The sequence below is a fragment of the Nothobranchius furzeri genome, chromosome 4, assembly GCF_043380555.1.
Source record: "Nothobranchius furzeri strain GRZ-AD chromosome 4, NfurGRZ-RIMD1, whole genome shotgun sequence".
Taxonomy (NCBI): Eukaryota; Metazoa; Chordata; class Actinopteri; order Cyprinodontiformes; family Nothobranchiidae; genus Nothobranchius; species Nothobranchius furzeri.
In genome coordinates this window covers 53,301,719-53,373,807 of record NC_091744.1, presented here as the reverse complement: position 1 = coordinate 53,373,807, position 72,089 = coordinate 53,301,719, and the positions used below count along the sequence as shown (strand labels likewise).

The following is a 72,089-nucleotide window of genomic DNA, read 5'->3' as shown; positions in this document are numbered from 1 at the left end:
AAGGCACAATGAACATGCTTAAAAAACTATTTATTAACTCATTCACTGCCATTGACGACAAAAGTCGTCATTTTAAATCCAAACTTTAAAAATTGCTGGCAGAAAACGCCTTTATTGGTCAGGAAACGTCTGGCAGTGAATGAGATAATAAACACGAATGTAATGAACACATGCGCCATAAACACTGAACAAAGGCGGAATGAACATGCTTAAAAAAAACAATTTATTAACTCATTCACTGCCATTGATGACAAAAGTCGTCATTTTATTTCCAAACTTTGAAAATTGCTGGCAGCAAAGGGCTTTACTGATCAGGAAACGTCTGGCAGTGAATGAGTTAATAAACACGAATGTAATGAAAACATGCGCCATAAACACTGAACAAAGGCGCAATGAACATGCTTAAAAAACATATTTATTAACTCATTCACTGCCATTGATGACAAAAGTCGTCATTTAAATCCAAACTTTGAAAATTGCTGGCAGCAAAGTGCTTTACTGATCAGGAAACGTCTGGCAGTGAATGAGATAATAAACACGAATGTAATGAACACATGCGCCATAAACAATGAACAAAGGCGCAATGAACATGCTTAAAAAAACTATTTATTAACGCATTCACTGCCATTGACGATGAAAGTCGTCATTTTAAATCCACATTTTGAAAATTGCTGGCAGCCAAGGGCTGACCAGGAACGTCTGGCAGTGGATGAGTTAATAAACACTAATGTAATGAACACATGCGCCATAAACACTGAACAAAGGCGCAATGAACATTTATTAACTCATTCACTGCCATTTACGACGAAAGTCGTCATTTTAAATCCAAACTTTGAAAATTGCTGGCAGCAAAGGGCTTTACTGATCAGGAAATGTCTGGAAGTGAATGAGTTAATAAACACGAATGTAATGAACACATGCGCCATAAACACTGAACAAAGGTGCAATGAACATGCTTAAAAAAACTATTTATTAACTCATTCACTGCCATTGACGAGAAAAGTCATCATTTTAAATCCAAATTTTGAAAATTGCTGGCAGCAAAGGGCTTTACTGATCAGGAAACGTCTGGAAGTGAATGAGTTAATAAACACTAATGTAATGAACACATGCGCCATAAACACTGAACAAAGGCGCAATGAACATGCTTAAAAAAACAATTTATTAATTCATTCACTGCCATTGATTACAAAAGTCGTCATTTTAAACCCAAACTTTGCAAATTGCTGGCAGCAAAGGGCTTTACTGATCAGGAAACGTCTGGCAGTGAATGAGTTAATAAACACGAATGCAATGAACACATGCACCATAAACACTGAACAAAGGCACAATGAACATGCTTAAAAAACTATTTATTAACTCATTCACTGCCATTGACGACAAAAGTCGTCATTTTAAATCCAAACTTTGAAAATTGCTGGCAGAAAACGCCTTTATTGGTCAGGAAACGTCTGGCAGTGAATGAGATAATAAACACGAATGTAATGAACACATGCGCCATAAACACTGAACAAAGGCGGAATGAACATGCTTAAAAAAAACAATTTATTAACTCATTCACTGCCATTGATGACAAAAGTCGTCATTTTATTTCCAAACTTTGAAAATTGCTGGCAGCAAAGGGCTTTACTGATCAGGAAACGTCTGGCAGTGAATGAGTTAATAAACACGGATGTAATGAAAACATGCGCCATAAACACTGAACAAAGGTGCAATGAACATGCTTAAAAAACATATTTATTAACTCATTCACTGCCATTGATGACAAAAGTCGTCATTTAAATCCAAACTTTGAAAATTGCTGGCAGCAAAGTGCTTTACTGATCAGGAAACGTCTGGCAGTGAATGAGATAATAAACACGAATGTAATGAACACATGCGCCATAAACACTGAACAAAGGCGCAATGAACATGCTTAAAAAAACTATTTATTAACGCATTCACTGCCATTGACGATGAAAGTCGTCATTTTAAATCCACATTTTGAAAATTGCTGGCAGCCAAGGGCTGACCAGGAACGTCTGGCAGTGAATGAGTTAATAAACACTAATGTAATGAACACATGCGCCATAAACACTGAACAAAGGCGCAATGAACATTTATTAACTCATTCACTGCCATTGACGACGAAAGTCGTCATTTTAAATCCAAACTTTGAAAATTGCTGGCAGCAAAGGGCTTTACTGATCAGGAAACGTCTGGAAGTGAATGAGTTAATAAACACGAATGTAATGAACACATGCGCCATAAACACTGAACAAAGGTGCAATGAACATGCTTAAAAAAACTATTTATTAACTCATTCACTGCCATTGACGACAAAAGTCATCATTTTAAATCCAAATTTTGAAAATTGCTGGCAGCAAAGGGCTTTACTGATCAGGAAACGTCTGGAAGTGAATGAGTTAATAAAGACTAATGTAATGAACACATGCGCCATAAACACTGAACAAAGGCGCAATGAACATGCTTAAAAAAACAATTTATTAACTCATTCACTGCCATTGACGATGAAAGTCGTCATTTTAAATCCAAACTTTGAAAATTGCTGGCAGCAAAGGGCTTTACTGATCAGGAAACGTCTGGCAGTGAATGAGTTAATAAACACGAATGTAATGAACACATGCACCATAAACACTGAACAAAGGCACAATGAACATGCTTAAAAAACAATTAACTCATTCACTGCCATTGACCACAAAAGTCGTCATTTTAAATCCAAACTTTGAAAATTGCTGGCAGAAAACGCCTTTATTGGTAAGGAAACGTCTGGCAGTGAATGAGATAATAAACACGAATGTAATGAACACATGCTCCATAAACACTGAACAAAGGCGCAATGAACATGCTTAAAAAACTGTTTATTAACTCATTCACTGCCATTGACGACAAAAGTCATTTTAAATCCAAACTTTGAAAATTGCTGGCAGCAAAGGGCTTTACTGATCAGGAAACGTCTGGAAGTGAATGAGTTAATAAACACGAATGTAATGAAGACATGCACCATAAACACTGAACAAAGGCGCAATGAACATGCTTAAAAAAACAATTTATTAACTCGTTCACTACCATTGATTACAAAAGTCGTCATTTTAAATCCACATTTTGAAAATTGCTGGCAGCAAAGGGCTGACCAGGAACGTCTGGCAGTGAATGAGTTAATAAACACGAATGTAATGAACACATGCGCCATAAACACTGAACAAAGGCGCAATGAACATGCTTAAAAAACAATTTATTAACTCATTCACTAACATTGACGATGAAAGTCGTCATTTTAAATCCAAACTTTGAAAATTGCTGGCAGCAAAGGGCTTTACTGATCAGGAAACGTCTGGAAGTGAATGAGTTAATAAACACGAATGTAATGAACACATGCACCATAAACACTGAACAAAGGTGCAATGAACATGCTTAAAAAACAATTTATTAACTCATTCACTAACATTGACGATGAAAGTCGTCATTTTAAATCCAAACTTTGAAAATTGCTGGCAGCAAAGGGCTTTACTGATCAGGAAACGTCTGGAAGTGAATGAGTTAATAAACACGAATGTAATGAACACATGCACCATAAACACTGAACAAAGGCGCAATGAACATGCTTAAAAAAACAATTTATTAACTCGTTCACTACCATTGATTACAAAAGTTATCATTTTAAATCCACATTTTGAAAATTGCTGGCAGCAAAAGGCTGACCAGGAATGTCTGGCAGTGAATGAGTTAATAAACACCAATGTAATGAACACATGCGCCATAAACACTGAACAAAGGCGCAATGAACATGCTTAAAAAACAATTTACTAACTCATTCACTGCCATTGATGACAAAAGTCGTCATTTTAAATCCAAACTTTGAAAATTGCTGACAGCAAAGGGCTTTACTGATCAGGAAACGTCTGGCAGTGAATGAGTTAATAAACACAAATGTAATGAACACATGTGCCATAAACACTGAACAAAGGCGCAATGAACATTTATTAACTCATTCACTGCCATTGACGATGAAAGGCGTCATTTTAAATCCAAACTATGAAAATTGCTGGCAGCAAAGGGCTGACTAGGAACGTCTGGCATTGAATGAGTTAATAAACACGAATGTAATGAAGACATGCGCCATAAACACTGAACAAAGGCACAATGAACATGCTGAAAAAAACAATTTATTAACTTGTTCACTACCATTGATTACAAAAGTCGTCATTTTAAATCCACATTTTGAAAATTGCTGGCAGCAAAAGGCTGACCAGGAACGTCTGGCAGTGAATGAGTTAATAAGCACCAATGTAATGAACACATGCGCCATAAACACTGAACAAAGGCGCAATGAACATGCTTAAAAAAACAATTTATTAATTCATTCACTGCCATTGATTACAAAAGTCGTCATTTTAAATCCAAACTTTGAAAATTGCTGGCAGCAAAGGGCTTTACTGATCAGGAAACGTCTGGCAGTGAATGAGTTAATAAACACGAATGCAATGAACACATGCACCATAAACACTGAACAAAGGCACAATGAACATGCTTAAAAAACTATTTATTAACTCATTCACTGCCATTGACGACAAAAGTCGTCATTTTAAATCCAAACTTTGAAAATTGCTGGCAGAAAACACCTTTATTGGTCAGGAAACGTCTGGCAGTGAATGAGATAATAAACACGAATGTAATGAACACATGCGCCATAAACACTGAACAAAGGCGGAATGAACATGCTTAAAAAAACAATTTATTAACTCATTCACTGCCATTGATGACAAAAGTCGTCATTTTATATCCAAACTTTGAAAATTGCTGGCAGCAAAGGGCTTTACTGATCAGGAAACGTCTGGCAGTGAATGAGTTAATAAACACGAATGTAATGAAAACATGCGCCATAAACACTGAACAAAGGCGCAATGAACATGCTTAAAAAACATATTTATTAACTCATTCACTGCCATTGATGACAAAAGTCGTCATTTAAATCCAAACTTTGAAAACTGCTGGCAGCAAAGTGCTTTACTGATCAGGAAACGTCTGGCAGTGAATGAGATAATAAACACGAATGTAATGAACACATGCGCCATAAACACTGAACAAAGGCGCAATGAACATGCTTAAAAAAACTATTTATTAACGCATTCACTGCCATTGACGATGAAAGTCGTCATTTTAAATCCACATTTTGAAAATTGCTGGCAGCCAAGGGCTGACCAGGAACGTCTGGCAGTGAATGAGTTAATAAACACTAATGTAATGAACACATGCGCCATAAACACTGAACAAAGGCGCAATGAACATTTATTAACTCATTCACTGCCATTGACGACGAAAGTCGTCATTTTAAATCCAAACTTTGAAAATTGCTGGAGGCAAAGGGCTGACTAGGAACGTCTGGCAGTGAATGAGTTAATAAACACTAATGTAATGAACACATGCACCATAAACACTGAACAAAGGCGCAATGAACATGCTTAAAAAACAATTTATTAACTCATTCACTGCCATTGACGACGAAAGTCGTCATTTTATATCCAAACTTTGAAAATTGCTGGCATCAAAGGGCTTTACTGATCAGGAAACGTCTGGAAGTGAATGAGTTAATAAACACGAATGTAATGAACACATGCGCCATAAACACTGAACAAAGGTGCAATGAACATGCTTAAAAAAAACAATTTATTAACTCATTCACTGCCATTGACGACAAAAGTCATCATTTTAAATCAAAATTTTGAAAATTGCTGGCAGCAAAGGGCTTTACTGATCAGGAAACGTCTGGAAGTGAATGAGTTAATAAACACTAATGTAATGAACACATGCGCCATAAACACTGAACAAAGGCGTAATGAACATGCTTAAAAAAACAATTTATTAACTCATTCACTGCCATTGACGATGAAAGTCGTCATTTTAAATCCAAACTTTGAAAATTGCTGGCAGCAAAGGGCTTTACTGATCAGGAAACGTCTGGCAGTGAATGAGTTAATAAACACGAATGTAATGAACACATGCACCATAAACACTGAACAAAGGCACAATGAACATGCTAAAAAAAACAATTAACTCATTCACTGCCATTGACGACAAAAGTCGTCATTTTAAATCCAAACTTTGAAAATTGCTGGCAGAAAACGCCTTTATTGGTCAGGAAACGTCTGGCAGTGAATGAGATAATAAACACGAATGTAATGAACACATGCGCCATAAACACTGAACAAAGGTGCAATGAACATGCTTAAAAAACAATTTATTAACTCATTCACTAACATTGACGATGAAAGTCGTCATTTTAAATCCAAACTTTGAAAATTGCTGGCAGCAAAGGGCTTTACTGATCAGGAAACGTCTGGAAGTGAATGAGTTAATAAACACGAATGTAATGAACACATGCACCATAAACACTGAACAAAGGCGCAATGAACATGCTTAAAAAAACAATTTAATAACTCGTTCACTGCCATTGATTACAAAAGTTGTCATTTTAAATCCACATTTTGAAAATTGCTGGCAGCAAAAGGCTGACCAGGAATGTCTGGCAGTGAATGAGTTAATAAACACGAATGTAATGAACACATGCGCCATAAACACTGAACAAAGGCGCAATGAACATGCTTAAAAAACAATTTACTAACTCATTCACTGCCATTGATGACAAAAGTCGTCATTTTAAATCCAAACTTTGAAAATTGCTGACAGCAAAGGGCTTTACTGATCAGGAAACGTCTGGCAGTGAATGAGTTAATAAACACAAATGTAATGAATACATGTGCCATAAACACTGAACAAAGGCGCAATGAACATTTATTAACTCATTCACTTCCATTGACGATGAAAGGCGTCATTTGAAATCCAAACTTTGAAAATTGCTGGCAGCAAAGGGCTGACTAGGAACGTCTGGCATTGAATGAGTTAATAAACACAAATGTAATGAACACATGCGCCATAAACACTGAACAAAGGCACAATGAACATGCTGAAAAAAACAATTTATTAACTTGTTCACTACCATTGATTACAAAAGTCGTCATTTTAAATCCACATTTTGAAAATTGCTGGCAGCAAAAGGCTGACCAGGAACGTCTGGCAGTGAATGAGTTAATAAACACCAATGTAATGAACACATGCACCATAAACACTGAACAAAGGCGCAATGAACATGCTTAAAAAAACAATTTATTAATTCATTCACTGCCAATGATTACAAAAGTCGTCATTTTAAATCCAAACTTTGAAAATTGCTGGCAGCAAAGGGCTTTACTGATCAGGAAACGTCTGGCAGTGAATGAGTTAATAAACACAGATGCAATGAACATATGCACCATAAACACTGAACAAAGGCACAATGAACATGCTTAAAAAACTATTTATTAACTCATTCACTGCCATTGGCGACAAAAGTCGTCATTTTAAATCCAAACTTTGAAAATTGCTGGCAGAAAACGCCTTTATTGGTCAGGAAACGTCTGGCAGTGAATGAGATAATAAACACGAATGTAATGAACACATGCGCCATAAACACTGAACAAAGGCGGAATGAACATGCTTAAAAAAACAATTTATTAACTCATTCACTGCCATTGATGACAAAAGTCGTCATTTTATATCCAAACTTTGAAAATTGCTGGCAGCAAAGGGCTTTACTGATCAGGAAACGTCTGGCAGTGAATGAGTTAATAAACACGAATGTAATGAACACATGCGCCATAAACACTGAACAAAGGCGCAATGAACATGCTTAAAAAAACTATTTATTAACTCATTCACTGCCATTGACGATGAAAGTCGTCATTTTAAATCCACATTTTGAAAATTGCTGGCAGCAAAGGGCTGACCAGGAACGTCTGGCAGTGAATGAGTTAATAAACACTAATGTAATGAACACATGCGCCATAAACACTGAACAAAGGCGCAATGAACATTTATTAACTCATTCACTGCCATTGACGACGAAAGTCGTCATTTTAAATCCAAACTTTGAAAATTGCTGGCAGCAAAGGGCTGACTAGGAACGTCTGGCAGTGAATGAGTTAATAAACACTAATGTAATGAACACATGCACCATAAACACTGAACAAAGGCGCAATGAACATGCTTAAAAAACAATTTATTAACTCATTCACTGCCATTGACGATGAAAGTCGTCATTTTAAATCCAAACTTTGAAAATTGCTGGCAGCAAAGGGCTTTACTGATCAGGAAACGTCTGGCAGTGAATGAGTTAATAAACACGAATGTAATGAACACATGCGCCATAAACACTGAACAAAGGTGCAATGAACATGCTTAAAAAAAAACTATTTATTAACTCATTCACTGCCATTGACGACAAAAGTCATCATTTTAAATCCAAATTTTGAAAATTGCTGGCAGCAAAGGGCTTTACTGATCAGGAAACGTCTGGAAGTGAATGAGTTAATAAACACTAATGTAATGAACACATGCGCCATAAACACTGAACAAAGGCGCAATGAACATGCTTAAAAAAACAATTTATTAACTCATTCACTGCCATTGACGATGAAAGTCGTCATTTTAAATCCAAACTTTGAAAATTGCTGGCAGCAAAGGGCTTTACTGATCAGGAAACGTCTGGCAGTGAATGAGTTAATAAACACGAATGTAATGAACACATGCACCATAAACACTGAACAAAGGCGCAATGAACATGCTAAAAAAACAATTAACTCATTCACTGCCATTGACCACAAAAGTCGTCATTTTAAATCCAAACTTTGAAAATTGCTGGCAGAAAACGCCTTTATTGGTAAGGAAACGTCTGGCAGTAAATGAGATAATAAACACGAATGTAATGAACACATGCTCCATAAACACTGAACAAAGGCGCAATGAACATGCTTAAAAAACTGTTTATTAACACATTCACTGCCATTGACGACAAAAGTCGTCATTTTAAATCCAAACTTTGAAAATTGCTGGCAGCAAAGGGCTTTACTGATCAGGAAACGTCTGGAAGTGAATGAGTTAATAAACACGAATGTAATGAACACATGCACCATAAACACTGAACAAAGGCGCAATGAACATGCTTAAAAAAACAATTTATTAACTCGTTCACTACCATTGATTACAAAAGTCGTCATTTTAAATCCACATTTTGAAAATTGCTGGCAGCAAAGGGCTGACCAGGAACGTCTGGCAGTGAATGAGTTAATAAACACGAATGTAATGAACACATGCGCCATAAACACTGAACAAAGGCGCAATGAACATGCTTAAAAAACTATTTATTAACTCATTCACTGCCATTGACAACAAAAGTCGTCATTTTAAATCCAAACTTTGAAAATTGCTGGCAGCAAAGGGCTTTACTGATCAGGAAACGTCTGGAAGTGAATGAGTTAATAAACATGAATGTAATGAACACATGCGCCATAAACACTGAACAAAGACGCAATGAACATGCTTAAAAAAACAATTTATTAACTCGTTCACTACCATTGATTACAAAAGTCGTCATTTTAAATCCACATTTTGAAAATTGCTGGCAGCAAAGGGCTGACCAGGAACGTCTGGCAGTGAATGAGTTAATAAACACTAATGTAATGAACACATGCGCCATAAACACTGAACAAAGGCGCAATGAACATGCTTAAAAAACTATTTATTAACTCATTCACTGCCATTGACGACAAAAGTCGTCATTTTAAATCCAAACTTTGAAAATTGCTGGCAGCAAAGGGCTTTACTGATCAGGAAACGTCTGGAAGTGAATGAGTTAATAAACACGAATGTAATGAACACATGCGCCATAAACACTGAACAAAGGTGCAATGAACATGCTTAAAAAAACAATTTATTAACTCATTCACTGCCATTGACGATGAAAGTCGTCATTTTAAATCCACATTTTGAAAATTGCTGGCAGCAAAGGGCTGACCAGGAACGTCTGGCAGTGAATGAGTTAATAAACACTAATGTAATGAACACATGCGCCATAAACATTGAACAAAGGCGCAATGAACATTTATTAACTCATTCACTGCCATTGACGACGAAAGTTGTCATTTTAAATCCAAACTTTGAAAATTGCTGGCAGCAAAGGGCTGACTAGGAACGTCTGGAAAGTGAATGAGTTAATAAACACTAATGTAATGAACACATGCACCATAAACTGAACAAAGGCGCAATGAACATGCTTAAAAAACAATTTATTAACTCGTTCACTACCATTGATTACAAAAGTCGTCATTTTAAATCCACATTTTGAAAATTGCTGGCAGCAAAAGGCTGACCAGGAACGTCTGGCAGTGAATGAGTTAATAAACACCAATGTAATGAACACATGCACCATAAACACTGAACAAAGGCGCAATGAACATGCTTAAAAAAACAATTTATTAATTCATTCGCTGCCAATGATTACAAAAGTCGTCATTTTAAATCCAAACTTTGAAAATTGCTGGCAGAAAACGCCTTTATTGGTAAGGAAACGTCTGGCAGTAAATGAGATAATAAACACGAATGTAATGAACACATGCTCCATAAACACTGAACAAAGGCGCAATGAACATGCTTAAAAAACTGTTTATTAACACATTCACTGCCATTGACGACAAAAGTCGTCATTTTAAATCCAAACTTTGAAAATTGCTGGCAGCAAAGGGCTTTACTGATCAGGAAACGTCTGGAAGTGAATGAGTTAATAAACACGAATGTAATGAACACATGCACCATAAACACTGAACAAAGGCGCAATGAACATGCTTAAAAAAACAATTTATTAACTCGTTCACTACCATTGATTACAAAAGTCGTCATTTTAAATCCACATTTTGAAAATTGCTGGCAGCAAAGGGCTGACCAGGAACGTCTGGCAGTGAATGAGTTAATAAACACGAATGTAATGAACACATGCGCCATAAACACTGAACAAAGGCGCAATGAACATGCTTAAAAAACTATTTATTAACTCATTCACTGCCATTGACAACAAAAGTCGTCATTTTAAATCCAAACTTTGAAAATTGCTGGCAGCAAAGGGCTTTACTGATCAGGAAACGTCTGGAAGTGAATGAGTTAATAAACATGAATGTAATGAACACATGCGCCATAAACACTGAACAAAGACGCAATGAACATGCTTAAAAAAACAATTTATTAACTCGTTCACTACCATTGATTACAAAAGTCGTCATTTTAAATCCACATTTTGAAAATTGCTGGCAGCAAAGGGCTGACCAGGAACGTCTGGCAGTGAATGAGTTAATAAACACTAATGTAATGAACACATGCGCCATAAACACTGAACAAAGGCGCAATGAACATGCTTAAAAAACTATTTATTAACTCATTCACTGCCATTGACGACAAAAGTCGTCATTTTAAATCCAAACTTTGAAAATTGCTGGCAGCAAAGGGCTTTACTGATCAGGAAACGTCTGGAAGTGAATGAGTTAATAAACACGAATGTAATGAACACATGCGCCATAAACACTGAACAAAGGTGCAATGAACATGCTTAAAAAAACAATTTATTAACTCATTCACTGCCATTGACGATGAAAGTCGTCATTTTAAATCCACATTTTGAAAATTGCTGGCAGCAAAGGGCTGACCAGGAACGTCTGGCAGTGAATGAGTTAATAAACACTAATGTAATGAACACATGCGCCATAAACATTGAACAAAGGCGCAATGAACATTTATTAACTCATTCACTGCCATTGACGACGAAAGTTGTCATTTTAAATCCAAACTTTGAAAATTGCTGGCAGCAAAGGGCTGACTAGGAACGTCTGGAAAGTGAATGAGTTAATAAACACTAATGTAATGAACACATGCACCATAAACTGAACAAAGGCGCAATGAACATGCTTAAAAAACAATTTATTAACTCGTTCACTACCATTGATTACAAAAGTCGTCATTTTAAATCCACATTTTGAAAATTGCTGGCAGCAAAAGGCTGACCAGGAACGTCTGGCAGTGAATGAGTTAATAAACACCAATGTAATGAACACATGCACCATAAACACTGAACAAAGGCGCAATGAACATGCTTAAAAAAACAATTTATTAATTCATTCGCTGCCAATGATTACAAAAGTCGTCATTTTAAATCCAAACTTTGAAAATTGCTGGCAGCAAAGGGCTTTACTGATCAGGAAACGTCTGGCAGTGAATGAGTTAATAAACACGGATGCAATGAACACATGCACCATAAACACTGAACAAAGGCACAATGAACATGCTTAAAAAACTATTTATTAACTCATTCACTGCCATTGGCGACAAAAGTCGTCATTTTAAATCCAAACTTTGAAAATTGCTGGCAGAAAACGCCTTTATTGGTCAGGAAACGTCTGGCAGTGAATGAGATAATAAACACGAATGTAATGAACACATGCGCCATAAACACTGAACAAAGGCGGAATGAACATGCTTAAAAAAAACAATTTATTAACTCATTCACTGCCATTGATGACAAAAGTCGTCATTTTATATCCAAACTTTGAAAATTGCTGGCAGCAAAGGGCTTTACTGATCAGGAAACGTCTGGCAGTGAATGAGTTAATAAACACGAATGTAATGAAAACATGCGCCATAAACACTGAACAAAGGCGCAATGAACATGCTTAAAAAGCATATTAACTCATTCACTGCCATTGATGACAAAAGTCGTCATTTTAAATCCAAACTTTGAAAATTGCTGGCAGCAAAGTGCTTTACTGATCAGGAAACGTCTGGCAGTGAATGAGATAATAAACACGAATGTAATGAACACATGCGCCATAAACACTGAACAAAGGCGCAATGAACATGCTTAAAAAAAACTATTTATTAACTCATTCACTGCCATTGACGATGAAAGTCGTCATTTTAAATCCACATTTTGAAAATTGCTGGCAGCAAAGGGCTGACCAGGAACGTCTGGCAGTGAATGAGTTAATAAACACTAATGTAATGAACACATGCGCCATAAACACTGAACAAAGGCGCAATGAACATTTATTAACTCATTCACTGCCATTGACGACGAAAGTCGTCATTTTAAATCCAAACTTTGAAAATTGCTGGCAGCAAAGGGCTGACCAGGAACGTCTGGCAGTGAATGAGTTAATAAACACTAATGTAATGAACACATGCACCATAAACACTGAACAAAGGCGCAATGAACATGCTTAAAAAACTATTTATTAACTCATTCACTGCCATTGACGACGAAAGTCGTCATTTTATATCCAAACTTTGAAAATTGCTGGCATCAAAGGGCTTTACGGATCAGGTAACGTCTGGAAGTGAATGAGTTAATAAACACGAATGTAATGAACACATGCGCCATAAACACTGAACAAAGGTGCAATGAACATGCTTAAAAAAAACAATTTATTAACTCATTCACTACCATTGACGACAAAAGTTGTGATTTTAAATCCAAATTTTTAAAATTGCTGGCAGCAAAGGGCTTTCCAGGAACTTCTGGCAGTGAATGAGTTAATAAACACTAATGTAATGAACACATGCCCCAATAAACACTGAACAAAGGCGCAATGAACATGCTTACAAAAAAATGTATTAAGTCATTCACTGCCATTGATGACAAAAGTCGTCATTTTAAATCCAAACTTTGAAAATTGCTGGCAGCCAAGACAAATGTCCAGGCTTTCGTCCAGTGGACCGTCCAAAAGGACTTCCGGTGCGGTGTACCCACAAGCTACTGGATAAGTCACATAAGTCCGATGTCTTTGCAGAGTTAGAGAAACCAATCAATTTAACACCGCTGTCTTGTGAAATACCATCTGTACACATTATATTTTCTGGTTTAATATTAGCATGCGTGAATCCAGAGTTGTTTAAGAGAATTGAGAGCAACCAATGTCTGATAGGCAATGCCTCGGATCTCAGATAGATGGAAAGGTGTGCCATTTGCTGCAAAAATTAATTCTGATAATGTTTTTTCCAGTTTTTCGTAGACGAAACTGGTCCTATCTTTGTACGAAAAACATTCAGAAAAGTTCACTATGTTGCTTTCGTGAAGATTTAGACTTTTCAGTTGGGTCAATATCTTAGGCTCTCTCAAATTTTGAGAATAAAATTTGTTTTTCATAATTTTCCTTGCAAAAAGTTCACCAGTTCTGACATTTCTGCACTCTGCAATCCGTCCAAACTTTCTCTCACGCAATATTCTCACGACCTGATAAACGTTTGAGCTGCTTGCAACAGAAATACCTTTTTTAATCATAAAATGAGAATTATACACACCTTTCTGCGTGTATTTTCCCATTTGAAGTCCTCTTGTTTGAGCTAATCCGAAGTGTCTGTTGATGTGTTCTGAGGTCCTCAGTGAATGACAAAGATTCTGTACTTTGAAGACGTATAGCACTATGACACGCCCACTCCTTTATATGCAAATGAGGTCACGCGACAGACACGTGCTGTTAGGCAATGCAGCGTCGTTGTTGCTATAGTTACTAGTAATAATTCCTGTTGTTCCCTATGATCAGCCCGGTAGCGCGCGTGCCGTGCGCACGAGAGACGTAAAATACTTTTGAGCCCTTTGTCTGTAAAAGGACGTCACGTATTTGTGTGTTTTGTCAATTTTATTTTATTTTTTTAATTCCCCGTTTAAAAACAGGTCACGTAGTTTTGTTTACATTGTTTGTTTGGTTTTTTTTCTTCATTTTAAATCGCTGATCAGCCTCCAAGCTTTGAGTCCCACCTCGTCACCGTGTAACTTTATTAGCGTTAAAAAAGGATGGACCCTCGCACTGCTGGATCAGTGACTGTCGTGCTGGACTCAAAAAATTAAGCTTTCTGGAAACATCAAGAGCGTTACCGGTATGTTGATCACCAAGTGTAAATTATGAATCATTACAGGATTGATGAGAGACATTTGTCTGTTGTGTTTTGTGTCTAGAATAATCAGATAATAATAATTATCAGAATTAAGTCATTTATAGTCCATAAATCTGGTTCCCAACTTATAAAACTGTAAATGTTAAAGTCCTTCAAAATGAGTGCACAATTGTTATAAAAAGATCAAAAGATAGACCAAAATACATTTTATCTATGTAATAAACTAAATTAACTCGTGTTTTTTATTTATTTATTTATTATTATTTTTATTTTAATAAGGCTCACAATAGTGCCAGACTCTAAAACTGTAGCCTGTTAGATTTTGATCCAAATGTGGCCAAAGGTGGTTTAAGGGGCTGTTTACATCTGCTTGTTGTAAAATGAAACAGAGGCAACATATGTAAACAATAGATGTCACTACCACTAGATTAGTTAAATTTTGTGCTGAATCCAGGCAAAATGAACATTTCTGGTAAGATTTGTTCATTATTTGTTGCACCAGGCATAATCTGGAGAAGTAATTATCATAAAATAAAGTTTGTTGCATGATAACTTAATTCATTTTACCTTTGAAATACACAAAGTTTCACTTTTTTGACTAGTCATGCAGATAGAAATTACACATTTTGTGTCCTTAGTTTTGCTGCACTTGGAGGGATGCTGAAAAAGTTCAGTTGTATAGCACCTTCTGGGGTTCTACAACCCCCTAAGGCGCTTCACAACACCATGTATCATTCACCCGTGTACGCAGACATTCACAAGCTGGTGATGATGAGCTGCAATGTAGCCACAGCTGGAGTGCACTAATGGAAGCAAGGCTGCTCAAAACTGGTAAATGGCTTTTTTTATTTTTTGCCTTCTACGGTTGAACAGCAACAGATTGCAACAAAGCAGGACTCAATCCCACAACCCTCTGTTTGCGATGGCCACTTAACTCCCCTCCTACTGTTTTTGCCAGGTATTTATAAATGGTGGTACTCAAGAAGAACGAAGTAGACACATTTAAAGCATTTGGTCGTTTATTTTCTGAGAGGTCAGCTGACTTCTGGAACTCTGTCTGGCCCCGTTGTATGCCTTGGAACGTGTACGGGATATCAGTGTTAGGCTCTCCATTGTTTCCCGTGTTAATTTGGTTGTTCTTGCTGCGGCTCTTATTGCTATTCAAGTTGGTCCGAGCAGTTTCCACGACGCAGTTTTCGACCAGGGAGCTGTCAGAGTTGGAGTCTCCTTGTCTTAGCACATTTCCCGGGGAGGTCTGCAGGTAATGCCTGTCAACACTGACAGCTGAAAGAAATCAGTGAGAGAAACAATTCAATTCTAAAATACTTTATTAATCCCAGAGGGAAATTGATTAAACAGAATTAAACAGAAATCTCTGTTTGGCTCACCTCAAACAGCCAGGTGATGAGGACGGTGAAGCCAATGAACATCACGATGTGGATGAAGGACTCCAGGAAAGCGGGTTCAGCTCCTTCACCTGGTGTCTGTAGTTAAAGGCATTGGCCAGAGGCAAAATTCCTTTGAATGGCAAGTGTAAAGAAGTATTAAAACCTCAGATGAAAAAGGTTTTTGGATTTTTACGGCTGGAATTTTAATAAAATCTGATGTTTTTGACTGGCATGTAGGGATGGGTACCTTTGACATTTGAATCGATTCGGTACTAATTCCCGGTACCTACGAATCGATACCGGTACTTAACGGTACCAATTTTCGATACTTTTGAGTGTTTATTATTTTAATTCTCTTTTATAATTAAATATATATTTTTCTCAATTTATAACCATATTTGATAAATATCACGATAAATAACATACAACTGTTTGTATTTTAACATCGTCCTTGTAGTTTTATAAGCTGATAATTAAACTGAAGCAAACATCTTTACTGTGAACTAAATTTACTGTGTATCTTCATTCCTTTTACCGTCCTTTTTCATTTGATTTTTCCTACTGGGAAGTTAGAATTTCCGAGGAGAAAGCAAACGCACCATTAGCTGATAACGGTGGCAATGGAAGCTAACATATCAAGCTAACGTTATCTTAAACAGTTTATTTAGCTGCTGGAGCAGATTTAAACGATGATGCCTCACACTTAGATCGTTGTCGCTGGTTTCATCTTCACCCAATCACCCGTCGCATTTAGTAAAGTGAAGCCAAACTTTAGAGCTTCTAGTCGGAAATTCGGAGTTCAGAGGAGAAAGCGAATGCACCATTAGCAAAACGGAATCTAACATATCAAGCAAACATTATCTTAAACATTTTATTTACCTACCGGAGCAGATTAAGATAAGAATGTCTCACTTAGATCTAGGGTTGTCACGGTATGAAAATTTAACCTCACGGTTATTGTGACCAAAATTATCACGGTTTTCGGTATTATCGCGGTATTTTTTAAACGGTGTTGCATATGTTCAGAAAGCATTGATAGTCCTGTTCTACACAAACTGAAATAGTTTTGAAAAGGTTTAACAGTGTTTATTAAACCTAAAATAACACAAGCCTTAGCAAAAGTGCAACTTTTCACAAGTAAAGGAACAAATAGCTTCTTTTTCTGGAACGTGTTACAGTAGTCAGTGCAGGTTTAAATTATACAAATCCAAACATTCAAAACATAAACAATATGTAAACAAATCAAAGAAACACCACTTGTTTTCTCATATACTTGTTTTCTTCATTATCAAAATGAAAATCTAAAACTCCAGTCCACACTTGACTTGAGCACTGTACAAGTCAACCTTAAAAAATATGTATTTAAAATAAATAGCCACTTTAAACAAATTACTAAAATAACTACTACACTATGTAATCAAATCCAAATGTTCAAGTATAAATGGCATTTAATAAGTAAACAAATCAATGACAAGGAACTAATTGTATATTTCTCTTCATCATCAACAAATACGATGTTTCATCCAGCAACAGGGTGTCCGTGACACGGTTTAAATGCTGGCAGAGGACGCTGCGGCTGCAGTATATAGTGACTCGTTGCATTCTCCGTCAACCAAAAGTCCTCGCGTCATGCATTTAAGCTAAAATGCTAATGTTATTTTACCTTGCACTGGCTGTAGAGACGTGGGTGATGGTCACGCAGATGTGCCATTAGATTCGAAGTGTTGCTGCCTTTTGCAGACACTTGTTTCCTACACGTTCTGCAAACGGGATAGCCGTCTTCTATTAACTGTCCCTCAGCATTTTTCAGAAATCCAAAATATGCCCATACTTCCGAGTTAGTCTTCTTTGAGGGCTGATGGATGTCCTGGGCGCTGCCGTCTCCTCCTTCGGCCATTATTTCAGCTTCAATGTTTTGGTAACGTTGCAAACTAAAAAGTGCGTGTGCGCGCCGCGGGAACTTCAGCTGAAGCGACGGTGGCTGGTAAGGGTCACCGCGCTGAAACCACGGCCACGGTAAACCCACCGAGATAATTTACTTTTTTTAAAACTGGATGGTTATTTTTATTGTCAACTTTTTTACCGGGGTTTACCGCTATACCGGTTACCGTGACAACCCTACTTAGATCGTTGTCGCTGGGACAGGGACGGACGACATAACGCTCTTGCGCATGCGCAGCTGTCTTGGCAAGTTCTCGTTATGAAGGACGGGTACCGAAACGAGGCACCGTTTGAAATGACGTGAATCGGTGCTCGGTCGGTACTATGGAATTCGGTCGGTACCTTAAAAAGTACCAAATTCGGTACCCATCCCTACTGGCGTGGCAAAAAGAGAAGCTAGCTAAGCCCTGGGCAGCTGGTGACGTTTCAAAAGGAGATCTGCTGAAACAGCTGCAGTAAACAGCCTCCCACTCCGGTGTTTCTGCGTTAGTTTTATAGCAGAATATACGTGTCATCAGTCAGATATAGCTTCTGAAGCCTCTGCTAGTGGTGGTTGGAGGGATTGGTGGCACCTGTGCTTGGCAGCCTCACCTCTGTCAGTGCGCCCCAGAGCAGCTGTGGCTACATTGTAGCTCATCACCATCAGTGTGTGAATGTGTGTGTGAATGGATGAAAGATACACTGTAGTGCAAAGTGCTTTGGAGACCTCTGACTCTGAAAGGCGCTATACAAGTGCGGGTCGTTTATCGTTTATCCTTATATTCTCTGGAAAATGGCGGTGAGAACGGCTATTGGATTACCGGAGAAGTTCAACCAAACTCCGACCCCGCTAGCTGGATATCACTACTAGAGGGGCAGACATAGGACCGTTTGACTCAGAAGACCCATGACCCGATTTAGACATCGAGGAGGACTCTGTCTTCAGAACCAAAGTCTGTACAGTTTGGTTAACGTTTGTTAAATATATCATTTCTGTGCTGGTTGTGCTTCCACCAGGAGCGCTAAGCTGACGAGTTCTCAGCTCATCTTAGCTCCATCATCCGTCTCAACATAATTCAGCAATCTGCAGATGAATAAAATACGTATATAGATGGTAAAGTTATACTATATTTCTACAATTTTAATGCCGAGTCTGGCCAATATCTTTAAACAAGCCCCCACAATGCGGGTGAAAAATTGAGGCCAATGCTGAAGTGGCAAAAAATGCAGTTCCACCCTCATCCGCTGGGGGCTGGTGTCAGAAGCAAGCAAATACTCATTGACTCCCATGTTAAAAATACCAATTTCACAGCAGAAATAAACATGTTTACAGCCTGGTTCCAAAACATGTTTTTTGTTTAAATGATCTAGTTTGCACTCATGACAACTCTGAGATGGGTGAATTTTTTCTCACTCTTCTGTTTAAGTGTATTAAAAGCCTAAAATTCTGTATAATTAATTAGCATCCGACCCACGTTACCACAGAGCTAGCTCCGTGGAAAGGCCTCAGTAGAGCCTCGGTCTGGCTTGGAAACTGCTCCGGGATTTTGAGTCTCTGTGTGTGTGTATTCTGTTTTGGATATTTTTTGTGCAATTGTTGGACAAAATGACTTGCTGTGGCATTAATTGCACTAATAGAGCGTCCAAGGAGTCTCCACTTCATTTTTTTCGGTAAGTAAAATTATATTTATGTATTTTAGGTCACTGCCGAGCTGAGCTTAGATTTTAACATGTACTATTTAACCATGAAATTTAAATGTAATAGGGTAAAACCCAGTGCATTTAACATTATGCTGCACTTTAGAAAATGGGTTGAAATATAACATGTTGGTGGAGCTGGGTTCCGACTATCGGCTTGTGGAGCTCTCGGGAGACCGATGTTTTCCACCCGCTTCTCCCCTCCCCGCAGCTCGGAGCATCTCTGTCTGATCACGGCTCCTGTCTGCTGCACGGGCTGCCGGCTTGTGGAGCTCTGGGATGGAAACCTTTCCACCTGGTTCTCCCCAGCGGCAGCTCTGCGCATCTCAGATCACAGCGGCGCTTGTCTGCTGTGCGGCTGCAGGCTTGTGGAGGTCTCGGAGACCTCTGTGTTCCACCCAGTTTTACCCAGCGGTCAGCCCGGCATATCTCTGACTCAGAAGCTCTGGTGTTGTGCACAGTTAACTCCGGTTGTAGCAAGGTTGCTACCTCCGTTAGCTTAGCTCCCAGCTCCGCATTAGCTTTGGGTTAGCTTCAGGTTAGCTTGTAGCTAGTTTGACCGGGTGTCGTCAGTTGATCCCAGCCTTACAGCCCCACCCTCAGCTCCACCTCTCTTCCCTTTTGTGGAATTGTCTGGGCTTGACGGAACCTGTGACACGGTCAAAATGGCGGTGGTGTCCACCTCCCATTTCTCTTCAAAAACGTGTTATTGGAGCCTCTGGAAACCCATTGTCCAATATTTATATGTCGATGTCTTTAAAAGGAGTGGAGTTGTTGATCCGATGCTGGACGCAGGGCCAGAAAAGTTCATGTTGCAGCAGCTGTAGAGAACCCCACCCATCAGGAAGTTCCCGCCATGTTACTCCTCAGTCGACTACAGAAAAAAACGATCAGGTTCAATGTGATTTTATGAGTTTGCCACATTGTTAAATAGAACCTCCATTAATCTTCAACATGAGGTAATTTCTTACGACTTACATGCAAACTAAATTTAACTGAAATTGCTTCTACAAGTCTAATAGGTGGTCAAAAAATCTGTTTCATGAACTCTTTTTTTCCAGACATTTGTTAAGCTAGAACCCTCGCCACCTGCTGGTAACTCTTCACCTAACTTAGATATCTCATTACTATGAGTTATATTTCGATTATGGGATATTATCTCATCATGACACATTCATTTATAATAATGATATCTTTTTTAATTGAGTGGTGGGAATGGGCTTCCATATCTTTGTTGCATTTTTAAGTAAAGTCAAAAACTCTGCTTGATGCCCACCTGTGGCAATTTTGAATTATTACAGACAATATCTTTAAAAAATTAATCGTGATTTTTTTTCTAGTGTGGTGTCAATAAGTCTAAGTAAAGTAGTATGGTAATTATTATTTAAAAGGTACAATACAAAAATGTAAACATAACTCTATGGTAGGTACTCTGCAGTAAGGGTGTATAACTCCTCAGTTTAACTGGTACTGGCATTATCCTGTTACACAATAACATCAATGCTATATTCAGTATGTGTTCAATACTTGTGCAATACCTGATGTCTTTGTCCTTTATGCTGCATAGTTCTGGAAACCCACGTTTCCTTTTATTATCTGTTGTTTTTAATGGTTGAAGGTTACAATAATAGCTTACTGTCTGTGTGTTTACCTATTATCTTATTATTTTCTTCTTCCTTTTCTCTAAGTGTATGTGCTGATATAACAAGTAAATTCCCCCACTATGGGAATAATTATTACAAGCTATTATTCAAATTGACTCGTGCAAATTCATCCTAATACCTGACTTGTTCATCTGTTAGGTGCTTTAACACAGTTAGTTTTTAATAACTACAATTCATCAGATTTTAAAAAGCAAAATTAATGTTTTTCTTGTTTATTATAATTTACTTACACGTTTATTATTATAATTATATCTTTTTACTGATCCAAAAACGTAGATAATCAGAAATAACGTTGGTCAGTAAGTTTCAGTTTCAGGTTTGCGAGCTTCTCGTTGCTTTCTCTGAAAACATGTGACCGCCACGCTGTTTCGTCTTTGTATTTTCTCCCTCCCAAATACACACATTATTTGCATTTAGAGTATATCTAATCAATTTAAAATACATTTAATCTCCTGTAGAATTTAAAGTGTCGCGTTATGTACTGATCTTACATTCATAAATGGGATTTTTTGGGAATAAACACGTTGTTTTTAATGATTATTAAAGCCATATCTGCCCGGTACTGGAACAGCCAAATTCTCGTCTCTGATTGGTTATTACAAGAAAGAGGCGGGATCATGTTGCGTTTTCTGAGCAGCGATTGGCTGCTAAGTGTTAGCATAGAGTGTAACTTTGCTGCACAGGTTGCCTAGCTAGCAGAAGGAAACATCATTGACCAGATCTGGAAAAAAGAAAGAAGCTTTCAAGCAGTAAAACTAGTTTCCGTGAAGTAACAGCACGTTTGTTCCGGATAAAAGGTAAGGTTATCCACCTGCCACCCATATAGGAGTATTTAATGTTAAATGCCTACTTTATTGAGTAAAAACATTTGGGTAAGCTAGTCTGCAAAGTAAAAAAAAACTTACCGTTTATTGTTGCGGTTTTTAGATTTACTCACTTTATCTATATTTGCTTATCAGCTGTCATTTGACTTAAAATGTAACTTTTTACCTGTAAGTTGTTCGTCACCGCCCACCAACAATAGATCTCCGGGAGTTGACGTCACTTCTCCCGGCATGCAGCAGTTCAAATCAAAACGGCGCCATATTGGCAGGTAGAAGCGGCAGCTGGACTATTTGGCTGTGTCTTTATTTATTTTTTTTAATTTTATTTATTTTTTTTTTTAATTAAACAAGTTTTATTTAACCAATGAAGCTTACAGGCTTACATAAGAATCAATATTTACAGTTGAATTCTGAGCATGACAAAAAAAAGCAGGTGTACAAACAGAAACAATAAAATTAATCTAGCTCAATATCAACCTGCAGAAATCATAACAAAAAACAACATATATACATCTATTACATCAAACAACATTAGGGGTAAAGGAAACGTTCACCAAATTGTTATAGAGCCAAATGGCTTTCTTGGAACTACATAATTTAAGAGAATCCATAAAGGTTGCAAGTTCTTTCAAAAAAACAATAAAGATCGGTTTGATATTGCCAAATTTACATTTGTGTGTAAAGAATTTAGCGAAAATAATCAAATTATTGACAGTGAATTGCTGCTTTTTATTTTCCAAAATAATACCATACTTGATGTCAGAAAAAGATAAGGAGCGTATAATGAAATTATTATGCGTTAACCACGAGTGAAAACTATCCCAGAAATATTTGGTAAAGATGCATGTGAAGAATAAATGTATCTCAGTTTCTATATTAGAAGTGCAAAAGGCACAATCGTTCTCTCCAATATTAAATTTAGACTGCAAGAAATCTTTGCACGGATAAATACTGTTTATAATTTTAAAATGAACTTCCTTGGCTTTAGGAGGGATTGAGAATTTGAGATAGTTGCATCTAATGTTTGTAACATCAGAATTACTAAATTGATGTACTAATTCCCGTCTTCTAAGAGGTAAGGGAAAGAGGGCGTCAGTGAGCCAACATCTAAGGATTTTATTATTGCACTTCCTGTCCACAAAAGAACAGTTCTTAATTGTTAAAGGAGGCATTATTGGAATAAGGTGAGAGTACAACAAAGTGCCTTTCAAATTAGCATATATAGCTGGTGGGATTGCCTTGATTACCTCTGCATATTGCTTAGAAGAACAAGTTAGGTTAAATTTGTGATTGAAAGCCGTAAAATTAAGAAATTCTCCATTCTGGTCCATCAAATGCAAAACGGACCATACTCCATGGAGATGCCAATCACTAAAATAAAAAGATTTCCTTTTAATCAGGATATAACGGTTGTTCCATATTGGCGTGTTGTGCGGTGTGAAGTTATGTGTATACATTAATTTCCAGTATTGTAGAACTTGCTCGTGAAATTGGGATAACTTAATAGGGAGTTTGGATAATTCAAAGTCACATTGAAGAAGCAATTGGATTCCGCCTACACTCGAGAAGCAGGAAGATTAAACCACAACATATTTATATTCTTTATAAAATTTTGTAGCCATTTTAACTTAAGTGCACCATTCATTATATCAAAATCGATTGCATTGAGACCCCCTTCCTCTATTGATTTGATGATGTCATTCCTTCTTATATAATGATGTCTGTTTTTCCATATGAAGTTAAAATTGTTTTGGTTAATTTCTTTAATAATATTTTGAGGAATTCTTAGAGAATAAGCCGGGTAGATAATTCTTGACAATCCTTCCATCTTGGATAGAAGTAATCTACCAAAAATTGAGAGATCTCTTTGTAGCCATATGTTTAAAATACTTTTACTCTTTTTAATTAAGCTTTCAAAATTACATTTTACTCTCGTTTCTAAGTTTTTTGAGATTGTAATCCCCAAATACTTGACTTGATCTTTAACAGGTATGCCATGCAGAGTTGTTTGAGGATGATCATGAATGGCCATTAATTCACATTTATCTATGTTTAAATAAAGGTCTGAGGCTTCTGAAAAACAATTAACTACTTGTAGAGCAATTGGGATCTGTTCCTTATTTTTAAGGAAGAGCGTAGTATCGTCTGCCAGTTGAATTATAGCTAACGAATTACCAAAAACATCTAATTTCTCTATCTGACTATTCTTAATCATGATGCTGAGAATTTCCACGACCATGATAAAAAGAAGAGGGGAGGCTGGACACCCCTGTCGGATGCCTCTTTCAATGTTGAAACGTTTGCAGGTTCCAGATGGCAACAGTACAGTACTATTAATATCCATGTATAAGGTTTGAACAATTTCACAGAACTTTGTTCCAAAGCCAAAATGGTGTAACGTGTCTAACATGAAGGAATGGTTGACTCGGTCAAAGGCTTTGCAGAAATCCAAAAAAAGAACAAAGCCATCATCCTCAATTGTGTCCCTGTTATCTAACAAATCTAGGACCAACCTAATGTTGTTATGTATGGAGCGACCCCTGATAAACCCAGATTGGGAATCGCTGATGATTTGTAAAATACCTTCTTTGAGCCTATTAGCCACAACATGAGCGAGTATTTTGTAGTCCACATTAAGGAGCGTAATTGGTCTTAGATTGCTTAGATTTTTGTTATCTTTGCCATTCTTCGGAATCAAAGAGATGAGTCCTTGTTTCATAGACGGCATCAAAGATTTAGTTTGGATACATTCTTGTAATGCAAAAAAGAGCAGCTCTTTTATATTATTCCAAAAATGTTTATAAAAGTCAGATGTCAGACCATCTTGACCAGGGGATTTCCCAGCGGAAAGTTGTTTGACTGCTGCCTCTACTTCAAAAATCTCAATCTCTGCATCACATATCATTTTAAATTCCTGACTGATTTTTGGGATGAGATGTGTAATATTATCCAATAGGTTTGATTCATTGCCACTAGATGATGAATAGAGGTCTTTATAAAATGTATAAACTTCTTCAGCAATAATTTTGGTATCCGTGCATTCTACATCGTTGATAATAAGTGAATTAATTAAATTCCTCTCCTGTCGTCTTTTTTCAAGTCCACAGAAATATGCGGTATTGCGTTCACCTTCCTCAAGCCATTTCGCTCTTGATCTAATAAAAGCACCTCTAGCTTTCCGAGAGCTCAGCTCATCCAACTTAGATTTAAGGTTTATATAAGTGGCTCTGTCTGCATTTAACATTGGAGTTTTCATACAGTATTCGTCAAGTTCATGTATCAATTTAATTTCTTTTTCTCTCAAGGATTTACTTCTCTTAATTCCAAAAGTTATTGCAGATTGCCTTACTTTAAATTTGAAAAATTCCCATCTATTGCAATAACTTCCTATTGTGACATCATATCTAATTTCTAACATTAGATTATTAATCAAGTCGCAAAATTCACTGTCTTTTAAAAGATCAGAGTTGAATTTCCAAAACACATTTTTTTTCTTTGTGTTTATCTCTGGAGTTAATTTAATAGAAATTAGGCAATGATCAGTTAGAGGTGCATTAGAGATAAAAACGTCTGTAGCTATGTTGGCTAACGGTGGGGAAACCAGCCATAGATCAATCCTTGATCTTATCATTCCATTAGGTTTAATCCATGAGAATTGCTTGGTGTTAGTATTATTGTTTCTCCAAATATCAATCAATGAGAAAGAGTTACATAAATCATTCAAAATTGGATTAACGTGCGGAACATTAAATTTGGATGGGTCTCTGTCCAAATAATCATCAGGTGCGAGATTAAAATCTCCTCCAAACAGAATTAAGTCTGTGTGATAAAGAGTTTTGTAGTCAGAAACAACGTTACTGATTTCTAGGAACAACTTCCTATTCTGTGTGGCATTATTATATCCATAAACATTGGTTAGAATTATGTATGCATTGTCAATCTTTAAAACTGCAGTCAACCAGTGGCCATTATTGTCCGATCTGAAAGAGATAACATTACCGGGACATTTGTTGAAGCATATAGCAACTCCAGCTGAGTGGTTGCTTCCATGGCTGAAGAGAATTTTATCTCCCCATTGCACTGTCCAGTAGGTGGCATCAGAAGCACAGGAGTGAGTTTCTTGTAGAACACATTGGTAGTTCCTTCCTTTACAGTGTAAGAACACTGCTTTTCGTTTTAAGTTGTCCTTAATACCCCTAGAATTAAGAGAACCAAAGTTTAAAGTTTCTTTTAACACATTCATCTGCTGGGTAACCTCGCAGCAACTTAAACTCACAACAAAAGATAACAAAGAGAGCGAAAGATACGTAGAGTTCTTCTAGGAAAAAGAAGGATAAGTCTGGTTTTTCCTCATAAATAAAGATTCCCACACTATGTAATACGCCGGCCGTTGATATATCCATAAGGACCACGGAAGTAGGCCTTCTTCCCCTCCTGACGTGCTTGCTTGATCTGTGGCCACAGCACCTCCCTTGCTTCTCTAACCTCCTTGGTGAGGTCTTCAGCGAACCTGATGCCTGCATCTTGGCAGATCTTTGAATTTTTTGTCATCTTCCAAAAGGCGTCTCTATGGTGTCGTTTAGGAAATTGAATGATGACATCTCTCACTCTTCCATTTTCCCTCTGACCGACGCGGTGTACAGTATCCACAATCTCATCCATTTTCTCTGCCCACTGCGGCGCAATCTTCTTGAGAAGGTCTACCACAACCTGACGTGTGTCTTCGTTGGCAGATTCTTTCAAACCTTTAATTTTGATGTTCCATCTCCTTATGTAATTATCAAGTTCACGACATTTTTCTTTCAACAGCGTGAGTTCAGATTTCAAACCGGCCACTTCGTTTTCTATGTCGTTCACTTTCTGCTTACAGTCTTTAATTTCAGCCGCATTGAACTCGGTCGCTTTAGCCACGTTAATTAGCATAGCACAGTTTTGTGTTAGCTTAGCATCAAGGTCTTTCATGCGCTCTTCCTGCGACTCAAATTTGACCGTGAGTTTGTTGATAGCAGCCAAGATCACGGAACCTGATACCTCGTCATCATTCGGTTTCGGTACCTTACAGGTGGTAACTTTAGATGGTGTGGAGGGAGCCGACGCATCTCGGGGTCTTTTATCACTTTGGCGGTCCATATCCATGGCATATTCGTGGTCCGCTTGTTTCCGAGCAGTCACTGGAGTGTTGGCTTTCAGCTTAGACATCCTAATAGACTGCCCTATTTAGCTCTATAAAATCCAATGTAATTCGGTGGGAAATACAAGTTTTAAGCAGTAATTTTGAGGAAAGTAACCAGGAGCACAGATAAGGTAGAACTGCTCAGGCCGCCATCTTGCCGTAGACCCATTTGGCTGTGTCTCAATTCAGGGTCAGCATCCTACGTTGGCCGGATTCGTCGGCCGGTTACGTCACAGCGCCGCGACTCGGCCTGTCCCAATTCGAAGACTCCTTCAAATGCGGTCGACGAATGCGGCCTTCTTTTCGCCTGAATGAAGGATGGGTCCGGTGTATCCTTCAATAGGTAGCATTTCCCAAGATGCCTTGCGGGCCGGCCGGCAGAAAAACTTAAAAACAATGGCGGACAGTGAAGCGGGAGCTGTCGGAGAGGATTGCGCATATAAATGTCAGTATAAACTTGAAAACTGTTAGGTTAAGGACTTTTTGTGATACATGAACGTTATTTTAGTTAGAAATGTAACAGTAAAAGTGCTTGTATTGCGGTCTCGGCTCGTATTTTCGGCCGCTCGGTGTCGTACTTCTCCCGCTACGTTTCCCCCTGATTTTAATAGAAGTTTGTATTTTAGGGACAAGAGAAAACCAGGGAATTTATTAAGCTTAGGGCGGAGATGGACCACATGATCACCGGAGCAAAGTATTCGGCGGCTGTGGCATGGAGGTACAATAACATCTCATATTTTAAAAAACTTGTTTGAGTTTATTTTTTTCTGCGAAAACATGAAAGGAATAACCCGTTGTCCCCTTTTCTCTTCCTGTTTCTTTTCTTACATGTTTGTTAAGACTATTCTGGAGAAAATGGGCATCCAGGGGAAGGTGACAGCGATGACCAGCTTCTGGAGCTGATCTGGGAGGACTTGAGGCTGCAGAGGGAGGCAAAGCAGCAGAGGGCACAGGAGAGAAGGAAGAACTTTGACAGCTTTTTACTTTGCTAGAAAAAAATGGTTGAGGAAGATTAAACATGTACATATAAAAGAAATATCTAAATAAAATCAGTTCTGCATTAAACTCTTGAATTTTATTTTTGTTTACAAATGAGAATTGTTTACTAGAGGGTATCCGCTGGGTCTTGAAAAGTCTTAAAAGGCGATAAATCGGTTTTGGTCAAAGTAAGACCCTTAGAAAGTATTAAAAACTATTATCACATCTTTGCTCAGGCTCAGCTTGTCTAAAGTATTTTCTCTGAATTAGCTCTCCAACAGTCAAGGAAATGATTAACCCCCAGAGACCCACGGTTGTAATATTACAACATCAGATTTAAGTCTACAAAAATTAACCTTCCCCATATTTTTTTTCTTTTTAAAACCACATTTACATTGCTAATAGGTCCTATTGTTCAGTTCTGCAACACTATTGGCTGTTAAAATGTGTAAATAGGCCCGTTTATCTGGCCTAGAACATGTGAAAGGTTAAAAAAAGATTTTGCAGTTGTTTTCTAAATTTGGGTTTCTGGGGGTTAAAAAGCTAAATAAAACGTCGAGCTCCGTCGTTTAAAGTTCCTTCTCCCTTCTGCCCAGCGGTTCCACGGTTGCTAGGCAACGGAACGTTCGCCGAGGGAGTTCATGAAGGCTAGGCCTGTCCAAATTCACAGCCGTTAACATCCGGTCTACCCGGCCGACGGAGGACGCAGCCCACGTCGGCCGGGTGGGCTGGGTCCTTCGAAGGATGCAGACCCTGAATTGAGACACAGCCATTGTTATTGTCAGAAAACTCAGACAGGAAATATGGTAGATTCCTGTTGTGCCCCAGGATGCAGAACAGACACGGACGACATAAGGAATGAGCCATCTACAGGATTCCCCAAGATCCGGAGCGCCGCAAACATTGGATCATTGTAATAAAACGTGCTAGTGACCGGGCTGAAATGAAGCTGTGGGATCCCGAGAGTAAAGGTTTTCGCCTATGCAGCGACCGCTTCATATCAGGTACTTAAACCAACGTTTCCTCAACTGTGTATGGTGTTTATTTTAAATGCTTTTATTACGATTCTTAGTGGGCTTCCTAAACTTATTTTGGCATGGCTTTTTCTGTCTTATTACTCATAGTAACAAGTAAACATCACGTAAAACGTTGCCTCGTGAGTTCTGCGTGCTGCCGTTTACGTGTTTTATGATCACAGCAATTAACCGGCTAAGCTGTATTTAATTTTAAGCAATGGTTGATCAATTGTCAGATCACACATAAAAAGCACTTTGGATTGCTATTATCTGTCTCACCGAGACAGATCTCAGACAGATCCTGTGACGCTCCTGCCTGACATATTTATTTTATTCAAGGAAAACAATCAAACTAGTGATTTCTCTTGGCGTTCAGTTTATACATTCAAACAGCACAGCACTCTATTTAAACTACTTACGTGTAAATCTGTTATTTGTCCATCCATCCATCCATTTTCATCCGCTTATCCAGAGTCGGGTTACGGGGGCAGTAGCGTCGAGAGTCCCAGACTTCCCTCTCCCCAGTCGCCTGATCCAGCTCTTCCGGGTAAATCCCAAGGGGTTCCCCGGCCAGGTCCGGTAAGAAGTCAGCTACGACAGCTTCTGGCGTCGGAGCGGGCAGTAGCGTCGAGAGTCCCAGACTTCCCTCTCCCCAGCCACCTCCTCCTCCGGGGGAATCCCAAGGGGTTCCCCGGCTAGGTCCGGTAAGAAGTCCGCTCCGACAGCTTCTGGCGTTTTTAAAAAGTATCCCAGGGGCACGGTAAGGGTCGGAGATGTTTAGTCTATTTAATTTCTGACTATATAAAACGATTTCTTCGGTTTTAAAGTGAAGTAAACTCCGACGAAGTAAAATCCAAGCTGATCCCGTTCACGTTCATGGTTAAGATCCGTGTTTGTTTAGCTTCTTTTACCTGCCAATATCTGCCCTGATTGCAATGACAATATTGAGAAAACTAACAGTTTATCTCTTTTTATTCCACAATCCACATTGGTAGCAGTTGTCATAAATTATTTCAAAAATTGAGAACTGCTCTGGCGCTCTCCATCTGCCTCTGGTGCTCCCCTGCTTCCTGACTCCGTACCGGAGGCCGGTGACCCACCGCCGGTCTTCAACCCGGAAGTGTCTGTGGATCTTCCACTAGAGCTGTCACGGATTCGTCTGGGGCAGCAATAAAAATTATGGAAAAAATAAACGCATTAACGCTTCTGATTGCATTACACTGTATATGCATGGAGTGACTGGGAAATGCATTTTTAAACCGCTTGAAATATTTCAAATATTTTCGGTGACAGCCTTGTTTGTTTTGATTTTGTTAAAAAAGTAAAAAAATAAAAACGTTGGCATGATGAGCTCGATGATGCAATAAGTGCTGCAATTACTGAGGTCACTACAGCCTGTGGCAGCCGCAGGTACCGTGGCAGCAGTGGCAGGTGCCACTAAAAGCCGTGGCACCACCCGGAAGTGTCTTGGCAGCAGTGGCAGGGGGCGTGGCTAGTGCCACTAAAAGCCGTGGCACCACCCGGAAGTGTCTTGGCAGCAGTGGCATGGGCCGTGGCAGCTGTGGCAGCAGCGGCCATGGCAGCAGTGGCAGGTGCCACTAAAAGCCGTGGCACCACCCGAAAGTGTCAGAGCTGCCACTGCAAGTGCCACTCGTGCTGCCGCTGCCTCAAATCGCTCCTGCTGTCTCTCTACTATTCAGTGATCATAGACTGGTTATTATTAGTGTAAAGATAGAAATGGGACACTCAGTGTAAGAATAAAAGTGCATTTCCTTTTATCTCACAAAAGAGCAAAGCTATGGGTTACATTTTACTTTATTTTAAAATTACTGACCTATTAAATATCAAGAATGAGCCCTAATCATTTTTAGTTGTCAAAATGCAGCAGAAAGAAACATGTGTTTGTGATCAAACCAAAATAAAGTATTATTTTGTAGCAGCTTAGATGTTAATTGTGCCTTTTTGGGCTTTTATATAAAATCTGAGATGGGAGGAGTCATAGTAGTTATTGTGTCAGCAGCTCTCGCTTCCTACCTTTTTGGTTTAATGATGTAAGAGAAGAAGTGATGGCGAAACGCTGCCAAGTACAACCCAAGACTTGTGCAAACACCCTGATGCAGTCAGGAAACCAGAAAGCTTCCATGGATCATTCAGACTACTGGGATTTCTTGAGAACATAGAGTGAATTCTTTTCAGATAATGTTGAAAAGTTTGATTTAATTGTTCAGTAGTGAGAAACTCAAACAGCTAGTGTTCTCGGAGAACATCTTTGTCCTTTCAGTAAGCTTTCCGCCTTTAATATTAATCCTGCTCATAGAAACTAATTAACTCTATTGTCTGAAAGTCAGTCCATCCGTTTATCTAAACTTGGAGGTATCGGGTCCTTCTCATTGAATCACTCCAGCTCCTCCCTGGGGGGAGAAAAATCACTCCAATGTTTTTATTTTTAACCCTCTGGAGGCAGGCGTTGCAGATTTGCAACAGTTAAAACCATGGTTAAAACCTACCTACCTGGTTACTCCACATACGTATTTCATGATCAGAGTACCCCTGAAGGACTTAGTTGTTCATCCTTTTATCCTTTTAACCAAGGGTGCGAGTGCGTTAAGTGTCCCGGTTCTCAAGTTGACCATATCCCTTTTGCACCCTTGATCTGCGCTTCACCCAAGTCCGCATCGATCCAAACTTGGGTGAAGTTTATTACCCACAATCCATTGCTGAGGGAGAAAAGGCTCAAGTGCCTTTTAAATATGTATTTTGAAATTAAAATACTTCTTTTTAGGACGATTAGTTGATGCTCTGAATGTTTTAGACAAAGCAGCAATCATTGTAAATTTATTTAAAATAATTGATTGTTTGAAAATTGTTAATAAAGTTTTTTTTTTAAGTAGCACAGCAACCAGCATCCCAGCATGTGTTGCGGTTGCTTACACAATGCTCCCTGTCGCAATTCTGCAATTATTTGCTCACTTAACACCTTAATGCGTTTATTGGGATTGGACCTCAAGCTCTTTGTCCCCTAATTTCCTAACTTATCATGCAGCTGCTCTTGTTCACCAGAAGATGGCGCAGTGGGTCCAGCTTCAGATGTTGGACTCTAAGGCCCTGTCCACACGTAGCCGGGGATCTGCCAAAACGTAGATATTTTTCGACGTTTTGGCCTGTCATCCACACGAAAACGGAGTTTTTTCACACGAAAACGGATCTTTTTAAAAACTCCGGCCAAAGTGAAGATCTGCGTTTTCTCCGTTTTGGGTGCCTGCGTGTGGACAGACAAAACCGGAGTTTTAAGGTCCGCAGCGTCACTTTCCGCGACAAAAAATGCTGACATCACGTGTGCGACCTGTGTTTACACTAGCCGACAGCATGGATGCCCTCAGAGCTGCGCTCTCTTTATCAATTGTCCAAGCGCTTTTTGCTTGTTTGTTTTTGCAAGCGGAATTACTGCTCCTTGCGGAAGACCACAGACGAAGGACGAGGTTAAGAACGGGGGAAGTACTGCCGCCTACAGGTCTGGCATGTCCTTAACAACGTATTTATCCAGGTACGTGTGGACAGAGTTTTGTTTTAAAACGCGGTGGTGTGGATGCAAGTTTTTGGAGGGGCGGATATTCGTTTTCAAAAAACCCGGCTACGTGTGGACTAGGCCTAAGTACCTGGAGCAGGTGGACCAGCTGTACGACGACTCCTTCCCCATGGACATCCGACAATATCTGAGCAGGTGGATTGAGAGCATTGACTGGTAAGAAGTCCAACCCTAGAAGGAAAATCACTGTCCGGGTAGAAAACTAATTAAGGGGCTGCTGCGTCCCTGCAAATCATGTTGTCCCGTTTGGTCAGCTGCTTCTGAGAGTGATATGGATGAAGCGTAAGTCAGTGTTTCCCCTAGAATTGTTCCCAGTCATGTTGCCGGGGTTCTGCTCGCAAAATGCTACAATGCTGCATCTCCTGTGGGGGGTGTCTCGCAGATGTGGTGCTAGAATTTCAGCCGTGGCGCAGCTCCACTCCTGCGCCTATGCAGGAGAAACTCTGTAAGTTCAGTGGAGACCATGTCTTTGCTTTAACTGCTCCTGAATTATGGAACCACCTTCCCTTGGACATCAGGCAGTCCTCTTCACTGTCTGTTTTTAAACCCAGACCTCAACCCCATCTTGTTTAACCCTAACCCTACAAAAGGCTTTAGCTTTAAATTGTTTTTCATTTTTTATTATTAAACTTTTCATTTTTATCTTGACTGATTGCATAATTATTTTTCCTTACTTGTAGGTCTTTTTGCTTTAACTATTTTTATTACGTAGCCTGTTTTGTTATTTTTCTACACATCACTTTGGTGCTGTAGGTGTTTAAAATGTTTTATAAATAAAGCTTTTATGAACGGTGCCCTTCAACATCTGGCGTAACCGTGGTGGGACCTCTGTAAGATAACTCAGTTGTTGTTTTGGATCTTCTTAGGGATACGGTGGCATCACAGGACTACCTGGCTACTGTTCGGTTTCACGAGCTCCTGGCTCAGCTGGATGATCAGCACAGCCGCTTTGCTCTGGAGAACAACTTCCTGCAGCAGCACAACTTCCGTAAGATCAAGAGGAACCTGCAGGTCAGAACCCCACGTTCTCTACTCGTGTCAGAGTGAGTTAAACCTAAGAAAGTGACTGCGTAAACATGGTGCGCTTGTTTCTCCAGGATCGGTTTCAGGAGGACACCCTCCATATGGCCATGATCATCTCCAGAAACTTGAAAGAGGAGCAGAAGATCTTGGCCAATGCAAAGGATTCTGTGGTAAGACCTGCAGCTAGACTCCACTTTAATCTATCTAGATTTTATTTAAAGATGCTTTAATCATGAATTTGACAATGCTTCTGCAGCAGGAGAAGGAGGGGACGGTTTCAGCCATGGTGGTGGAGAAGCAGAAGCTGGACAACAAAGTGAAGGAGATGAGAAACATTGTTCAGGTGAAACAAACACGCTTCAGCCACATTTAAATAATCTCTGCTGTTCCTTTACCACAGCTAAAGGAGAGTTTCCTTTGTTCAGATTATCGACCAGAACCTGAAGAATCTGGAGGACCAGCAGGATGAATACGATTTCCAATTCAACACACTGAAGAACAGAGGTAGGAAAGTGCAGATGACCCAGAAGAACAAGGAAACTTAGACTGAAGTGGCTTGTTCTGATGTTTGAGTGAAGCTGATGTCTGGTTATATCCATCACCTGCAGAGAACGACGTGAACGGCATGACGCCAAAGGAGCTGGAGGCAGAGAAGTTAGTCATCATGAAGATGTGCCTTGAACTGAAAGCCAAACGCCACGTGAGATTCTTAATCCACAGTTTTATGATAGTAGAAAGCTGAGTCCAAACCTTCTAAAACTCTGTGCCTTCTTGCATGTGTCCCAGGATGCCGTGGTGTACCTGAATGAACTACTGAATGTCATCCAGGGGTTGATAACCGACCTGATCTCCGAGGAGCTGCCAGAGTGGAAACAGCTGCAGCAGATAGCGTGCATTGGCGGTCCGCCCAATGCTTGCGTGGACCAGCTGCAGGACTGGTGAGACCGTTGTTGTCCCACAAGCTTTAGATAAACTTTATTTTCTTCTGTTGAGTTACCAAGAAATCTGAGACATCAGGAGAAGGCATCAAGCTGGAGTTCACATCTGACAGACATCTGGATCTAGAAGTATCAGAACAATACACAAGGTTGGAGATTATGGTAGTTTTTGGATCTAATGGAACCTGAATTTTCCCCCAAATCCCTAAAATTAGCGTTAATATCAATCCAAGTCAATTAAGATTAAGGGTTTAAATGAAGGTGATGAGACCAGAGGGGCTTGGTGTGGTCCTGATACAGGGTCTTAAAAAGTCGTAAAAGTCTTGAATTTGATGAAAGGAAAATTAAGACCCTTAAAAGTCTTAAATCGATTTAGTAAAGTCTTAAATTTGGTTCGTATTGACGTGATTTTAAAATACGTTTGTCTCATACTTGCAAACTTGACGCTTTTCAGCGAAAATTGCCGTTTATGAAACCAAATGCTTTCACATGAATCAAAGAGTTTTTGTTTTAGGGAAGGTGAGTCTTTGGTCGGATTTCAGTCGCTCTTTATAAGAATCAGTTTCAGAAAAATGAGGAGTGTTCATCCTCTTCACAAACCATCTTTGTTAGTGGGTCACGAGTTGCCATTTGACCAATCACAGTCACGAAGACAGCTAGGGAAAAACGCTGTGGTAGCCGATATCACGGCACCGCTACTACTGTCGCCTCAACATCTGGCAGCGGTTGGAACTTAAAGTTCGTAAAATCGTCAAAATCCCCTCCAGATACGTCAGTTTTCTGTCCAGAACTTTAGCAGGTTTGTCTCCTTTCAGTTTCAGCCTTAACTGATGTTTCCCGAGGCTTGTGCTCTTTTTTTTTGGAGGGGGCGGGAAGTTGAGTTCAATCAAGTGTTGGTCAAAAACAGCTTTCCCAGTAATTAGACAGGTTCATCCTTACCTAAAGAAGATTCTGGCAGACAAGGTGCTGCGGTTGTTGTTTCAGGTGCATGCAGGCTAAACCCTATAGGCACGTCTTCTCTACATGTTATATAAGAGATTTGAAATCAAGAAGAAGAAAAACTTGCAAAACAATATGGATCTGTTCTCAGTGAGATGTTATTAGTGGAAAATAAACATAAATACGTCTAAAGACGTTACTGGTACTTTTACTATCATTCTGTTGTGGAAAGTCAGCACAAATATTCAGTGAAAACTTTAAAATGCTGCTTAAACCTTCATTATGTTATAGTGGGCCTGTCTATATTTATAAAACCAGTTGATTGTTTAAAGTAACTGTAACTAAAGTTACTCAGAGCCACAGTAGAAGGTCCAGCCTAAGTCACGCCGGGGACACACCGGCCGCCGAAGCGCCGGGAGGCGAAGTGCTCACGAAATTTGGCCGCTGCTCGCTGCTCCTCAGTTCCGACCAGACGCTTGTTTCTCCGCTCCGGTCGAGGCGCGCCTCGTAGTTTTTCTTTTAATCACTTGGTGTCCTCCATTTCCTCTCCGCCTTTTCTCTGCTCTTTTCCTCTACACCCCCTCCCCCTTGCTGTGTGTGTGTGTGTGTGTGTGTGTGTGTGTGTGTGTGTGTGTGTGTGTGTGTGTGTGTGTGTGTGTGTGTGTGTGTGTGTGTGTGTGTGTGTGTGTGTGTGTGTGTGAACCTATGGTGTGAACCAGTTGTTAATAGCTGGCCTACGACTTTCTGCCTCTCTGTCCTGTTTGCTCCGGTTGAAAGACACCCAAAACCACACCCCCTTCACGTGGTCACACACACACACACAAGTTCGCTGTGTGTGTGTGGTTTTTATGCAGCGTCTGTTTACAAACACATTTGACTATCGCGTAATTTTATTTTGAAATGCTTACTTTGTTAAATTTACCGGCCTGCCTCTTATGTCTAGGTTTCACTTCCTGCCAGAATTCACGCGGTTCACCCACGGCTCGCAAAAAAAATAGAGCAGACGCCGAAACGATCGCTGCACGGCACGGGCTGGAGCGCCGGCGCGCAGCGCTTCGATTCGGCGGCCCATGTGATCTATACAATAGGATAACAAGGGCGCTGAATGAAGGCGGTCCCAATTTCGCGGCGCTTCAGCGGCCGGTGTGTCCCCGGCGTTAAGCTGTGGTAACTGGAGAGGAACCGAGAAACAGTATTAAACCTTGCTGTTTGCTTTTTCCCGTTTAATTCAAATAGAACATATAAGACATCAATTATATAATAATTGTATGTATATTTAACATTCATGTTATAGGTGAAAGGCAGAATAGATTAAAGAAAAAAACTTTATCTGGTTACATTGAAGCTTCACGTCCCACAGTGAGTAGTCTCTGTCTCACATGTGGTGAGTTGGGATCTGGTCATCCTACTTAAGAATGATTACAGTAATTTGGAATATTTTCAAATGTTTTTATGTTTGGTGTTTTGTGAATTAGTTTCATAATAATAGTTAGTTATTATATGATGATCCCTAATCATTATCTGATTTGTTATTTCATTTTATTAAATTTAGCTCTCTTGAACAGTAGGACTGGTAGAAAATAGCTTGCATTTTGCAAAAACGTCACATTAAAAAATATATTTTTTTAATGTTCTCAATAAAATAAAAGTATATAAATGTCAGAGGTCACTACAAAACCCACTGTAGAATAGATGCACATCTGCAGCACGTGAGGACATTGTTTGGGGGGAGTTATTTTAGTTGTCACATTTTTCACATCCTCGGAGTTCGTGGCTATGAAAAATAGATGCATGTAAACTAAAAAAATATATCTTTTGTTCTTCTATGCACGCGGTTTGCATTTTTGTACCACGTGGCTTTACATATTATTGCTACAGCCTCGCTGTCCCGGATGTGACGTAACCAAGCCCCCACAATGCGGCTCTAAAACTGGTCCCAACCCGGAAGAAAGAGAAATTGCAGTTCCACCCTCATCCGCTGGGGGCTGGTACCAAAAGCGAGCAAATCCTCGTTGACTCCCATGATAAAAATGCCAATTTCACAGCAGAAATAAACATGTTTACAGCCTGGTACCAAAACATGTTTTTTTGTCTAAATTATCTAGTTTATACTCATGACACCTCTGAGGGGGGTGAATTTTTTTCTCACTCTTCTGTTTAAGTGCATTGAAAGCCTAAAATTCTGTATAATTAATGAGCATCCGACACACGTGACCGCCGCCTCAGACCCACGTGACCACAGAGCTAGCTCCGTGGAAAGGCCTCAGTACAGCCTCAGTGTCTCCTGGAAACTGTTTCGGGATTTTGAGTCTCTGTGCTTGTGAATTCTGTTTTGGATATGTTTGGTGCAATTGTTGGACAAAATGACTTGCTGTGGTATTAATTGCACTAATAGAGCGTCCAAGGAGTCTCCACTTCATTTTTTTCGGTAAGTTAAAATCTATATTTGTATTTTATGTCACTGCCGCCTTTAAACTAGCTGAGTTTACCGAAGTAGCTAGCTAACTATCAGTTTAACATGTAGCATGTACTGTTTAACCATGAAATTTAAATGTAAAATACGGTAAAATAATTAATAGGGCATATTTCGATGGGTAAAAGGGTAAAACCCAGTGCATTTAAGATAAAAATGGGTTGAAATATGACGGAGCGCTTGGGAGGGACACTTCTGTGTTCCATTGTTCCATCCGGTACTCCGCAGCGGTCAGGCCGGGCAGCCTGACCGATGCGGCGGCTAGCTTTTGCGCGGGCTGACCGCTCGTGTAGTTCTCGGACTCGGAGACAGATCTGACCGTGGGGGAAACCTGAGTACCCGGAGGAAAACCACGCATGCATGGGGAGAACACGCAACTCCACGCAGAAAGGTCGCAGCCGAGTTTCAAACCTGCAACTTTCATGCTGTGAGGCAACAGTGCTAACAACTGTGTCACCATGCAGCCATTGATGCCCGAATGTTGTTCCTGACATCAGACACTGGTCCTCCATGTAGGTATCCACCATATAGATCAGGAGAGGGGCAGTTTCAGGAGTTCTGGTCTGCTTCTGGTCCAGCTGCTTCTTTAGGTGTTGCTATGATCGTCCATTAAGAGGTCTGTTTATAGGTTCATCATTCATTTTTGTCGGACGTTCCCTAATCCCAGCCTCTAATCCCATTCCAGCAGCTGTTTTCCTGGTTGAGACTGCAGGTGTTCTGTGGCAGTGAGTGAATCCTCACATTAAGGTTAAATCATCCAGACTGGAGGCTCAGAGCATGTAAACACAAGGTGTTTCCACAGGGATGCTATAGATTTGTTAAGGGTTAACGTTCCTTAATCCCTTCAAAGGCTTTGTCACAATTTAGACAGCCTCTCCAAAGTGTTGGGAAGGGAACGCCGTGATGTTTCCTTCACTCGGAGTCATATAGACAGCATGATGGTTTGTGTGATCCGCGCGGTTTCACTTACACCCCTTTAATGATCAGGCTGTTTTTATTATTTTTATCAGCTGATAGCAGTTAAAATTATGGTAAAAAAAACTTTTATCTGTTTTTGATAACTTAATGCATCTTCTCTAGACATTAAATATAACCCAAATGTTTTATTATGAGCAGATCTGATGAAGGTGTAGACAAGAAGTCTGCAAAGTAAAACTTGTTTAGAGTCCAAACTCTTACTAAAGCTTTTGAAAAGAAAAAATGGTTGAATTTTGAGAAATATCCACAGCAGGGGAGCGAGACCTCTGAAAAATGTATATTTTCTCTGAACTCATAGAATAATGTGAGGATTCTGGGAAAAGTTGGGATTCTGAGATTAAAACGTAAATCTATCTAATCATAATTCTGGCAGTTTTTGTGTCCTGCTGTGGAAAGTCGTGCAACATGAAGATACTGAGAAGATGCTTAAAACCTGTATTTTTATTCCATCCATAAATAAAATCATGAGCTATTTTTTTAATCCAAATTTGATCCAAAGGGCCATCGTTGGTTCCAGACCCGTTCTAGAACATTCCTCTAATCTTAAAGTCATCATCAGTTTCTTCCTTTTAACAAATATTTATTTGTTAAAATATTTAATATTTATAACTGGAATATTTGTTCCTCCCTCTCACACTGCAGTTAGTCCTGTCCTGCAACACTGTTTTTGCAGCTTAGTGAAGCCAACCATGTCAGACTCGAAGACTGGTTTCGGGAGTACGAGCTTTATTAGAGACTGCTGGCTGCAAGCGGTGCTGGAAAGGCTGGCGGAAGGATGAGGTCTGAGTTAGACAGGTGGAGGTTAAGCTGTATTAGCTTCTGAATACTCTGATCATGGAACACGGTGGAACGATGACTGAGTGAAGAGCCGGTGTGGCGTCTTCCATATATACAGTGGGGCAAAAAAGTATTTAGTCAGCCACCGATTGTGCAAGTTCTCCCACTTGAAATGATGACAGAGGTCAGTAATTTACATCATAGGTACACTTCAACTGTGAGAGACAGAATGTGAAAAAAAATCCATGAATTCACATGGCAGGATTTTTAAAGAATTTATTTGTAAATCAGGGTGGAAAATAAGTATTTGGTCAATAACAAAAATTCAACTCAATACTTTGTAACATAACCTTTGTTGGCAATAACAGAGGTCGAACGATTACTATAGGTCTTTAACAGGTTTGCACACACAGTAGCTGGTATTTTGGCCCATTCCTCCATGCAGATTTTCTCGAGAGCAGTGATGTTTTGGGGCTGTCGCCGAGCAACACGGACTTTCATCTCCCCCCACAGATTTTCTATGGGGTTGAGGTCTGGCGACTGGCTAGGCCACTCCAGGACTTTCAAATGCTTCTTACGGAGCCACTCCTTTGTTGCCCGGGCGGTGTGTTTGGGATCATTGTCGTGTTGGAAGACCCAGCCACGTTTCATCTTCAAAGCTCTCACTGATGGAAGGAGGTTTTGGCTCAGAATCTCACGATACATGGCCCCATTCATTCTGTCCTTAACACGGATCAGTCGTCCTGTCCCCTTAGCAGAAAAACAGCCCCAAAGCATGATGTTCCCACCCCCATGCTTCACAGTAGGTATGGTGTTCTTAGGATGCAACTCAGTATTCTGCTTCCTCCAAACACGACGAGTTGAGTTTATACCAAAAAGTTCTACTTTGGTTTCATCTGACCACATGACATTCTCCCAATCCTCTGCTGTATCATCCATGTGCTCTCTGGCAAACTTCAGACGGGCCTGGATATGCACTGGCTTCAGCAGCGGAACACGTCTGGCACTGCAGGATTTGATTCCCTGCCGTTGTAGTGTGTTACTGATGGTGACCTTTGTTACTGTGGTCCCAGCTCTCTGCAGGTCATTCACCAGGTCCCCCCGTGTGGTTCTGGGATTCTTGCTCACCATTCTCATGATCATTTTGACCCCACGGGATGAGATCTTGCGTGGAGCCCCAGATCGAGGGAGATTATCAGTGGTCTTGTATGTCTTCCATTTTCTGGTAATTGCTCCCACAGTTGATTTTTTCACACCAAGCTGCTTGCCTATTGTAGATTCACTCTTCCCAGTCTGGTGCAGGTCTACAATTCTTTTCCTGGTGTCCTTCGAAAGCTCTTTCGTCTTGGCCATAGTGGAGTTTGGAGTCTGACTGTTTGAGACTGTGGACAGGTGTCTTTTATAGAGATAATGAGTTCAAACAGGTCCCATTAATACAAGTAACGAGTGAAGGACAGAAAAGCTTCTTAAAGAAGACGTTACATGTCTGTGAGAGCCAGAGATTTTCCTTGTTTGAAGTGACCAAATACTTATTTTCCACCCTGATTTACAAATAAATTCTTTAAAAATCCTGCCATATGAATTCATGGATTTTTTTTCACATTCTGTCTCTCACAGTTGGTGTACCTATGATGTAAATTACTGACCTCTGTCATCATTTCAAGTGGGAGAACTTGCACAATCGGTGGCTGACTAAATACTTTTTTGCCCCACTGTAGACATGGATGGCGCAGGTGCAACGTGGAGGGAATCCCCGCGAGGGGCATGCTGGGTAATGTGGTCCGAGACAGAAGCTGGTCAGCTGGGAGAGCCCGGCCTGGGGGCTTGGACTCTGACAGGACCCCCCGGTCCAGGGACGGCTCCCGTAGTCCCCGGGCCACCTCGGTGGGCCCAGAAGTCCGAGATGAGGGCAGGGTCCAAGATGGAGCGAGCCAGCTCCCAGGAGCATTCCTCGGGGCCGTAGTCCGCCCAATCCACAAGGTACTGCCAACCCCGACCCCGGCGGCGAGCGTCCAGAATGCGCCGGACGGTGTAGATGGGCTCACCGTCGAGGAAGCGGGCCGGCGGAGGCGCTGGAGCCCGAGGCGGCAGGAGTGAGGATTCCACATAAGGCTTGAGCCGGGAGGTGTGGTAGGTGGGATGGACGCGAAGGCTTGTAGGCAGCCGCAGCCGTTACGTGTCCGGGTTGATGACCTTCTGCACGGGGTAGGGTCCGAGGAACCGGGGAGCAAGCTTCCTGGAACCGGCACGGACCCGGAGGACTGCCGTGGACACCCAGACCCTGTCCCCTGGAGCATAGGAGGGACCCGGGCGGTGCCGGCGGAGGTGTTGGTGGGAGTAACGGGCGTTGGCCCGGGTGATTGAGGCCCGCGCCTTGATCCATGCGTTCTTGCAGCGCCTCACCAGGGATTGAGCGGCCGGCACCGCGACTTTGGGTTCCTGGTGGGCAAAGACCGGAGGCTGGTAGCCATAGCAGACCTCAAAAGGGGACATCTGAGTGGCCGTGGAGGTGTGGAGGTTATGAGACAGCTCCGCCCAGAGGAGGTACTTAGGCCACTGCGAGGGCTGGGCCGAGACAAAGCAGCGGAGGTACCGGCCCAACTGTTGGTTTGCCCGCTCCGTTTGACCGTTGGTCTGTGGGTGGTAGCCCGAAGACAGGCTGACAGAAGCTCCCACTAGATGGCAGAAGGCTTTCCAGAAACGGGCCGTGAACTGGGGACCACGATCCGAGACCACGTCAACCGGGAACCCGTGGAGACGCACCACGTTCTCCAGAAACAGTTCTGCAGTGCGTCTGGCCGAGGGGAGGCCCGGGAGGGCGATGAAGTGAACAGCCTTGGAAAACCGGTCAGTGACAGTCAGGATGGTGTCGAGGTTGTTGACTGGCTGGAGACCCGTGACAAAGTCCAGCCCCACATGGGACCAGGGGCGGCTGGGCACCGGAAGAGGTCTGAGAGTGCCAACCGGAGCCTGGGTGGATGCCTTAGAGCGGGCGCAGACGTCACAGGCGCTCGTGAATTCCTTAACGTCCCTCTACATACGTGGCCACCATAGAGCCCGTTTAAGGAACCTGAGAGTCCGAGAGAAGCCTGCGTGACCTGGGGACGACGAGGGTCGGATGAAACCCTGCCGGAGGGCCTGGTCGATATAGTCCTCCATAGCTCTGGACTCGGCGGGGGAGAGAGAAAAAAAGGCGCCCCCAGGTTGGACTGGTGCCTGGCTGGAGCTTGATCTCCATGTCTTATGGACGATGAGGTGGCAATGCGGTGGCTCGCTGCTTATCGAACACCGCGGCCAGATCCTGATAGGGCGGTGGCAGATTGGGTGGCGCCGAACCGGAGCCACCTTCCGGGCAGTCAGGTCGAGGTGGAGGAGGAGAGAGGTGGGTCCGGCACTGGACCCCCCATTCCAGAAGGCAAGCTTGGGACCAGGAGATCCGTGGCTTCTGGAGGCGGAGCCAGGGAAACCCCAGGATTAGAGGAGAGGAGGGAGCACAGATAATCAGGAAATGGAGGTTCTCCCGGTGCCCCTGGACATTCATCTGGAGAGACTGTGTTCGGTTTTGGACAGGGTAAGGCTGGAGGGGCCTGCTGTCCACCGTGGTCACTGGTACAACCCTCTCCAAGGGGGTAGTGGGGATCCGTAGCCGTTCAGCCAGATCCACATCCATAAAATTGTCAGCGGCCCCCGAGTCCACCAGCGCGTGCATCTGGAGCGAGGTCTCGCCATATTGGAGGGTGACGTGCAGAAGGAGCCGATTGGAAAGAGCAGGGGCTGGAGGTGACCCAGGCTGAGCGACCCCGAGACTCAGTGGGTTCCTTCGTTGCCCGAACGGAGGGGGCAGTTCATGCGTCTGTGGTCGGGGGAACCACAATAGGCGCAGAGGCCCTCGCGCCACCGTCGCTGTCTCTCCTCCCGAGGAAGGTGGCCCAGATGCATGGGCTCCTCAGTGGCAACGGGTCCGGGAGCAGGCGTGGGGGGATGAGGAAAAAGTCCAGGCGCCCTGGATGGGCAAATGAGAGGCTTGGGCCGAACCAAAACCCGCTGATCCATGCGCAACGCCAGATCCACAACTTCATCCAGGGTCTGGGGTTGCTACTTTCCCGCCATCTCACCCCGGATGTAGGTTGCCAGTCCCTCCAAGAAGACGGCTCAAAGGGCAGAGTCATCCCACCGCAGCTTGGCGGAGATGGTGCGGAACTCCGACGCATATGCGCACACAGAGCGCTCCTTCTGGCGGAGTTTTAGGAGTCGTGTCTCTGCCCCCATTTCGCTGCTGGGTGGAACAAAAGTCTTTCTGAGGGCGGCCACGAATGCAGCGTAGTCATTGCACTCCGGTGATTTGGAGTTGTAGTGTGCAGCGGCCCACTCTGCCGTGCATCTGGAGAGCAGGGAGGTGAGCTGTGCCACCCGAGAGCGCGCATTGGGGAAGCGTCCTGGGTGGCACTCTAACTGCATGTCGAGGGTAGCAAGCAGACCGTGTGGACTCCCCGTCTCTCCATTCCACTTCTCCGGGAGACTGAAGTGTGGCTCTCCCGTCGGTGGAGTGAGGGCTTGCAACTTGAGCGCATGAACCTGCTGCTGGAGTGCCGTGACGGCAGTAGACATCTGCAGGGAGAGATCGTCTGGGAGTTCAGCCTGTTGTTAAGCTGGTCGACCAGGGCGTGGAGCTGAATGTTCTCGCTAACAACCTGCTCCAACTTCCTCTTCATCTGCTCGAACTCCGCTGGATTGATGGACTCAGTCATCCTGTCAGACTCGAAGACTGGTTTCAGGAGTACGAGCTTTATTAGAGACTGCTGGCTGCAAGCGGTGCTGGAAAGGCTGACGGAAGGATGAGGTCTGAGTTAGACAGGTGGAGGTTGAGCTGTATTAGCTTCTGAATACTCTGATCATGGAACACGGTGGAACGATGACTGAGTGAAGAGCCGGTGTGGCGTCTTCCATATATAGACATAGATGACGCAGGTGCAACGTGGAGGGAATCCCCACGAGGGGCATGCTGGGTAATGTGGTCCGAGACAGAAGCCGGTCAGCTGGGAGAGCCCGGCCTGGGGGCTTGGACTCTGACAAACCATCACTAACCTGGGGGTGGTTTTGGACCCAGAGATGCAGATGGACTCCCACATTAGCCAGGTGGTCAGATCCTGCTTTTTCCAGCTTCGCCAGCTACCAAAGATGAAGTCCATCCTGAAAGACGTGTCATATTTTCTCCCCAAGCCTGACCTGACCACAGATATACTGCAGCTCGGTGAGTTCGTAGATAGTGCTTGATGTTAGAAGTCTGTATGCCATCAGATACACTTGCTCTTTTTTGGGGGGGTGAGGCTTATATTGCAGTGCGCTCGAGTCAGTAATTTCCGGTAAGTATTTTAAAGCCATATACTTAATTAGTTCTTTGTATGAAGTTTTCCTCTAGGTGATCCAGAGAGGCTTGACCTTTGGGTGAGCAACCAAAGAAGAGAGTGCTGGACTCCCAATTCATTCTCCCGCTTGTGCAGTGAACACTTTGAGAGTCATCACTTCACCACGGACTCCAGGGTACAAACACATTACTTCATATTTTGGTTGAGATTTAAAAAATTGAAGCATTAGCTGTATAATATACCGACGTTACATTGCTGTGTAACTAGAAGAAAATCTTCCCCACCCTTGAATTGTCTGTGACTAGGGCTGTTTAGATGGGAAACAATCATGTTATTAATTTCCATCTAATTCTATGGTTAATTACTCAGAGAAACAATTAAATTTTTGGACAGTCTTTAATGTGTAACTTTATGTATTGGTATGAATGACAAATATTCATGTTAAACTAAAACGTTAGGCATTTAGGGGGAAAAACAAAATAATAAACATTATACGGATGTCAAATAAATCAAACTGTAATTTAACTATATATTTTCAAAGTCTCGATTCTGGATAAAATCCAGCATGAAGCTGGATGAGAAGCATGAATCAGGCTTAAGATCAACCCTCCTATATTCATGAAACCAAAGAAGTCCAATTGCCTTCTTTAAAAATCCATTTGATGTCATACTGAACAACTGTTGTATTTGATTCTAATTTGAATGATTCTGTTTCAGGTGGAAATGCTGTGTGATTCCTGTGTCCTGTGGCCCATGACTTGTGTCAGCCCGGTTCTGGATGTGGCCTTGCTGAGTTCTCTGTAGCAAGGTTTTCTGGCGCTTGGGGCCGTTCCAGAGTGCACCTGGTCCTTGGCGGTCTCACACTTCACATCCCAGCACACGCACGAACACATGCTTGTTGATGTTTGTTGTTCATGATGTTTGTGGTTCATGCTTTACATGTTTATAGTTGTTCATCCCACGTTTTCTTGATGACTCTTAGAAATGTTTCTTCACAGGTGCAGCTGCTGGTTGCTTTTTTTATTTTGGTTTCCTAGTTGTATTAATTTTTCTCTTATTTACTTGTTTATCCTCTATCAGCAGTGTTTATTCCAGATTGGTTCAGCATTTACATGCTGATGTGGCGATACATAACCCAAACCAATATTACTCAAGGGGAACCTCGTACACATTAAGGCTCCTCTTAATAGAGCAAATCTGTTCAGCACATTCTGACAGACAGACCACCATTCTTCTGTCATGTTGCTGTACATGACATTTTTAGTTTTTCTATTTAAAAATAAGAAGTGTTTCATTTAAAGAGCAATACTTTCACGTTATCACTTTCCCACACTTTCTTTTTACCTGTATTTTGTTGTTTTTCAATAAAGAATGACAAATTATTTAAGTTTGGTTTTTGTTGCACACAAATATCTACAAAGCTAATGTTTACATAACAAGTATGATTGGGTTTTGCAATACGGCACTCTGTTTATTTTAGTAAGATTTTTTAACCAAGTAAAGTTAGTAAAGAACAGATTTCTATTGGCTGCTAAGAAACTGTTGGGATTTAAAATGGGCCTGTTGCACAAATAACTTGTAAATGATTATTCCTCACTTTGTAGTCTTAACCAAAGAAATTCCAGTGACTGAGCAAAAACATTTATTTTTTTACACTACATTTTATAAAACAACAGGGCACAAAGTGTCGACACATTAAAAAAAACGTAAAATATTAAAAGGTTGTCTCCGAGGGTCTCTGCAGCTCTCTGGGCACCACGCCTCACGTAGCTGTCTCCGATGATCCAAATGGCTATGGAGAAAAAATAACAGGTTTGTCATAATTGTTTAACGTACAAAACCATACATGAAGTGGTCAAGACAGGTATTTGGAACTTACACTTGCTGCGTTGTGTAGCTGATGTTGGAGACACACAGGCTGCCATGGTGACCTTTTAACAGATCTAAGAAAAAAATGTAATAAAAGAATGAAACTTAAAAACTCCCAGATCTCATGTCATATTTACTAATCAGCTATGGCTGATTTATTGTTTGGATCACAGTGAGTTACACTAATTCTAATATATTTTTATTTCTATTACACATACATACTTTTTAACTGTTATTTTCACGACTGTTATCAGGCTCTCTTGTTCTGGTTCTCATGATAAATCCCCACCTAACCCTACCCAAGAATGACTTCCCCTGTCCCGCTGGGAGGGTTTCAAACACCGCCAGCATCTGTTTGAGGCTGTGGCGGGGTGCTGAGGGCCGGCTCCAGCCCAGGAATGAGCTCTCCTCGCCGGCCGGGAGGGTTTGAAACACCGCCATCCTCTCCTCTGCTGGCTGGAGACCATGGCGTGCTGTTGTTCTTTCTGTTATGGTTACCGGTGCTTGTCTTGCAATGTGAAACGCTTGGTCTCAGATTTTGTAAGAAAAATAATAAAATGTCCACCCAAAATACGACTTAAATATATTTTCTCTTCTTCATTATACATTTAATGGCTGGTGCGACTCGAGCGATAGCCCGGAGAATACGGTACTGAAAACTTGCTCAAAGCAAAATGTTTTCATTACGGAAATAAATTATAAACTTACCGATTTAATACTTTTTTAATCCAGGTACTTTTCACGAACAGGCGCCGAAAACCTCCACCTAAACTTCGTGTTAGGTTCAGGTCCATGGGTGTTCCACAGTTAGCTCCGGTAGGGTTGAAGCTAGGTGGCTACATCCGTTAGCTCGGCTCCCACCTCCACGTTAGCTTTGGGTTATCCAGGGTTAGCTCGTAGCTAGTTCGCCCGGGTGTCGTCACTCGATCCCAGCCTTACAGCCCCACCCTCAGCTCCTCCTCTCTTCCCTTTTATGGAATTGTCTGGGCTGGACGGAACCTGTGACACGGTCAAAATTGCCGGTGGTGGCCACCTCCCATTATAGACAAAAAAACGTGTTATTGAAGCCTATGGAATCGTTTTGTCCAGTATGTACAGTCTATGGACGTAACCCAACATGAAGTGGAAAACGAAGTGATGCAGTATTTAAAAACAACATATGAGTGTTTAACAGTTTATTAGTTCTTTGCGATAGTCTTAATTTTATTTTTTACAAGGTGTAGCGTTATGAATATCATAATTGTCTGCCCTTAACAGCTGCCCCTTTACATAGTAACAATGTGTAGGAATCGCCAAGGTCGGGTGCTGGTTTCAGAATGTTTACATTCCAGAAGAAGAAGAAGAAGAACAGAAGAAGAACACTTTTAATTAATCAAAGTACTTTATTTGTGATAAAGCTAGTCAAAACATATGTTGATCAATAATAATCAGGTGAATGATCTGTGAAATAAAGATGTCATGTGTAGTGAACCTGAATAGGCTCTTTTAATTCTGTAGAGTAATGGTTTATGCTCTTTTATGAAAGAGGAACCATCCTACATATTTTATAGTTTTAAGAAGACTCAAAGGTTGTTTTCATCGATAAACTGTCGATAATATCCGTGGGTCTGTGTTTTAGTTCAATGAAGAGACAAGTTTGAAAGTTAAAAGATTTAATTCTTCAAATTAAACTAATGATTTTGAAATGACAAGCAGAGGAAACAACAATCAACATTGGCAACTTTGTTGAACAATCTTTAACAGTTGATATTGTAAACTTGCTCAAATAGACCTTGTTTTGGATGTGCTGAAGATTGAGAGTGATGTGATGTGATTATGGATGTGTGTGTGCAAAATGTAGTGAAAATTGAGAATACGGTGAGATGAATGCGTGTGTGCATCTGATTTTGCTTTAGGAAGAAACAGGTGTCTGAGTGAAAAGTGATGGTTTGAATAAACTTAGGTTTTGTTGGAAAAGATGCATCAAACGCTATTTCTCGTGGACTGCCTCACCCTACGAGGACCCTCGTTCAGATCCGGAACGTCAACGGACGATGTTTCATCCAGGTCACCTCGGCTTGGCAGAGAAGACGAAGGTGTCCACCGATCCGGTGCAGAAATGCCCCCGGTACACGTTGATGATAAAGCGTTTGCAGATGTGCTTTCTTAAGTTTAATTACTCAGAAAATCAAAAGACTCGGGACGAGTCTGCGTTAGCGGTTGTAATTCAGCTGTCCTGTCTGGCTCGGCAGGAACAGCGTGAAAGGGGGGGACAGGAGCCGCAGGCTCCCTTCCCCGGGTGCGTGTTCAACACGTCCGAACTCTCTCGTTGACAAACTCGAACTGAATCATAAGACTGAAACTTACCAAAAGCCTTTCTCTTCTCAAAGCAAAACTTGTGCGTCAGAGCAAATGTGTTTTGGAGTTTACTGTGAGAGAGTGTGTGTGTGAAGGTCATTATAACATCTTCAAACATTATTTAATTAAGTATGGATTCATTATAGTTATGATTAACCAAAGCATAATAATCATTCATTTGATTAAAACACATTTATAATGAGTAAAATAGTAAAATGATTATTTAGCATTAATAAACAAAGGAAGCGTAAGACTCTATTATGACTAGCTTTTCCATGGGAACACATCTTCTGGCACTGCAGGTGTTCAGATGTTATGGTTTCTCCCAGACTCGCTGGCGGTCAGGTCTTAATCTGTGGGTGAAAGTTCTCAGTGACCCAGCTCTTGACCCAGCCAGGCAAAGTATAACCTTTGCACAGAAAACCCATATTTCCTCACGTTAAAGATGAGTTATGTGTTTAATGAATAAACAGGACTGCACCAGACAGACTGATCTACATTAACATGGAAACGCATTACACATTGTTCTCAGCCAATCAGAACTTTCGTCTGTCGTAGGGCAGAATCTGGGTTGTTTAATGAAGTTGTCCAATCCGGTTTACTAATATTTATAAACAACTAGGGGATATAAAACAAGTGTAGCGTTATGAATATTATAATTGTCTGCCCTTAACAGCTGCCCCTTCACACAGTAACATCGCCAAGGTCGGACACTTGGTTCAGTATGTTTACATTCCAGGAGAAGAGACAGAAGAAGAGAAGAAGAACGCTTTCCTTTAATTAAAGTACTTTATTCGCAATAAAGCTAATCAGAGCATATGTTGATCATTAATAATCAGGTGAATGATCTGTGAAATAAAGATGTCATGAGTTATGTGTTTAATGAATAAACAGGACTGCACCAGACAGACTGATCTACATTACCATGGAAACGCATGTCACATTGTTTTCAACCAATCAAAACTTTCGTCTGTCATAGAGAGAACCTGGGTTGTTTACTTAATTTGTCCAATCTGGTTTACTAAGATTTATAAACAACTGGGAGATATAAAATAAGGCAACGCCATTTTATGTTCAGTTCCATGTTAACCTCAGTTCCGTTCACTTGGAGGTCCTAAGGATTTCCATCGTCATCATTAAGAAAGTTACAGGCTGGCCAGCTGTACTTTCTACTTTAAGCTGAGAACTGTCAAGCTGGAGATTTCCGTCGTTTGAACCAACAAGACGACGCTCCTTCAAAATAAGAGTGAACTTGCTGACGCCTGCCGACTGCTACCGGAGCCGACCCACAGACGGGCTTTGTAGTGCTGCGACCGCTGTTTCACCAGCTCCGGTACATCCGAGGTCCGAGGACCTGGCATTTCCTGATCTACACGGGAGACTCCATAGGTACGTGGTCACGGCACAAAATGGCGGCTCATGTCATCAGCTTCTGAAGCCTCGTGGTAGCCTAGTCATAACAACCAGATTCGCTACGTCAGCCTAGAGATTCTGAACAACACACACACACCAACACGAAACATCCAAATCCATATGCATCCATCATTGAGATAGTCCTGGTAGATTGTAAGAATTTATAATTATAGAAATTAAAGATTCTTAAACGATCCAAACTCTGTCTTTTCTTGTCTCTCAGTCAATACAGCGTGTTTAAGTAAACTCCCTGATGATAAAAGCAACCACTTCTGATTATAATACTTAGATCTAATTACAGTGTATAAATATACAACTTCAGATCATTACACTTGGCGAGCTTAGCCTGATATCTGCACAGTTTATTACACTTTGTGCCGATTTTGAGACATATTTGGGATTTTTGTTCAGTGTGAGTTCGGAGGAAAAAGGGGAAAAAGCGAGCATTTCCTCCTTCAGCTAGTGAGACAGCTTTTGTCTTGAAGGGGGGTTGCACATTCATCACCCTCCACAGGAGGCGCTGTTTCATCAAAACACCTTAAAGCTGACGTGGCTAGCGGCCATTTTGTGGCCTACATATGAAGGTATATTTTTCCTGTCTTGGTACGTTGAAAACTGTCTGTTTTATTGTTTGTCGCTGTGTTTGTGACACTGTGTGAACATTTTTGTTAAATCGGAGATATTAATCCCCGTCGGAAATTACAGGTGCTGGCCAGTAAATTAGAATATCATCAAAAGGTTGAAAATATTTCAGTAATTCCATTCAAAACGTGAAACTTGTACATTATATTCATGCAATGCACACAGACCAATGTATTTCCAATGTTCATTACATTTAAATTTGATATTCATAAGTGACAACTAATGAAAACTCCAAATTTGGTATCTCAAAAAATTAGAATATTCTGAAAAGGCTGAATATAGAAGACACCCGCTGCCACTCTAATCAGCTGATTTACTCAAAACACCTGCAAAGGCCTTTAAAAGGTCCCTCAGTCTTGTTTTGAAGGCACCACAATCATGGGGAAGACTTCTGACTTAACAGCTGTCCAAAAGACAATCATTGACACCTTGCACAAGGAGGGCAAGACACAAAAGGTGATTGCTAAAGAAGCTGGCTGTTCGCAGAGCTCTGTGTCCAAGCACATTAACAGACAGGCGAAGGGACGGAAAAAATGTGGTAGAAAAAAGTGTACAAGCTCTAGGGATAACCGCACCCTGCAGAGAATTGTGACGACAAACCCATTCAAAAATGTGGGGGAGATCCACAAAGAGTGGACTGCAGCTGGAGTCAGCGCTTCAAGAACCACCACGAGGAGACTCATGAAAGACATGGGATTCAGGTGTCGCATTCCGTGTGTCAAGCCACTCTTGAACAAGAAACAGCGCAAGAAGCGTCTCGCCTGGGCCAAGGACAAAAAGGACTGGACTGATGCTGAGTGGTCCAAAGTTATGTTTTCTGATGAAAGCAAGTTCTGCATTTCCTTTGGAAATCAAGGACCCAGAGTCTGGAGGAAGAGCGGAGAAGCACAGAATCCACGTTGCATGAGGTCCAGTGTAAAGTTTCCACCGTCAGTGATGGTGTGGGGTGCCATGTCATCTGCCGGTGTTGGCCCACTCTGTTTCCTGAGGTCCAGGGTCAATGCAGCCGTCTACCAGGAAGTTTTAGAGCACTTCATGCTTCCTGCTGCTGACCAACTTTATGGGGATGCAGACTTCACCTTTCAACAGGACTTGGCACCTGCACACAGTGCCAAAACCACCAGCACCTGGTTCAAGGACCATGGTATCCCTGTCCTTGATTGGCCAGCAAACTCGCCTGACCTTAACCCCATAGAAAATCTATGGGGTATTGTGAAGCGGAGGATGCAATACGCTAGACCCAACAATGCAGAGGAGCTGAAGACGACTATCAGAGCAACCTGGGCTCTCATAACACCTGAGCAGTGCCACAGACTGATCGAGTCCATGCCACGCCGCATTACTGCAGTTATTGAGGCAAAAGGAGCCCCGACTAAGTATTGAGTGCTATACATGCACATTCTTTTCATGTTCATTCTTTTCAGTTGGCCAACATTAGAGAAACAAACATTTTTTCATTGGCCTTTAGAATATTCTAATTTTCTGAGATACCAGATTTGATGTTTTCATTGGTTGTCACCTATAAATATCAAAATTAAACGTAATAAACATCGGAAATACATTGGTCTGTGTGCATTGCATGAATATAATGTACAAGTTTCACGTTTTGAATGGAATTACTGAAATATTTTCAACCTTTTGATGATATTCTAATTTACTGGCCAGCACCTGTATTTCCGTTCGGAGGGCGTCTGATCAATGCCTATCCTTTTCCGGTAACCTTGCTAGCATAATAGTTAGCTTAACTTGCTAATATTATCCGCTGTAAGCCGTTGTTAGAGACCGCAGACTGCATCTGCACGCCAGAGTGCAGACGCTAAAGTCCCTAATTACCTCGTCGCTAAGACACGTTTGGTTAATCGGGCATCTTTGGTTCTGGTCGCTCCAGACACTAGCTAGCATTAGCCGAAGAGCTAACTAGCCACCCCGGTTAAGACACGGGAACGCGTCCCGAAAAGCTGTCAAACCGTTCCGCCGCAGCGATTCTGCGTCCTAAAATCCGCTAAACCTTCCGGTACAAAGTACAGTCGGTTCAATTAGCGGTGATTCTTGTAAAACACTCCGGTCTGTAGAATCGAATTTGCTACCGGGATAACCGCCGAGTGACGGACAGCGCATGCGCGACGATCCGCCATCTTAGGTAACCCGACACGTAGCTCGACCGGCCATCTTGGGTAGGTCAGGAGAGAATGTTATTTTTGGCATTACTAAATGATTTTGCCCAAAATATTCATTCAAAAGCCAAGCTTCCCTGTAACTAATTATTTAATAAGTCTACAGGTAAGGTTGTTTCTGGAAAAATTAGTAAATTAAAGAACATTACTAATTTGGAAGATGGGCTCAGAGGAAACAATGCAATTTCCATCACAACTTCAGGCGGCGATGCAAAGTGCTTTCCTACCGATGATGACTGAGATGAGGAGCATGATGAACATGATCTGCGCTCTTCAGAAAGACGGCGAGGACGTCAAACAGTTTATGCGTGATTTTCAGGCGACTCGGGCAGCAACCCCGTGTTTGGCCGAGAAGCCGCCAGATGAGACGAAGATGCTGCAGGCTGATGTTTTCACAGGTTCTGACTCGCAGGAAAACAACAACACCTCAAAGGAAAGCAACAACACCTCACCGGTCGTTCCATCCGTGGCGATGTTAGGCGATGCACCCATGGACGACGACCCCGGTACCGCTATCGCCGTGACTGACAAAGTTTTGCTCGCACCTCTGATCGTGAGGAAAGAGTCTGATAGGCCCGCAGTTGAGGTCACTGTACACCAGGGACATCGCTGTGTCGCGTTACTGGACGCAGGTGCGGACATTATGCTCATGAGCAGAGGTTTTTACAACAGCATGTGCGACAAAAGGGGGGAGGGCCTCTCACCCCCCCCCCCCACCCCACCCCACCCCCACTCATTACAGGCTCGATGATTTTCACTGATTTCGGCGGCGCTCCAGCAACCGCGTCTTCGACGACTGAGGTGAACATCTCGATAGGGGCCATGTCCTTAAAACACCCCGTGTACATCGATGAAAACATGCCCATTCCCATGCTCATAGGGTTGGACTGTCTCTGGCGCCTTAACGCTAAAATCGGCTACAAGTCCGGACAACTGTTTGCGCGTGTGAGAAAGCCTAAGCCGTACAAACCGCCGTCTAACAAGGACTTCTACTACTCTGTGGCAAGCCTTTTGGGTGAGGCCGCAACTACGGGCTCACCACCACGCTCAAAGCCACCCGGAAAGCCACCTGAAGTTCTGTCCTAGATTGAGAATGTCATAGACCAAGCTGATGCTCTCACCAACGAGGTCGACCGAGACAAACTACGACAACTTTTGCTGAGGTACTCGGATTTTCTTTCACTTGACTCCTTGGACTGTGGTCTGACCACTATCCATGAAGTCCGGATTCCTACAAGGCCAGATGCACCGCCGACCTTTGTGCGGCAATACAAGATTCCCCTGGCGTCCCAAGGACCAGTCCAGGAAATCATTGACAGCCTCTTGGCTAACGGGATCATTCGACCCTGCAACAGCATCTACTCGGCTCCGTTGTGGCCGGTACTGAAGCCTAATGGTAAGTGGCGACTAACCATTGACTACCGGCAACTCAACAAACATGTTCCCTTGTCTAGGTGGCCTATGGCACGCCTGGAGCAGGAGCTTCCACGAGTGAAAGATGCTAAGTACTTTTCCACACTTGACATTGCGTCCGGATTTTGGACGATTCCCGTCCACGAATCGGACCAACACAAACTTGCCTTCTCCTTTGCCAACCAGCAGTACATCTTCACCCGGTGTCCTTTTGGTTATTCCAACTCACTTGCTGAGTTCAACATCTTCTTGAACAAAGCCTGCCCCGATGCTCGAGAGCGAGGGACCCTCATCTATGTCGACGACATTCTTATTCGTAAGCGTACATTAGATGACCACCTGTCCGAGCTGGACCATGTCATGGGTCAGCTCGCGGCGGCAGGTGCAAAGATCTCTCTCGCCAAAGGACAGTGGTGCAGGTCGCACGTTCAGTATGTTGGCCTTCTGGTGGGGCCACAGGGAGTGCAGCCTCAACTTGGCAAAATTCAGGGCATTGCCACCATCACCCCTCCGACAAACGTCTCCGAACTTCGGAGCTTTTTCGGGGTCTGCAACTACTTGCGTCAGTTCGTGGAACATTACGCGGACATAGCACGACCTCTGACTAATCTGTTGAAGAAGGATGTGGCGTTCGAGTGGGCAGAGCAGCACCAGCAGGCCATGGATGACCTGAAAGCTGCGATGTGCTCGGCTCCGTGCTTGGCGCTCCCCGACTGTGACAAGGAGTTCCACCTTGAGGTTGGTTTCTCAGCTCACTGTTTGAGTGCTGGTCTCTACCAAGTTCATGACTGCGACAGGCGTGTGGTAGCCTATGCTAGTAAGCTCTTGTCTGGGCCTGAGTTGAAGTACTCAGACTGTGAAAAAGCTTTGCTTTCCACCATGTGGGCAGTTAAGTACTTTGCGAACTGCATTGGCGGCCAGAAAATCATCGTTGAGACACAGCACCAGCCGGTGACCTTCCTTAACAGTCAGCGCATCAGAGATGGTGTGTTGACCAATTCGCGGATCACGTCATGGCTGCTGGCTCTTCAAAGCTTCGACATCAAGGTGCGCTACGCCCAGAACCGACATAGCCCTCTTGGCATGGGTTTGGCTGCCTACCAACACTGCTCGGACAACGCCATCGCGTCAGTCCCTTCAGCCAGCCCTCCACTTAGACAAATGACCCTACCGCTTCACCTGCTGTATCGACGGGTTCAGCCCGACACAGCCCTGGCTTGTACGAGCAACCAATACGTGCAGGACCTGAGAACTCACCTGCTTGCAGCATTGTCGTTCGCACAGGCATCTCTGGAGAAGTCGGCTGAAGGCAGAAAATCTTATTACGAAAGAAAGCCTCACATTCCGAACTCGATGTGGGTGATGAGGCCTGGTACTACATTTTCGCTCCCAAAACGGGTGGCAATAAGGGGAAGCTGGCTAAGAAACTTTTGCCCAAATGGTCGGGTCCATACCTGATAACAGATAAGATCTCTCCGGTCGTGTATCAGATCAAGATCGCCGGCAAAAACAAGGCACCCATCTACAAATGGGTACACAGGGACCATATCAAACTGCACAAGGGTTCCGCAGATTTGGCCGATGACAACAACAATCTACCGACTTCAAAAGGGGGGTGAAAAATACGTCCCGTTGGTTCCACAGATTTCTATCTCAGGTTACGCAATTTTGTTTGTTTGTGAGTGTGCATGGTTGTCTTTCATGTTATATGTCACGTGCAGACTTAGGGTGTGTTGAGATGGACGTGCTGTGGGCTCCTGGAGTCAGGTAAGCGGCCAGGTAACAGTAAGTGGGTTAGGCCACATAGTACTGTTGTCCAAAATTTTGTTTTTTTTATCTTTACTAATCACAATTCCTTATGGGTACATTAACATGAAAGTGATTACTAACTACTGATTTACATTTTAGTACTGATTTACATTTCTGTTTTTTTCATAGTATCTTTGAAGTTGATTTAAAAGTGATTGTTATGATTATCAAGTTGATTTATCTTACGGGCCATAACCAATTTTGCCCCTATCCTGACAGCGTGTATTTCCAGTGAGGATTCACTGATATCAGTTAGGGTTCTTTCATTTTCTGCTTTTCGCATCATCCTTTTTGCATCTCACACAGAGAGGGCTGCATCCATTTCTTCACTTAATGGGTAATTCACATAAAACTTACACATAGTACAACAGGTACTCATAGAGTTAGGTTTTTATTTCTTTGATGACATGAAATGCAATTTTGTCGTGTCTACATTGAAGTGCCTGCACTGTGCTCTCTCTCCTCTGCTGAGCTCGTGAGGATCCTGCTTCCTGGGGGTGGACCCGTGACTCGTCATCTGAATCGACTACTCCTGGGTCGTGCTCCGGCTCGTTGGCCTCGGACATCTGTGGTTCCGGCATGGCTGCTGGGACACCTCATTCGTTGGGATTACTGTCTACTACTCTTCCCTTTTTGTGGATTACGATAAGTACTGTTGCACAGTTCAATTTATATTTGGAATATTACCCTGCCAGTGGATACAAAGATCAGTCTTCTATGTGGAATAATTACCTGTTCGTGGATATACACAAGATTTGCTCCTGCTTTGCATTTTTGCCCGTGAGGATATACTGCTGCTGTTGCTTCAATTATGGCTTCCATGGGGAATAGTTAATAACCTGCTGACTTGTGTTCTTCCTGAGGAGTGTGCGAGACTGTTCTTCAGCGTGGGGTTCGTGCCTCACCACGGTTGGCTGTTCCAGTGGGATCGCATCCTGTCGGTTGTCAAGATTCTTCATAACTTGGGTTTGTTCAACGACCAAGTGGTCTCTTGCAGGACCACAATGACCTTGAAAAGGGGTGTGTGTGTAGCGTTATGAATATTATAATTGTCTGCCCCTAACAGCTGCCCCTTCACACAGTAACATCGCCAAGGTTGGACGCTTGGTTCAGTATGTTTACATTCCAGGAGAAGAGACAGAAGAAGAGAAGAAGAACGCTTTCCTTCAATTAAAGTACTTTATTTGTGATAAAGCTAATCAGAGCATATGTTGATCATTAATAATCAGGTGAATGATCTGTGAAATAAAGATGTCATGAGTTATGTGTTTAATGAATAAACAGGACTGCACCAGACAGACTGATCTACATTACCATGGAAACGCATGACACATTGTTTTCAACCAATCAGAACTTTCGTCTGTCGTAGAGAGAACCTGGGTTGTTTACTTAATTTGTCCAATCCGGTTTACTAAGATTTATAAACAACTGGGAGATATAAAACAAGGCAACGCCATTTTATACTCAGTTCCATTTTAACCTCAGTTCTGTTCAATTGGAGGTCCTAAGGATTTCCATCGTCATCATTAAGAAAGTTACAGGCTGGCCAGCTGTACTTTCCTATTTTAAGCTGAGAACTGTCAAGCTGGAGATTTCCGTCATTTGAACCAACAAGACGACGCTCCTTCAAAATAAGAGTGAACTTGCTGATGCCTGCCGACTGCTACCGGAGCCGACCCACAGACGGGCTTTGTAGTGCTGCGACCGCTGTTTCACCAGCTCCGGTACATCCGAGGTCCGAGGACCTGGCATTTCCTGATCTACACGGGAGACTCCATAGGTACGTGGTCACGGCACAAAATGGCGGCTCATGTCATCAGCTTCTGAAGCCTCGTGGTAGCCTAGTCATGACAACCAGATTTGCTACGTCAGCCTAGAGATCCTGAACAACACACACACACCAACACGAAACATCCAAATCCATATGCATCCATCATTGAGATAGTCCTGGTAGAAGAATTTATAATTATAGAAATTAAAGATTCTTAAACAATCCCAACTCTCTCTTTTCTTGTCTCTCAGTCAATACAGAGTGTTTAAGTAAACTCCCTGATGATAAAAGCAACCACTTCTGATTATAATACTTAGATCTAATTACAGTGTATAAATATACAACTTCAGATCATTACACAAGGCAACGCCATTTTACCCTCAGTTCCATTTTAACCTCAGCTCTGTTCAATCTGAGTTCCTAAGGAATTCCATCGTCTAAGAAAAGTGCAGGCTGGCCAGCTGCACTTTCCTACTTTAAGCTGAGAACTGTCAAGCTGGAGATTTCCGTCGTTTGAACAACAAGACGACGTTCCTTCAAAATAAGAGCTAGCTCGCTGACGCCTGCCGCTGATACCGGGAGTCGATCCGCAGACGGGCTTTGTCGTGCTGCGACCGCTGTTTCACCTGCTCCAGTACATTCGAAGGTCCGAGGACCTGGCATTTCCTGATCTAACACGGGAGGCTCCAGACGGTATGTGGTCACGGCAAAATGGCTGCTCATGTCATCAGCTTCTGAAGCCTCGTGATTTGTAGTCATAACAACCAGATCCGCCTACGTCAGCCTAGAGATTCTGAACCACACACACACACACACGAAACATCCAAATCCATGTGCATCCATCATGGAGTTAGTCCTGGTAGATTGTAAGAATTTATAATTATAGAAATTAAAGATTCTTAAACGATCCCAACTCTCTCTTTTCTTGTCTCTCAGTCAATACAGAGTGTTTAAGTAAACTCCCTGATGATAAAAACAACTACTTCTGATTATAATATTTAGATCTAATTTTAATATCTTAAAAAGTTTTAAATTTAATTTTGAGATTCCTGCATATACCCTGTCATAAGTTCCTAGAGGAACTTTTGGGGGGGGGGGGGTTACGCCCCTCTATCTAATTGGCCTGGCTTTGCGCAATCCTTGATTGCACTGTGTGGCTGCGCCTGTGGGTGCAGGATTAAAGCCTGCTAGGTGCCACTTCAGAGGCATCACCTCAGGAGTTTCTGCCTGTTGGTGAGGCCTTTTAACCCTCCCACTGCCTTTGTGGGTGACTCCACGAGGAAAGTTGGCCATTTAGCAGGGTCGATGGTTTATCCCTTGAGGTCCCTGTGGAAGGGCTGAGGTGGTGCTCACTCCTCACCCCTGCCACATGGACCCAAGGGATAAACCATCGACCCTGCTCAATGGCCAACTTTCCTCGCGGGGTCACCCATAAAGACAGTGGGAGGGTTATAGGCTAAATTTAATTTAAAAAAAATACTCAAAGCTCTCAAATGTGTTGAGTTTTTGTTTTATGTTGCGGCCTTATGAGCTGGGTCTTAACAGTCATTGCTCCTCATTAATCTGATCAGTTTTATTCACATTGAAACTGATGAGATGTTAAACATGGTGGAGAGCAGGAAGTGATCAGGCTTAGAGGAGCTTCAACTCTCAAACACCCTGCTGCAGGTTCACAGCAGTTGCTGAGAGTCTCCAGCAGGTGCGTCAACACCTGAAGAAGATGCATGAGTTGGAGCAAAATTTCACGTATGAGAACGACCCCATCCCTCAGAAGAAAGTGTTTCTGGAGAGCCGAGCTCTGGAGCTCCTCAAGACCCTCCTCTCCAGGTAGGAAACCTCAAATAAATTGGTTAGCAATCTCGCTGTTGTCTGTATTCAATATTGATGAGTGTGTGTGTGTGCATGTGTGTGTGTGTGTGTGTGTGTGTGTGTATGTAGCTCACTGGTCATAGAGAGACAAGCCTGCATGCCCACCCACCCACAGAGACCCATGATGCTGAAAACAGGCGTCCAGTTCACCGTGAAACTCCGGTAGGAAACTAAACCAAACCATGAAAACAGAATCATACAGAATTTCAGCTGAGAAACATATTTACACGAGTCAGGCCAGAGAAGGGCCTCTTTAACATGTGCACATCAGAACTCATGTCTTAAAGCTAACTGGAGTTGCTGCAGAGAGCCAACGCTGACTGAGCTGCTCTTTTCCCATTAGTTTCAAAAGCAGAAAGGTTTGACCTTAATAAACGTGCATTTCTGAGATTAGTTTCCTGTTTTCCCCCTTCAGGTTTCTGGTGAAGCTTCAAGAGTTAAACTACCAACTCAAAGTCAAAGCTCTTTTTGATAAGTAAGATCATCTCCTGTTTCCACACGTTCCACATTTTCAGACCCATACATTTCTAAATATGGATGTTTTCTTCCCCTTAGGGATGTCGCAGACAAAAAAGGGTAAGTGTCTATAGTTTTGACTTGTTTATATGAAATCTATCCAACTAAGGCAGTGGTTCCCAAACTTATTTAGCCGCGCACCCCCTTCTATGTCTCGGCCATGTTGACGCACCCCCCAGCCCCACATCAGGGCATGGCTATATATATATATATATATATATATATATATATATATATATATATATATATATATATATATATATATATATATATACACACTTATATATATATATATATATATATATATATATATATATATATATATATACACATACATATATATATACACATATATATATATATATATATATATATACACATACATATATATATATATATATATATATATATACAGTATATACATATATATATCAGACGTCACGCTAAACCAGGGGTCGGCAACCTGTTCCCATCAAAGAGCCATTATTACCCGTTTCCCACAGTAAAGAAAACACCGCAGCAGCCGCGGCGTTGCGGGCGGGGCCTACCCTCAGAAAGCAGAGCGCTGCTCACTACAGGTGACAGCAGCCAGTACCGGTCGCTCGTGTACGTCAAAGCTATCTTTCATAAGATGATAATCAATAAAACGATTTATATAAAGTGGATCCAGAAGCTGTAGCCCGTCTCTGCCGACAATATTTAGATATTTTTCACCCTGTTGGTGGTTTTACTGAGCAGGTGCCACTTTTGTCATAGGCTTCTTTTTAAAACATGTTTAGACTGTTCAGAATACAAATCCAGGCTCTGTCACGTTTGATTGTTGTAATTAAACTTTGTAGGTGGGGAAGGTCAGAAAAGGATCCGATCATTTTGTTTTTCCCTCATTTACAGTGACGGAGATAACGGTGCAGTGCACCTGGCTCTGATGGTAATCAAGTTTAATTTGTAACAATTTTCACAAGAAAACAGAACAGTTAAAAGCAGGGCTTGTGTTGACTGGACAGTTCCCGTATTTGGCTGATGTTATTTAATGAATTGAAATCTGAAACTTACCAAAAGTTCATTCACATTTTATATAGCCTAGTCTTTGGTTACAAATTGGTGGTTTGTATGCCAAAATAAGTCATGTGTTGTATGTAAAACATTCTATCAGACAAATATTTGATATTAATAATTTATACATCATTACACAGCTGTATTAAATGCTAATGAATTATCCTCATCTTATCTATTGGGAGTGTCATTGTCAAGGCGGTAGCACCAGTAAATAACCACTAGGTGTCGTTAAACTATGTAAACAGAGCAAATATGTTTATCTTATTTGCTCTGTTTACTCAACACATTTAATTAAAAAGATTTTCTACTAAATACAATAGCTTACAACATTTATAAATGTTGACAAATTAATCACATGATGGTGGAAAGACATTCAAAAATAAATAGATTAATTTGAATGGACTGAAGCATGTTTTAAAGGTGCAAAAACAAACTATAACCACTCAGCTTAAATTATTACAGTATAAATTTAATACAATCTATAATCTTAAAAGAAAGTATTTTAATAAAATGAAAACATTATCTTAAGTTTTGATCTTGCTTTATGTTCATTCAGGCTGTTTTTGCCTCTGCTGAATCAGAAATTTGATGTGTATTTTCTGAGTGTGAACTTATTGTTTGTTATGCTATTTGAACATTATTAAAACATATTGGAAAAATAATAAATAAAACCAGCAACACTTACCAAGGAAACCATTCAGCATTCTCCACTCCAGAATAATATTCAGCCTTCCAGCATCACAGGCCTCAATCACAGCAGAAACACGTCTAAAGAAATGTTCCTTGGTTAAGCTTCGGTTTATGTCTCCCTACAGGTGCTGGCCAGTAAATTAGAATATCATCAAAAGGTTGAAAATATTTCAGTAATTCCATTCAAAACGTGAAACTTGTACATTATATTCATGCAATGCACACAGACCAATGTATTTCCAATGTTCATTACATTTAAATTTGATATTCATAAGTGACAACTAATGAAAACTCCAAATTTGGTATCTCAAAAAATTAGAATATTCTGAAAAGGCTGAATATAGAAGACACCCGCTGCCACTCTAATCAGCTGATTTACTCAAAACACCTGCAAAGGCCTTTAAAAGGTCCCTCAGTCTTGTTTTGAAGGCACCACAATCATGGGGAAGACTTCTGACTTAACAGCTGTCCAAAAGACAATCATTGACACCTTGCACAAGGAGGGCAAGACACAAAAGGTGATTGCTAAAGAAGCTGGCTGTTCGCAGAGCTCTGTGTCCAAGCACATTAACAGACAGGCGAAGGGACGGAAAAAATGTGGTAGAAAAAAGTGTACAAGCTCTAGGGATAACCGCACCCTGCAGAGAATTGTGACGACAAACCCATTCAAAAATGTGGGGGAGATCCACAAAGAGTGGACTGCAGCTGGAGTCAGCGCTTCAAGAACCACCACGAGGAGACTCATGAAAGACATGGGATTCAGGTGTCGCATTCCGTGTGTCAAGCCACTCTTGAACAAGAAACAGCGCAAGAAGCGTCTCGCCTGGGCCAAGGACAAAAAGGACTGGACTGATGCTGAGTGGTCCAAAGTTATGTTTTCTGATGAAAGCAAGTTCTGCATTTCCTTTGGAAATCAAGGACCCAGAGTCTGGAGGAAGAGCGGAGAAGCACAGAATCCACGTTGCATGAGGTCCAGTGTAAAGTTTCCACCGTCAGTGATGGTGTGGGGTGCCATGTCATCTGCCGGTGTTGGCCCACTCTGTTTCCTGAGGTCCAGGGTCAATGCAGCCGTCTACCAGGAAGTTTTAGAGCACTTCATGCTTCCTGCTGCTGACCAACTTTATGGGGATGCAGACTTCACCTTTCAACAGGACTTGGCACCTGCACACAGTGCCAAAACCACCAGCACCTGGTTCAAGGACCATGGTATCCCTGTCCTTGATTGGCCAGCAAACTCGCCTGACCTTAACCCCATAGAAAATCTATGGGGTATTGTGAAGCGGAGGATGCAATACGCTAGACCCAACAATGCAGAGGAGCTGAAGACGACTATCAGAGCAACCTGGGCTCTCATAACACCTGAGCAGTGCCACAGACTGATCGAGTCCATGCCACGCCGCATTACTGCAGTTATTGAGGCAAAAGGAGCCCCGACTAAGTATTGAGTGCTATACATGCACATTCTTTTCATGTTCATTCTTTTCAGTTGGCCAACATTAGAGAAACAAACATTTTTTCATTGGCCTTTAGAATATTCTAATTTTCTGAGATACCAGATTTGATGTTTTCATTGGTTGTCACCTATAAATATCAAAATTAAACGTAATAAACATCGGAAATACATTGGTCTGTGTGCATTGCATGAATATAATGTACAAGTTTCACGTTTTGAATGGAATTACTGAAATATTTTCAACCTTTTGATGATATTCTAATTTACTGGCCAGCACCTGTATTTCCTCTGTGATGCAGAGAAATATCCAATATTTTGAGAGGGATGGTTTAGTGCAAAGTACTCATGTTGTGATATTTTACTTTCTGAACGTGGCCACAGACAACATAGTTGTATGCATCTAACGATTTGTATGCCCGTAGCTTCTCACGTGTGTACTTACTGGGCCTCTCCACTAAAAACGTATATGTATCGGGCCACTGGATATCTGGCCACGCACCTACATCTTCCACCCATTCCGTAATGCCACAGGGATCCGGGAGTCTGTTGCCATTCGTTAAAGTGAGTTTAATAATATAACATTCAAGATTTGCCGGTGATAACCCCGCAGCGTAGCTTCATAAAGCCTGACACAACGCTATTCTCTGTTGCCAAGCTGCGCGCGCATTCTCGCTGACGTCATATTGTTTACAAACAGTAAAAGGGTCTATTTCTGCGGTCAGGTCTCTCTCCGAGAGCTCCACAAGCGGTCAGCCTGCGCAGCAGTTAGGCGCCACAGCGGTCAGACATGCGCCGGGCTGACGGCTGAGGAGAACCGGGTGGAAGAATGGAACACAGAAGTGTCCCTCCAAGAGCTCCGTCATATTTCAACCCATTTTTATGTTAAATGCACTGGGTTTTACCCTTTTACCCATCGACATATGCCCTATTAATTATTGTACAGTATATTACATCTAAATTTCATTCAGATTTCAGATTTCAGATTTCAGATTTATTGGCCAAGTAAAATTACATTTACAAGGAATTTGTCTTCGGTAGATGTTCGCTCTCTAAAACATACAACAACCATAATAAATGAGAATAAAAATACCTAAAAACACATAAGAACATGTATACCCACACACATGTTCATTTACGCACACACCTATATACATATATACATACCCACACACACACACACGCACGCACGCGCGCACACACACACACACACACATATCCATAAGCATACTGATTAAGTATTAAAAACTATAGTAAAAGGAAGGTAAAATAATCTACAGATTCAGGAGAGAAATGGCTGAAGGAAAGAAACTGTTCTTGTGTCTGGTAGTTTTTGTGTACAGTGATCTATAGCGTCTGCCAGATGGGAGGAGATGGAAGAGAGTAGATGCAGGATGTGTGGCATCTTGGACAATATTCACTGCCTTTTTCCTGCTCCTGCTGATGTACAGTTCCTGGACAGAGGGCAGTTGGGCACCAATGATTTTTCCTGCTGTTTTAATAATACGCTGTAGTCTGCATTTGTCCATTTTTGTGGCTGACCCAAACCAGACAGTGATGGATGAGCAAAGTATGGATTCGACTGCAGCAGTGTAGAAGATGATCAGCAGCTCTTGTGGTAGGCCGTACTTCCTTAGTTGCCGTAAGAAATACATCCTCTGCTGAGCCTTTTTGAGGATGGAGTTGATGTTTGTTTCCCACTTCAGATCCCTGGAAATGATAGTTCCCAAGAACTTGAATGAGTCCACCATTGACACTGGGCTGTTGGATATTGTGAGGGGGGGGCAGCACTGTGGGAAGCTTCCTAAAATCCACGACCATCTCCACAGTCTTAAGGGTGTTAAGCTCAAGATTGTGCTGACTACACCAGACCACCAGCCTCTCAACTTCTCGCTGATAAGCAGACTCATCACCATCCTGGATTAGCCCAATGACAGTGGTGTCATCTGCAAATTTCAGGATTTTTACAGCTGAGTCATTAGAGGTGCAGTCATTGGTGTACAATGAAAAGAGCAGTGGAGAAAGGACACACCCCTGTGGTGTACCGGTGCTGATCAGCCTTGTGCCAGATGTAACATTGTTCAACCGCACATGCTGGCTCCTATTTGTCAAGAAGCTGGAAATCCACTGACACATAGCAGTGTCATCGTTAAACAGTACATGTTAAAATGGTAGTTAGCTAGCTACTTTGATAAACTCAGCTAGTAAAAAGGCGGCAGTGACCTAAAATACATAAATATAATTTTACTTACCGAAAAAAATGAAGTGGAGACTCCTTGGACGCTCTTTTAGTGCAGTTAATACCACAGCAAGTCATTTTGTCCAACAATTGCACAAATAATATCCAAAAAAGAACACACAAACACAGAGACTCAAAATCCCGGAACAGTTTCCAAGTCAGACCGAGGCTCTACTGAGGCCTTTCCACGGAGCTAGCTCTGTGGTCACGTGGGTCTGATGCTCATTAAATATACAGAATTTTAGGCTTTTAATACACTTAAAGGAGCATGGGGCAGGATGAAGAAACGAAACTCATTAGCGACGCACTCGGCGCTGTGAGTAACTGCAGCCCGGCACAAGAGCGTGCACAAACTTTTCACTAGAAAAAAAAAGTTACAGTGATGTACGGCCAGAGCGCGGCTCAAACAAGGCACCGTGTCGAGCGATGAAGTAAGTAACATTGTTACTTTAGTCTAATATTTGTATAATTCCATGACAACATTAGCATTTTAATTTAGCCATGACACTCGTGATGTAAAGCAAGTGCTCCTTCCTATGAAATATTCATAAGCCTGTTTTGTGACAGGCGAGCAAGACAGTAACATGATGCTACTTTATCAGCATAAGGCTTTGTGGCTGCAGGTGATTTCTGATGTTTTTAGACCAGTTACAGTTATTATTTTGCACTAAGCTTACTAACAAGCTAATGTTATTGTTTATGCATCATGTAAGAACATCCAATTTCAAGTCACTGACATCATTTGTGAAACCAATTTCATTACAGGACAGGCATCACAACAATGTAAATAAGAACATAAATATCAATGTTTAGTTCAAAAATGCATCAAAATAAAATCATAATATCAACAAGACCTACAGGGTAATACAGTCATTTTTCCATTACTGTCATTGATTTTCAGGAATTCACATTGGAAGGAGTGATGGAAGACAGTTCAGATGGAGTGTGCCCGAGCCTGCCACAGACTTTGATGTGTCGTGGAAAAGTTTGAGACCAGGGGCTAAAGGAAAGGGGAGAGGAAAAGGTCGCTCCGAGGGTCGGGGAAGGACACGCTCAAGGGGTGAGGGCAGCAGGTTGAGGTCCAGAGCTCCTTCAAGAAGACCAGGGCGCCGGGGTAGGCAGCGAAACAGCTTTCAGAGAAGAGGGCCGAGACCAGCTTGCACAGCTGAGAGCTGCCAGTATAGCTGAGATGCAGGTTGGTTGTAGCCATTTGTGCAAAAAAATAAAATAAAATAAAATAATAGATGCCAAAAACGAAAACATCACTCACTGGAGATATGAATCTAGTCATGTAAACATATGCTCTTTAATTTCTAGACAGCTTTACAACACCTGAGGCAGGAGGAGATAATATTCTCGAGAGAGTGGTAACCCGTCTTCCAGGGGTGATGCTGGATATCCTGGAGTTTCGGCAAGAGACGCCAGGACACCGTCTTCCTGACTGAGGGCACCCTAACCCAAAAATCCAAACCGTTTATCTACAACTACAGTAGTTCCAAAACGGCACAATACCTCAAAATAACTTTCGCTGAAGACAGCATTTTCACCCAAAAATAAACAAACAGTTTGTGCAATATATTTATTTTTATTTATGTACAAAAAAGTTCTGTTATTTGCATTTGTACATAGTATTTTTTCTTAATTTCTAATAAATCTGTGTGCATGAAAGAAGTCATTCCTGTCTTTTGATGCTTCACGTAGCTGGGGCCTTTATGGAGAGAGGAGAACAGCAGCATTAGATCATACATAGATTACATGAGAATGCAATTCTGGAAACTCTCCAGTTCTGAAGTTGACCTGTAAAAAAAAACAAAAGCTACAACTTTATAGATTATTAGGAATCACACTTTTGATTGCCTTTTCACCCACAATTGTCATTTCTATATGTAAATTGTCAGCTTTGATATTGACACTTTAGCTTTTTTGCTTATGAAAATGTTATTAATATACCTAAAGGTCAGATTGGTGACATCCTTCAACCAGCGTCTGTTGAACATGATTCGTTGAAGAGCCTCGTGTGGTGGAGATCATGGTACCATGAGCTCTTTATCACTGGTTGTTGCATCAAGTGGTCCATGGTCACATTTGCCACGGGTCCATTCATGCTTCCTTGTGACATGGTGAAGCACACCCACCCACATGTCCTAACAGAAAAAATAAGTTTTATTTGAAAACTTTACATGTGACAGAAGCGCTCACCAACAGAAACACGAGAGCTGGCACTATTATGAAAAGAAAGGAAATTATGTCAATGTGCATTGTTGTCTTGTTGTCCAAAAGATGTCACAATACTTACATTAAACATATCACGATGTTGTGCTTTCTGGCAAATGTACCAAAATTGGTTGAAGATGTCATTCAGCCACACAAGTAGGATGGAAATTCCCTTTAGGATCCCAGCCTGTGAACAAGGATAAAACAACAATTCCATCTTTTAGTTCTTTTTAAAACATAGAAGGGTTTTATTTACCTGCAACGTTTTGTTTGCGGCTGCAAACTTCGTCAGCCTGACAAAGTTTTCATAACAGTTCTATTCTGTTATGAAAACAATAAATAAAAGTAGAATTAATATATTGTTTTAAGACTTTGGAGTTTAAAAAAAGAGTGTAGATAAGAATAGGGCTGGGCAATATGGCCTCAAATCTATATTGCGATATAATCTGAAGCATGTGCAGTAACGATATATATTGCGATATATTTTTTCATCTGTTTATAGATGTCAAATTGACATACTTTTAGATATCCTCATGTGGCAAATATATGCCACTTGAGGCATATAGGCCTCCTCCTCTGCCCACTCCATGCTTGCAGTCACTGCCATTCTGTTGTCCCAATGTCAGCAGGGTGCACATCTTAGTGACGTCATGTGTTATCACAATATTGCCGTATTGCGATATAGCCAAAAACTATCATTACCCAATTTTATATCATTTCTACCTTATATCGTTTATATTGCCCACCCCTAGATAAGAAGACATTGAAACTCACACACTGTTGAGTAAGTTGTTTGCTTGGTCCTCATCAATTTGGACTGCATCCGTAGCTAGATCCATGGATTTGAAACTACAGACAACACAATAATATTTGTTGTACGTAAAGATAAATACTGGAACTTACCTGAAATGGTACTGATTCTAAAGAGATAAATGTGGAGCCTAATACATCTGTCATTAATTATTTCTGCAAATAACAACAATCTGCTGTGAATTGACACTTCACAACATAAATAAATATATATAATGACCTATATTTGCTTATCTATTGTGTTTTTATCTTTTTTGCACATAGTACAGCAGTAATTTCCTGCATATATGGCAAGACTTCTCATGAACAAATTTACCTTTCTTCAAAAGGATCCAAATATAGGTCATCAGTGCCTCAACACCAGCCATTAGAAAATCTTCCCTGTAAAGATAATGTCAGAAGTGTTTGGTGGTGTGATGTTAGTTCTGAACCAAGTGTGGATATGCAAGGTGTAATTTAATGTATGAAATATCATAGCACAAAAACGTGAATATTTGTTTACAGAAAAGATACTAACCCCTCAGACACAGGTTCAGTTGGAGATAATCGATGCGACATTTTAGCTGCTGTTCTCTTACTGGGTGTCGAGGTTGCCTTCACATAACCTCCCTGAATTGCAGTTTCAGGAGCCTGCTTCTTCCGGTGGCTGGAAAACACATTTTTAAACAAAAATGTCAACAAGTTGGTTGAGACTCTACACCTTCTGTTTACATAGATCAATAATGGCTAAGCTTCTTTACCTGTGGCACAACTAGTAATATGAAAATGCAGGTCTGTTATAAAAAAATTTATTTATCATTTTCACAAACATATTTTATTCTGACCTACATTCAACTGGACAAATTTAGAAAAATAAACACAAACTTCTGCACAACTTTACTTTTAGTCAAACGTGTTGTTATGGCTGACTTATTATTTATTCTTATGTAGCACAGCAAGCGCTAGGGAAATATATTCCGATGGGGTTCTGTTACACAAACCCCACGAATAACATTATCTACTAAAGTAACAGTCCTGCTTAGAGGTTGGACTGTAGATCAAATATGACATAATTCTAAAGACTCATCTTTGGTTTGGAAAATGTCCGTTCTCTTCTACAAACTGAAGCGTGATCGCAGCTAACATGTTAACGCACGCTAGCTCTCTCCGGCTGAGCGGTGACGTCATATAATCAAATCAAGCTCTGTTTACTTTTCTCTTCAGAATAAACGGAGCATCCATTTATCTCCAAACACATGTGGCGTGTCGTCCACAAAACGTAGAAGTGATCCGGTTACTCCTTAGTTGCTTTTAGCTTTTTCAAACTGATCAGGAAGCCATATGCTAAACACCGTTAGCTTAGATAAGTTTCTTGTTCATCTGCACAAAGATTTGTTAGATTACCTAAATCAGCATTATCTAAATCCATAAGTTTTATTTTATTTTCTCAGATTGTGCAGATACAGCTCTGATATGTTTACCTACTCGTTACTGAAACCTACAGCAGAAATAAGGAGACCAACACTTACCTGGTCACTAGAAAATGTGCCATGTCCGCATCCTTTTTCAGGCCCAAATCCAGTTGAAGCAGCCTCCATTCTTCCAGAGCGTAACCAATACATATTCGGGTCCCTGACCGACTTTTATCATATTTTCTTTTTGACTCTCGAGATGCCGCTGATAAAACCTTCTTCTTTGTGCCACTCTTTAGTGGGCTTTGAGTTGCGCTTGGTCGTTTGCTAGTTGTAGAATCCATTTCCAGGGTTCTTCCTCTTCTGTTTGGGGTTTTAACGTGGCTAGTAGTGAAAGACGCGTTACCGCCACCTAGCAAGCTTCCAAATGTTTTTCCGGGTTTGAACCTTGTTGACAACGCGCTTGAAGCGTCAATTAACGTCATATCCGTAAAACAGCGCGGGAAATTCGGATCAGGAATGTTTTGCATTTTGCAGCACAAAGCCTGATTAACAAAATGGAATGATAAACTGGTTTCATCATTCTTTTTAGTTTAAAATGCTTCATTACCCATAAGCTTCTCAAGAATGAACATGTACTTTTTGTTTTTGGACAATTCCTGCCCCATGCTCCTTTAAACAGAAGAGTGAGAAAAAAATTCACCCCCCTCAGAGTTGTCATGAGTGTAAACTAGATCATTTAAACCAAAAACATATTTTGGAACCAGGCTGTAAACATGTTTATTTCTGCTGTGAAATTGGTATTTTTAACATGGGAGTCTATGAGGATTTGCTCGCTTCTGACACCAGCCCCCAGCAGATGAGGGTGGAACTGCAA

At 41.5% G+C, this 72,089-nt stretch overlaps 1 protein-coding gene and 1 long non-coding RNA gene across 2 annotated transcripts; both read left to right on the top strand.

Annotated features, from left to right (window-relative positions):
• Positions 1-32,457: 32,457 nt before the first annotated feature.
• Positions 32,458-61,469, top strand: LOC129153517 (signal transducer and activator of transcription 1-like). Its single transcript, XM_070550260.1, has 12 exons — positions 32,458-32,571; positions 33,123-33,211; positions 33,922-34,066; positions 34,153-34,248; positions 34,335-34,421; positions 34,504-34,582; positions 34,687-34,778; positions 34,865-35,016; positions 60,646-60,804; positions 60,916-61,008; positions 61,262-61,321; positions 61,402-61,469. Exons 1-12 carry the CDS (start codon positions 32,533-32,535, stop codon positions 61,424-61,426), a joined length of 1,116 nt encoding a protein of 371 aa, XP_070406361.1. The 5' UTR covers positions 32,458-32,532; the 3' UTR covers positions 61,427-61,469.
• LOC139069626 (uncharacterized) lies at positions 57,567-59,201 on the top strand. The gene is made up of 2 exons (XR_011520314.1): positions 57,567-58,172; positions 58,273-59,201. It is a non-coding gene; the product is annotated as an uncharacterized lncRNA (long non-coding RNA).
• Positions 61,470-72,089: the final 10,620 nt, after the last annotated feature.

Bases quoted from the DNA above. Each gene is read 5' to 3' on its own strand.
- LOC129153517 (XM_070550260.1), top strand. From the start codon at position 32,533: ATGGCGCAGTGGGTCCAGCTTCAGATGTTGGACTCTAAG. The intron at 34,779-34,864 runs GTGAGATTCTTA...CATGTGTCCCAG, and splicing joins AACTGAAAGCCAAACGCCAC to GATGCCGTGGTGTACCTGAA. The intron at 60,805-60,915 runs GTAGGAAACCTC...GTGTGTATGTAG, and splicing joins CTCAAGACCCTCCTCTCCAG to CTCACTGGTCATAGAGAGAC.